At 57.7% G+C, this 63163-nt stretch overlaps 2 protein-coding genes across 3 annotated transcripts; both read right to left on the reverse strand.

Moving 5' to 3' along the window:
- Positions 1 to 2210: 2210 nt before the first annotated feature.
- Positions 2211 to 17206, reverse strand: MFNG (MFNG O-fucosylpeptide 3-beta-N-acetylglucosaminyltransferase). Its single transcript, XM_080659596.1, has 8 exons — positions 16713 to 17206; positions 11942 to 11990; positions 11514 to 11616; positions 9494 to 9647; positions 6636 to 6721; positions 6229 to 6394; positions 4401 to 4486; positions 2211 to 3176 (listed from the first exon to the last, which is right to left on the reverse strand). Exons 1-8 carry the CDS (start codon positions 16965 to 16967, stop codon positions 3110 to 3112), a joined length of 966 nt encoding a protein of 321 aa, XP_080515722.1. The 5' UTR covers positions 16968 to 17206; the 3' UTR covers positions 2211 to 3109.
- Positions 17207 to 20201: 2995 nt separating this feature from the next.
- CARD10 (caspase recruitment domain family member 10) lies at positions 20202 to 49002 on the reverse strand. Of its 2 annotated transcripts, none has more exons than XM_080659342.1 (21): positions 48771 to 49002; positions 48343 to 48594; positions 47338 to 47475; positions 45221 to 45546; positions 40961 to 41164; positions 39970 to 40125; positions 39243 to 39368; positions 37952 to 38143; positions 36345 to 36479; positions 35764 to 35879; positions 34502 to 34530; positions 33943 to 34066; positions 26967 to 27126; positions 26241 to 26352; positions 25537 to 25780; positions 25282 to 25351; positions 24023 to 24125; positions 22142 to 22300; positions 21932 to 22047; positions 21434 to 21546; positions 20202 to 21226 (listed from the first exon to the last, which is right to left on the reverse strand). In XM_080659342.1, the coding sequence occupies exons 1-21, from the start codon at positions 48916 to 48918 to the stop codon at positions 20989 to 20991; spliced, it is 3261 nt and encodes a 1086-aa protein (XP_080515468.1). In that variant the 5' UTR covers positions 48919 to 49002; the 3' UTR covers positions 20202 to 20988. The 2 variants fall into 2 exon arrangements, with proteins under 2 accessions (XP_080515468.1, XP_080515469.1); XM_080659343.1 differs by having other exon boundaries at positions 21434 to 21549; positions 48771 to 48987.
- Between the last annotated feature and the right edge of the window lie 14161 nt (positions 49003 to 63163).

Consider the following 63163-nt stretch of genomic DNA (forward strand, 5'->3'; position numbering starts at 1 on the left):
CACTCCAGGGAGAGAGCCTGGGCACCCACCAGGAGAAACGGGGGTGTGGGCAGTGTGCCTGGGCCTGTGCAGTGGGGAGACCAGCAAGGAGGCTTCTGTGCAGGTGGGACTGACAATGGCTGGGACCTGGGTGGCGGAGTGGAGAGGGAGGCCAGTCCAGCACCCCTTCTACCCTCTTTCACAGCCAAGAACGCTGAGCTCAGAGAGGGCAGGGAGGTGGTGCTTCTTAAGACGCTACCTGCACCAGGAGCTTCCTGTTCAGTCTACAGAGACCACACAGCACGCTGTGTACAAGTCATGGCGCCTGTGTTACAGGGGAGACCAGCGGACAGGGGAGCCGCCTGCCCGGGGGGTGTAGACCGGAGGTGGAGCCTGGCCTGGTGAGGCTCCTGACCTCCAGAGCTGCCCCACACTGAGATGACCTCGGCAGGGCCAGGGTGCCTCAAGTCTTGGCTCTGGCACCCACGAGCCCTGTGACCTAGACTAAGGGCCTTCTCCCTCTCTGTGCCTCCGTTTCCTAACCTGGAAAATGGAAGTGGTATTTGCCCCAGGTGCATAGCAAGGCTAAGATGGGGTAGTTCAACCTTGCCCCCACTCCCAGCCCCTGCCCACAAGGGCCACCTTAGCACAGAGTAAGGCAGCTGCGTACTCTCCCATCCAGACACACACAGGGTTAAACTCAGCCTCCTCCCTCCATCCCAATTCTGATCCTTGCTGACTCTGCTCCCCCTCCCACAGCTATTTTGGGACAATGGAGGCAGCAGATGGCCTGTTCCCTCCACTCGACCCTCAGAATTTGGGAACAGCCCGCAAGTCTTACGCTGCTTCTAAAAGCAGGGCGGCAGGCAGCCTTCCACGTGCAGCGGGGAGAGGACCGTGGACCTGACCACCGGACTGCGGATCTGGAGCACACACACCCCCACCGGGCTGCAGGGCCACTCCTCCTGGCTCACAACCCACAGACGCAGCCCAGGGGGAAAGAAGGCTTGGAAGAGCCTAGCCCCGTGGTCGGCAAACTGCAGCTCGCGAGCCACATGCGGCTCTTTGGCCCCTTGAGTGTGGCTCTTCCACAAAATACCACGGCCTGGGCGAGTCTATTTTGAAGAAGTGGCGTTAGAAGAAGTTTAAGTTAAAAAAATTTGGCTCTCAAAAGAAATTTCAATTGTTGTACTGTTGGTATTTGGTTCTGTTGACTATTGAGTTTGCCGACCACTGGCCTAGCCCTCTGGCTCAGCATCTGACCTGCTGTGTGACCCCAGGCACACAGTGGTCCCTCGCTGGGGCTCAGGCTCCCCCCTGGAAAACAGGGCTGAGGCTCTGGGGCTCAGTGATCCCAGACAGAGGAGCAGCAGGGACCAGTCCTTCAAGGGCTGGAGGGTGTGTCCACAGGAGCCCCCGGCCCTTAGGCCCAGAGCCCCACTGTGACCCCGACTCCCCACATCCCTAGGCATGATGCGGGTGGGGAGAAGAGACCTCCCATCCCTTACCCTCCCCAGCTGCACCACCGGCCAAAATTTCCCACAACCACCTCATTCATTCATCCAACCTCTTTGGGACCTGACATTCTCGGGGCACTTGCATTTATTCAGCTCCCACCTTGGCTGTCACCCCCCCGCCCCCCGCCCCCCACCGCCACTTTATCTGACACCAGAGGCTGAATCCTTCAGCTCCGAGTCTCCACTCTGCCTTCCCTGATTCCCTGGCCTCCCCCAACCCAGGCCTGAGGGCAGAGAAAAGGAGGAGTAGCTCCCGCATACCAGCACCTCATGGCACACACATATTCACACACGTGTACATGTACACACATGTGACAGGGGCACAAACACATACGTACACCACACACAAGTCTTAGCATGGACATGTGTAGAAGAGTGCATGCCACACACACACCTTGTCACTCCGTGACTCACACACACTAACAGCAGTCACAGTTCACTGAGCCAGGCCCCTGCTCTGTGCCAGGCCCTGCACTGCATCGTCCCATCCAGACATCAACCCGGGAAGAAGGTGTTCTCTTTCTCATCTATTAGAACAGGAGCATCTGGGCAAACAGGCCAGAGAGACCTAGTGGATTTCCCAAGGCTACACAGCGAGGGCAGAGCAAGGATGGATAGCTTGGGACCCAAATCAACGCCAGTGTGACAGGCAGATCAAAGACCAGGCCCCGCCAGGAACATTTCGGCCGCGTGTAACAAAAACCTGGACCAAGAGAGACTTGAACAAACAGGGTTTAATTTTCTAACAGAACCAGAAGCTAGGCAAGACAGCTTGGAAGGTTGTCCTGGCCTCTCCTTCACGGCAGCAAAGGGGCTGCCCGGATCCAGACCTCACACCCACGTTCACAGCAGGAAGAGGGAGTGCGGGGCTGCAAAGCTTCCCCCAGGTGCCTCCCCCTCGGCTTTGCTCAGTTCACACGAAGGGGCAGAGCTCTGACTGTGGCCGAGCTGGGCACGTGGAAGCGCCTAACAGCACGGGAGCTGAGAGTGAGCAAAAGGCTCATCAGGCTTGGCTGGGACCCAGGCTGATCCATCATTGGATCCGGGCAGGCTGATCCTCCACACAACACCGGGGTCTGTTAGCAAGGGGTGGGAGCAAGGAGCTGGAGACTGCCAGCAACAACAGCATCTGCCACAGACCTGGCATCGGCCGCCTTTCCTCCTGGGTGCCCAGCGTTTGCGGATCAGGCCCGGGGATCCAGGAGTGAGTGGCTGGCCCAGAGCTTGACCCCCGGGAGTGATTGAGAGAGCAGAGCTGGGGCTGGGGCCACACCCCACCCGGAAGCCCATGTAATTTTGTTGAGGTTTAAGACTCCTGAGCCCCAGGCCAGCTCAATGGCCCCCACCCTGTTCAATGCAGCCACCCAGGGCCCGTAGGAGCCCAGCCCCTGGGGCCTCTGACTTCACCCGGGTCCCGGGCCAGCCAACCCACCTCTCCGGAGTCTGGGGTGCCTTCACCACCAGTCACCACCCAGTCCTGGCCTTGCCCACCTCTCGGAAGCCCTGCCAGGGACCACCCTCCCCAGGGCACTTGCCGCAGGCCCTCAGGGCTGCCTTGGGAGGCGAGGGACAGCCAGAGGCCTCAGCTCAACCGACGCCCAGCAGTTCAGGGTTCATCGGGGCACCAGCTGTGGGCACCACGGAGTGTCAGGGTAGAGGAGACAATGCAGGGAGCGGAACCTACAGAGAGACCAGAAACGGACAAGACGTCACCCCACTCCTACCCTTACCCCGTGGGCTCCTAGGGTTTGGAGTGGGGTTTCTCCACCTCGGCACTGTTCACATTTGGGACTGCGAATTCTTCGTTGTGGGGCTGTCCCGTCCGTTGTAGGATGTTTAGCAGCATCTCCTGGACTCTGCCCACTAGATGTCGTGAGCATCTCCCTAAGTCATAGCACTCAAACATGTCTCCAGACATTGGCAGATGTCCTCAGGGGCAAACGGCCCCCGGCCGGGAACCGCTGCCTTAGGGACACCTCCGAGGTCAGAGAAGCCAGAGGAGGCCTCTGCTGAGCCAGGACCTTCTAACCCTGCATTTCCCAGTCCCAGTCGGCTCCAGCCCATTAGGCAGAAACCCACGGACACTAGAATCTTCGGGCTTAGAGAATTTAACAGCAATTATTAAACCTCCTGCCAGTATAGCCACAGTTTGCACACCTCCACTGATGGGGAGCTCGCCCCGTTAGAAGGAACCCCCCTGGCCCCCAGCCCTTGGAATAGTTATGTCTTACGCCCCCCACCAGACAGCTGTGCAGAGCTTCAGAGCCAGGAGGCCTGGTCCCCCTCTTCTCTTGTCCCACATTCCAGTCCCACTGTCTTCCTCTACCTCCTGGAGCAGGTCTTGTCCCTCCTGCCACCGTGTGTCACAGGCTGTGCTCTGAGCTGCTCCACGGCAGTCAGGGGCCGAGCTGAGCAGCCCCAATCAATCTGGGGCCAGTTTAGGGGCAGAACCGGAAGGTGCCCGGGTGACATCTTAGCCCCCATTCCAATCGTCCACCCACAGAAAAGAGCCACTGAAGGGAATGAAGGAAACGAAGAGCCGACTGAGATCAAATAACTCCCCATCCATCGTGCCTGCAGGTCCCCCGGGGGAGCAGGTCCTTGCTCAGCGAAGACATTTCCATATTCCAGAGGACCGGGGCTGGGAGAGCCTCCAGATCCACAGCACCCAGCCTGCTGGGTTACAAAATGGGGAGATTATGGCCCAGAGAGGGCAAGGCACTTGCCCAAGATCACACAGCAAGCCAGCGGTGGAGCAGGGACTAGCATCATGCCCTTCACTCCCCCCTCTGTGCTGTCAGCCCAAGGGCCTCTCTCACACCCCTCCCTCCTGGCTCGCCCACCTTTGGGTGCCTGGGCTCAGCCCCCATTCCTCCCATTCGACAGTTTCAGCCCCAGACCCACCTGGAGGGGTCTTCCTTGGGGGAGAACGGGCCCTGCAGCTTAATGACGTTGAGCTTCCCCTCAAAGACGCCGTAGCTGAGGGTGACCTGGGCAGGGAGAAGCAGAGAAGAAGGGGGAGGGTTGAGGGGTGTTCCACTGGGGACCCCACAAGGGGGCAGAATTGGGGGGAAGCAGGAAGGCACACAAGGCATTTGGAGGGCACAGAGAGCCTGCCTCTGCGCCTGAAACCCCGTTAGCGGAGGGTGGGTCCCTGAGGAGCCCCCCGCCCCCCGCCAAGCTCTCTAAGTGTGAAGCGCACCTTCAGGCCAAATCCCATCGCAGCCCCAACAGTCCAGCCTCCTAGGAGGCTGCAACGATTCCCTCGTCTACAGGTTGGGAAACTGAGGCCCAAGAGGGAAGTACGCTGTGTGCCTGGGTGGAGGTTCCCGAGGCTCACTGTGCGGCCCTAGCAGATCCCCCTCCACACCCCAGAGCCTCAGGTTCTCCACAAGCAGCAGGGACTTGGGATAACGACCCGAGTCCAAGGCTGCCAAGGCCAGTGGCTATCGACTGTCAGCGTAGGGGCCACCCAACCAGGGCCCAAATCCCCCTCTGCCACATACTAACGTGGCCATGGTTAGTTCCACTCTCCGGGCCTCAGTTTCTCCATCTGTGGAATGGAAATGTTAGTACCAACCTCAGGCGCACGTTGTGAGAAACCAGGGAGTTAAAGAAGATAAGGCCCCAGTGTGGTGTCCGGCACAGTGAGTGCTCTGGAAACCCCATTAGGGTGCCCTGGTTACCCCATTAGGGTGCCCTGGTTCTGGTTGCCTCATATCTGCCCCCCTTTCCTTGGCTTCAGGCCCTGAGGTCCTAATGGGACCAACCCCCCACCCAGTTCCAGGCCTAGTGACCTACACTAACTCTGGGCGCTGACAGGAGACCCGTCACATGACCCAAGCGGGCCATCTGACCAGTGAGCACAGCCTCGGGATCTGGCGGAAGGAGGCACTCCCCTCCTCTGGGTGAGAGAAACCTGGGGCTGCCAACGGGCCAGCAAAGGGGCGAGCCTGCCTGAGAACCGGGCCAGCGTGCGGGAAGGCAGATGAACAAGGGGACAGACTCCTAGAGCCAGTCCCAGCCAGACCCAGCCAGTGAAGCCACGCCCTCAGCTTCGCAGGTGCGCGGGCCCATCACTGTCCTGTTGTTTATCCAGTCCCCGTTGCTTTGCTATCACCTCCTGTCCCGAAAGGGCTCTGCCTCGCACTGTTGGGCGAGAGATCCCAGGGGCCCCCCAGCCAGGACCACCTACAGGGCCGGAACCTCTGAGCTGGAGAAGAGCATCCGCAAGGCAGGGCCAGTGGGACCTCAGTAGTCATTACCCCTCCCCGAGCCCGACCTCATGCTTCAGTGTCCTCACCGAAGACCAGTCCTTCCCAGTAACATCTGGGTTAGAAGGGAAAGCAGCGAGCAGTGGACAGATGAGCTCTGGTGAAGGAAGAGACTGCTGACAAAGGGCAAAGCTGGAAGGGCAGGGCTGGTCCCTTCGGAGGGACGTGGGGAGGATGGCAGATTGAGGAAAGGAGAGAGGGACAGGAGGTAGCGGGTTGGGAGCAAGGCTATCTGAACCTGAAGACAAGCTTCATCTCATCTGTGCAGGTCCTTCCGGCTGGCACTTGGGGACCAGTTCAAAGAATTTTAGCATCCCAACCCTTGAGGTCTGAAGGTGGAGAGTCACTGGATGCCCTTAAGGGGTCCTCTGCCACCCTGGGCCTCAGTTTCCCTGTCAATAGGGGAGAGCCCCAAACATGAGCACCTCCCCCACGGCCTCGTGCCCTGAGGCGCTCACCTGTTCCGGGAGCTGGGCAGCCCCCAACAGCTGCAGGGTCTCCAGGTGGGAGTGGAAGAGGGGGCTGGGCTGCAGGTGGCCCCCCAGCTTGCACTCGATTATGTAGCCTACGGTGCAGTCATCAGGAAGCCGGATGAGTGCAGACGTGTCCACGAAGCGGGGGCCGCTGAGGGAGAGAGCCGTGCTGTGGCCACTGGCCTGGACCCTCAACACCTGCCTCCCAGCAGGCTCTCCTGGGACCAGCTGGCACAGCAGAGCTCGGCTCTAGCTACGGCCTCCTGCATACTGTGTGGCCTGGGCTGTCGCTTAAAACCTTCCTGCTGCAAAGTCCCCGCACACACACCAAGCGCCACCTGCTCTCAGCAACCCCCACCCTCCCCCATCCACCTGGGGGGGTCTCTGCTCACCTGGCCCATGGGGCCATCTTCAAAGCCAGTTTCCGGTTGATGCAGAAGCCAGCACCCCCAGTGGCAAACCAGAACTGGACCAGCCTCTAGGGGGAGAGGAGGGGAGTGAGCCTGGGGTGAGGGGGGTGGAGGTGGGGGCAACAGCCAGGCCACCCCTCACCACCATCTAGCATGGCTCCAAAGCTTTTTAATTCACACTTCACTGGAGTCTTGCTACAGCCTAATATTATTATGCCCTTTTTATAGATAAGAAAACTGAGGCCCAAAGTCACATAGCTAATCAAGGGACTATAACCAATTAGACCAGTTAATTGGTTGGGTTCCAGTTAAAAAGGGCAGGTGTGCTATCTGTGTGCCCTGTACACCTTCCCCCCTTCCCCAGAGAAATGTCTCCACCTTACCCCATGTGGTTTGAGAGGGGCTACCAAACACAGCACCTGCTCCCCTAGGCCAGAGGTGGGCAGGAATGACGACAGGGCCACACCTCTTGACCAGGTGATTGGCTCAGCAACAGGCATGTCACTTAAGCCAACCAATCAGAATCCTTTCCTGAGCTTTCTATGCAACTGTGAGGAAGAGATGTTTTCACCAGGCTCGCAAGCTATAATTCCGATGCCACCTACATGGGGGCACATACACTGACTGCTCTTGCCACTCCTATCTCCTGGGACCAAGAACACTTTTCCACAAAAGGAGAGAATGAGACCTCTCACTGAGTAAAGAGAACCGGCAGGCCTGTGAGCCGCTGAGGCCAGAAACGCCTTGACATCTCAACCTCAGGAACCAATCACATCCCTTTGGGATTTAAACCACTTTCCGCCCCTGCCCAGCATCACCAAGGCCTCTTCTAGCGCCTCTGTGAGGCCCCGTGAATTCACCTGGAATTTCTCTAAGGCTGTTGAGAAACCCTGGGCCCTTTGAGCTGTACCATCCCTTAGTCAAGCAAATTCCCTAAGGTTACCTTCTCCCAAGTACACAGTTGTTGCTTCATTGATGCATGTTGCATTGGGTTGCATCTCCCAGGATGCAGCAGTGAGAAGAAGCCTCCGCAGGGAGTTGGGGAGCCCGATACTGGGTTCCCTGCTCCCCCCACTTGAAGAAAGTCACTGCCCCTCTCTGGGCCTGATTTGTCACCTGTGCGCGCGACACTGGCTCTAAGTTCTAAAATCTGATGGTTCGCCTGGCCCGGAGCATCCTCCTGAAAACCTCTAGGAGCTGACCTCTGGAAACACTGCCCTCCTAGAGGGAGGTCAGGGCTCAACAAGACAGAATGAATGGCTTCTTAAGGACCTAATACACAGGAGGTGCCCAATAAATGCTTGTTTAATGCATTGATGATAATTACAGCAGCACCAGCAGTAACCATGCAACCACCGCACCCTGAGCACTGGCTGTGCCGAGGGCTGTGCCGCAGATGAGGTGCCCAAGATGCACAGAAGCGAACTCACTTGCCTGAGGTCCCAGAGCTGGGACTAACCCCAAGCCAGAGATCTTGCCCTTTTTTCTGTCCCACACTGGCTGGCCCCAGGCTCTGAACAGGCTAGGAAACTTGGGGGCAGAGTCCTGGCATCCCACTGGTAGGGTGTGTGCCAAGGAGGGCATTCGTGCACGTTGTTGGGGACTGGGCCTGGGTGTGCCCAGCAGGGTGCTGAACCTGCTCAGAGATGAAGGCTGAGTTGGGTACCGATTGCTAACACTTACTAGTGTCTATTACATACCAGATCCCATTCCAAGCACTTGGATAGATGCCACTTAATTCTCTCTCTTTTTTTTTGCTCTCAACCACCCTATGAGGAAGAGACTATTACCACCCGTTTCACAGATGAGAAAACTGAGGCACAGAGAGGTAAGGAGACTTCAATCAAGGTCATGAAGCCTTGACCTTGGGGCTGGTGTGTGAACCCAGGGAGTCTGGCTCCAGAGCAGAGCTCTCCACCTCTGAGGTCAGGGGTGAGGTGGTGTGGGAGCCTGGGGGACCTCAGCTCACCTGAAATCAACTCACACACACACCCTGGGGCCCCGGAGGATTTAATTAGGACTCAGAGGCTGATTAGCTGCTGATAATTAAGGTTTTGTGTGTCTTGCTCTCTTGGTTTCCCTAATGAAGCAGATGGTGACCGAGGGAGGAGACAGCCCCGTGCGGGCCCAGCGCCTGCTGCAGACACTGCCTCCAGAGAAGCAGCAACTTGCCTTTTCCTGGGGCCAAAGGAGCCCTGGAGGCCCGGGCCCCCCACACTGAACCCCCGGTGGCGTCCTGGGGGCAGGTGGAAACACATGCAACATACCTGACCTAAAACATTCTCTGCTCCTCTGAAAGTCAAACTTAACAGGCATCTGGTTTTGTTTATTTGTCTTCCAAACCTGGCAACCGTAATCGGTGTCCACCCAGGCCTGGGGCGGAAGCTGGCGCTGGGGGCCCTGTTCTGTCGGGGGTCAACTCTCCAGGCGCAGGTTCGTGAAGTCTGAAGGGAGGGGGTCCCCTAGGGGAGGGGAACGTTCAGGGGCTGAGGCCTGGGCAGTTAGCCAGCCGGCCGGGCAGTATTTGCATTTTAACAACCTGTACAACCACACGACGCACCAGGTGGCTAGGAGCCCAGCTCATCCCCGCGCTCGCTGTGTGACCAGGACCAGCCACTGCTCCCCCGTGACCAAGGCCCGACCGTGTGACAGTCTCTCTGCCTTCCTGGCATGATCTCAGTCTCCCCGTTCCACAGAGGGTCAGAGGTAAAGCCACCAGCTCGACACACAGCGAGACTCAGAAAACCCACCGCCTCGTCCGCAGCCCTGCCCCCAGCCTGGCCCCACCCCAAACCCCACGGCTGGTGGCCAGGGCCCGAAGATGCCAGGGAGGGACCGACCGTGCGATTGTGGGGCTGCGGCTCTGAAGCGTGGATGGGCCGGTTCAGGCTGGGCCGGCCTATGTAGACATCCAGCGTCTGTGGAAAGGCTTTCAGCAGCTTCAGCAGCGCCCTTGCGTTGACATAGTTGTCATCATCCACGTGGCAGAACCACCTGTGGGGATGGGAGGGGGACAATGAGCTTGGAGGGGGCTTCCAAGGGCTGCCAGCCGCTGTGCCCCCATTATCTATAACTAGTGACCCGGTGCACGAAATTCACGCACATTAAAAGGGGATTAATTAGAGGAAATAATTTAATATTGCTATTTACCCTTTCTCTATAATCGAAGTGTCAGAGATTAAAGAAAATTAGTAAAATGTATATGAAAACCTTCCTCCTGTCAGAGTCTGGGGCACACCACAGGACCCAGAGTCAAGTCCCCGCTCACCCACATGCACCTCAAAATCGCATGAGACCCAGACCTGGCTGGCCCACCCGCCCCCCCCCCCCCCCCCCGCCATGGGGCTAGATCCAGACCCAGCCAGTCCCACCCTTGTCAAGCCCTGCCAGGCAGGGGGCATAGCCTCAGGTCCCCTGGCCTGGTGCCAGGACAGGGGGCATGGCCTGAGGTCCCCCAGCCCAGGCTGGGGTGGGGGGCGTAGCTTGAGGTCCTCCATCAAGCCCCGCCAGGTGGGGGACATGGCCTGAGGTCCACCGTCAAGCCCCGCCAGGCGGGGGGGCACAGCCTCAGGTCCCCCGTCAAGCCCCACTGGGCGGGGACGTGGCCTGAGTTCCCCCAACCCAGCACTGGGGGTGCACCTTGAGGTCCCCTGGCCTGGTGCCGGGGTGGGGGGCATGGCCTGAAGTCCCCTGTCAAGCCCCACCTGGTGGGGGGCACGGCTTGAGGTCCCTGGCCTGGCGCTGGGGCAGGGAGATCAGCCTGAGGTCCCCTAGCCCAGCACCAGGACAGGAAGCACACCTTGAGGTCCCCCATCAAGCCCCACCAGGCAGGGGGCATGGCCTCAGATCCCCTGGCCTGGCACTGGGGTGGGGGGTGCGGCCTGAGGTCCCCCAGCCTGATGCCAGGGCGGGGGTGCGGCCTGAGGTCCCCTGTCAAGCCCCACAGGGGCAGGGGAGGGCATAGCCCAGCCGTGGGCAAACTACGGCCCGCGGGCCGGATCCGGCTGTTCTATCCGGTTCTCTTGCTCTCCCCTCCGCTCCTTTACTTTGAATTTATATTAGTTCACACAAACACTCCATCCATGCTTTTGTTCCGGCCCTCCAGTCCAGTTTAAGAACCCATTGTGGCCCTTGAGTCAAAAAGTTTGCCCACCCCTGGCATAGCCTCAGGTCCCTGCTGATTGCTCGTTAAGGCTCCTGATGGGAACTTGGCCTCAGCTGTGGGTGCAGCCATTTTTGTGATGGAGTGATGGTCAATTAGCATATTCCCTCTTTATTAGATAGGATAATAAAAGCATAATATGCAAATAGACTGCCAAGGTGGGTGCGATACGACTGGTTGGGGGCCCAACCATCACCCCATGATCGCCCCAAAGAGGGAGGCTCAGGCTACCCGGCGGCAGCGCTATGGTGGGTGGGTGGGGCCTCCCTCTGTGGGGCAATCAATCGCGGGGCTCCTGGACTGTGAGAAGGCACAGGCCGGACTGAGGGACACCACCATCCCCCCCCCCCGCCCCACTACACAAATTTCATGCACCGGGCCTCTAGTCAATCCATAAACAGTTATGGGTGGAGGTGGCTCTGTGCCAGGCAGCATCTGTGTAAGCTCTTGAAGAAGGTGTGCCCATTTAACCAGTGGCGACTAAGACTCAGAAAGGTTAAGACACTTGCCTCAGGTCACACAGCCAGTGAATGGCAGGATCTGAACCTAGACAGTCTGCCCAGAGACTGACCACAGGAGGCCTTACACAAAGAAATTTACAGGACCCAGACGATGTCACTGTTTTGGCACCACACCCCGTTCAGGAAGTGGCCTCAGGCGAAGGTTACACCTGCCCTCCGAGACCAAGATGCACTCACCTCAGTCCACTGGCCAAGAAGGCATCCAACTCAGCAGCCATCTTGCAGGACAGGGCTGGGTGGCTGTGCTCCGCAGAGCAGTTGGTGACCACTAGGTGGGGCCCTGGAGAAGGGAGGACAAGTGTGAGGCCCCTGCCCGCCTCCTCCCCACAGCTCTGCACACAGGCTCTGTGACAGGCAGAGCAAGGCCAGTCCACCACTCCCGTTTCACACACGGGGACACTGAGGCCAGGGAGGGCTGACCTGCCCAGGACCCCATAGCTGATGGACTTGTCCAGCACAGCCCCTCCCACACCCACACCCATTTCTAGGGAGGAAGCTTGCTCTGCTCTGGGGCAAAGGGGAATCCCCACATGCCAACAGTAGGCAGCCCTGTTTTCGGGGACTCCCAGGCCAGGGGACAGCCACCCCCGAGGCCAGGCAGTTACCCAATCTCTCCTGGAGGCCTTCATCACGGCTGTCAGTGAAGACAAATGTCTAGGAAGAAGAAAGAGGAGTCAGGATGGGGCTCAGCCAAGGGTAGTGGGAGGCGGGGGAGGGGTGCCTGCAGCCCGATGGTCCACCCGTCCAGGTAGACACACACAGCAGACCTCTCTACTCCTTCAGGGAGGGGCACACCCCTCGCCCTGTCACACTCTCCCTTAGGACAACCTGACTTTCTCAGCTACACCCCCATGCAATACACACACAACTGTGGGGCTAAAAAAACAGTAATACTTTTCCTCCCACCTTCTAAGTTCTTCTAGCTGGGCTAATAATCAAAGTAACAGAGAGAGAATCATAGGAGAAAATCATAGTTTTAATACGTGTGCATGGGGAATCCCCATAAGCATAAAAGTTCCAAATACAGTGGGGCAACATTGGGTATATAAGACATTTTTGATAGAGGAGAAAGGGGGGAGGTATTGGATTTCAGAAGTGGGAACGGGCCATTTACAGGTCGTTAAGGAAGAGCAGAACACACCTGAGACCCAGGAGGTGCCTGGCTAATTGTGAAGGTGAAGATTCTTAAGGTGATTGAGCAAGGCTCCCATCGGAAGGCAGGCAGGAAAGGGGCAAAGCCCCTCTGCGTCTGTTTCTTCATAAACAGCTTCAAATCCGTGTCCCAGAGAGCAGCCACAGGGTGACACAGCTTTGGCTGCCTCCACAAGCCACCTTTTGTAGACACACAACCTCCCTGTGTGCACCACCTCATCCGTCTCACTCACTCGGCTCCTCACAAACCAGCACCCACAGGGACCCTGTCAGTCACACACAAAACAACAGAGTCCCACCTGGCTCCTTCTCAGTCACATATACACACCCCTAAACACTGTCAGGAGACAGACTGTGTGGCAAGACCCCAAGCTGGGCTACTGCATCCCTCAGGGAGCAGCCACAGCTTTCACAGCCACGCAAAGCCCCTGTGCGAGGGTGGGGGCCCCACGCATCTCCGAAATCCTGCACCCTGCCCCCATGCCGCTCTCCCAGGTGGACAGGCCCCCCACCAGGGGCTTTCACACTCCTGGTTCCCGGCTCAGCATGGAGACAGGGGTTCCGTCTGTCCCCCTCACAGATGGCAAAACTGAGCCGAAGTGACGGACTAAGGCTTGTGGCAGTTGACAAGCGGAGCCGGGATTCAAACCCACAGGCCCGGGACCGCTCCCTTACTCTCAAACCGCGGCTACCCGGGAAGGCACCCAGACCCAGAGCCTCGACACTGAGCTCGAGCGCCCCAGATCTGTACTTTCTCCTGGTCTCCCCATCATTCTGAGATCAACACCGTGGGGTCACTATGCCTCCTCTCTTTCTCTCACCTCCCCCCACCCCAATCCAGTCTGTCAACTAACCTTTAACCTTTAAATGGCCCAGGATGTAACTTCTCCCCACCAGCCTCACAGCCCACCCTCCCTCGTCACCTCCTGCCTGCTTTCCTGCCTGCTTCCGCAGTCACCTTTCCCCCGGGCTCCCTGCTCGGTCCTGCCCTCAACCCCATGTCTGTTTTCAACACAACCCCCGAGGGAGCCAGTAAATCCGCCAGGCCGTCCACCCCCCCCCCCCCCAACCCCGCTCCCTGGCGAACTTTTGCCACCAGATAGTGGAACTCTTCTAGAGTTTGGAGCCTGAGCCAAATGGGCCAGGGAATGTTTGTGGATGGGCGGGAATGAATGGAGGGGCGGGGGGAGAGGAGGGGAACGAAGGGGTCCCACAGCAGGGCCTGGGGGCTGGGCAGGGCGCATGGGAATCCTGAGGGTGGCACAGGGCAGTGGGCAGTGTCCTTTGAGCAAGGGTTGCAATTGATTTGTTTAAAGAGGGGACCCTGACAATGGCTAAAATCTCGCAGGAAAACAAAGAGACAGGCAGCCTACTGGGGGGAGGGGGAGGGGTGGTTGGAGGGCCATCTGCTCCAGAGGGAAGTGAGGGGCCCCGCGCTGCTACCCACCCCTTCCCCCCCCCAGCCCCGCCCCAGCCCTGGAGGGGACTGTGGGGAAGAGAAAGGCTCCTCTTGGGTCACAAAACGCACCTCCCCCAGCCCACCCCTTCTGCCTGGGACAAAGGCCGCGCACGAGCCCCAGCCCGCTGCCACAAAGGCCCACCTGCCACCCGCCGCCCTTAACCAGCTGGGGTGGGCACCCAGCCCTGGAGTTAACCAGCTCAGGCCAGCTCCCGATGGCAGAGCTGAGAGAGGTGCCAAGACCTTCCTGTCCTGTGCAGATGGGGAAACTGAGGGCTGAAAGCGGGAGGGCCTTGGCCAAGGTCACAGAGAGAGAGATCAAGTGCGAAGTGGGTCTCCCTGTCTGCGCCCCCCCCCCCCCCCCCCCCCCGCTCTTCCTCTGTTTGAGCCTCCTTCCTCTTTTCACCTCTGCCCTGAAAGACACGATTCGAGACTTCGCTCCTGCACTGGGGGGCAAGGGCGGGAGTTCAGCTGAGTGAATTCATCTCCCACCCCTGCTTAACTGGGCTCATTTTCCTGGCCTGTGAAATGGGAATATCAATAGTGTCAGCCAGGGACACTCTCCTCTTACCCCTTTAGTTCTTCTGGCTGGTCCAATAATTCAAACAGCACATTAACAGGAGAAAATCAAATTTTAATACCTGCACACAGGGACTTCACATAGGCATGAAAATTCCCGAAATAGGGAGACTTCTGGACTAAGAGGGGGAGGCAGGCAATTCACAGGTAGATGAGAAGGAGCAAACATTTGCTCAACAGATTCTGGCAGGGCCTCCAGAAATAATGGACACGAGGGGGGATCTAGGGGAAGGGAATCTGCGGAAGAGATCTTCGCTTGCGTCCTCCCTGTCCGTCCCACTCATTCACGCCGAGTGGCTGTGCTAAGGCTCCTGCCCTGGACCAGCTTTTTCTCTCCCCATCTCTTTAGGCACAAAAGGTGCAGATCTGAGCCGCTTCCTGAGTATGTTTCAGCTCGAAACCCTCTACATGCCATGGGGCACATTGTGGGGACACTAGAAGGTGCCACCGACCCCATAATGGCTACCATGTGGGGTTGTTGGGAGGGTTAGATTGAGTGATGGCTCTGACTCTCGGCCCCTTAGATGCTGAGCGGGTTCTCCCCCTGGCTGCCGGGGTGGCATCTGGGGTTGAAATGGGGACACAGAGGGGTTGGCTGTTTGCCTCTTCTCTCCCGGCCTGGTCCTGCCAGGCCCAGCCGCCCCGGCTGGAGGTCAAGGACCCTTCCCTATAGCCCAGTGACCAGGCAGCTGGATCCCGGGTCTCCGCAGAGAAGACAGGGCCCTGGCCAAGAGGTGGGGGCTGGTCCCACTGGGCTCTGTCCCCTCAGGCCTTCGGGGTGACACACAGGCAAGTATTGCCTCCCCTTGGGCCTCAGTTTCCTTGTCCGGGGCAAGGGCACCACCATGGTGATCCAGACAAGACAGGAAGGGGCCTCAGACCACGTGAGGCCACGCTCCTGGGCACACACAGACACAGCGCCATAAACAGGAAGGTCTGCGGGGAGGGCCAGGCGCAGGGACTTCCGCCAGTAGAACTAGAATCTCCCCCAGATGAGAAGCTGTGTGTGTGTTGGGGGGGAGGGGGCAGGGAAGAGCCTGGGGTGCTGGGGGCCCCGTGGGGAAGTGTTAATCCAAGGTGCTAGGACATCAGGGCCAGGAACTTGGGACAGGCCGGGTATCCTCTCCCCAGGGGGCCCTGGCCTCTTCCAGGCATCACCTGCCCCCATCCTTGGTCCCCAGGAGCCCCCAAGCCCCCCTGAAGGCTCAGTCACTTCCTTCCCTGAGCCACCCGCCAAAGTGGAGACAGCATGTGCGTGTGTGCATGTGTGTGTGCATGTGTGTGTGCGTGTGTAAATATGCCCCCCACCTCCCCCAGAGATGGTTCCCAACACCCCAAACCATTGGTTTTGCTTGAGCAGGGCGATGGTTGAGGGGAAGGGAAGAACCAGAAGGGACTCAGCTTGTAGAGCCGCCTCTGGGGGAAACAGAAGCCATGAGTCTGTCACCCACATGCATCCTGTCAGCATGTCTAGCACTAACACTGGCTCCACACATGTAAGTGCACACACACGTGCACACACACACACACAATCCCACATGCTAGGCCGGCCCTACCCCGACCTCTGCCTCAGCCACCACAGTCACAGCACGTCCCCCTCCTCCCTCCCTCAGAAACTGCCCCACAGGAAATGAGCACGGGGGTCAGGGGTGCTCCCCTGGTACACCCTGGGCACCAGAGTCGTGGGTGCCTCCCACTCCACCCTGTCCAGACAGGCCCCACTTAGATGGTCCCCTCCTCAGGGGCTTACCCCTGTTCCCACAGCACCAGGGCCTGCACTGGGGCAGCCTGGCCAGGCTCATGTCAGCCAGGACCCCTTCGAGGCCTCTGCCCCCACTGCCCAACACCCACCCCTGCCCCCAGTGCCAGGCTGGGCAGGAGTGAAGCCTGCACCCGAACAGCCAGGGAATAGAGGATCCCCAGGAGGGACCCAGAAGCCTGGGGCATGAGCCCAGCGTGGCCCCTAAAAGAGACTGAGCAGTGGGCCTGAGGGGTAGTGCACCCCAGGGCCAGGGAGGGCACAGCCAGGACCGCAGGAGCCCCCAGATCCTGGGAAGAAGGGGGAGTGGGCAGGTGGGTGAGCCACTTCTCCTCAAGGCTGCCAGGGACCCCAACCCATAGAAAAGCCTTCATGAGTCCCACAGGCCAGGGGCCACTCCTGGGGCCCACAGTCACCAGCGTGTCACCTGTTCCCTGGTCCTGGAGACCCACGTGTCCAGCAGCAGGTCCAGGCGAGAGCGGTGGAAGGCACGGGTCGTCTTGACTGCGATGTAGACGTCCTGCAGCTGCAGCTCCGGGGGCGGCGGGCTCGGTGGGCTCAGCCCGGGGGTCTCCTGCACGCTCTTCGGGGACTGACTCAAGTGGTAGCGAAGGGAGAGGAGCCCCATGCACAGGAGGGTGAGGAGGGCTCCTGCCAGGCCCCGGAGGAGCCGGCACTGCATTGGCCCTGGGACCCCAGACAGCTCGGCCCCCAAATCCCAACTGGACAGGGAGTGGCGGCTGGTCAGGCAGGGGCTCCGGCAAAGTCAAAAGTCTGGCAGGCATCAGGGGCCAGCAAGGAGGGGAGAGCTGGGCACTGGTGCTCGGGCCCCAGAGGCTGAGCCACGGCGGCCCCTCTGCCTCTCCTCCGCCAGCCCTCCACCTGCTCTGGCCACCCTCCCCACCGCAGCCCGCCCGCTCTGGGGCTCCTGGCCCCGCCCCTCCCTCCAGCGCAGCCCAAGGGGCGGGGCCAGCCCATGGGAGCCCCAGAGGTGGCCGCAAAAGAGGAGCTGAAGGGACAGCCCCATTCCTGCCAGCTGCTGCAATGGGAGTGGGGGCAACAACAAACCCTCCGTGCCAGGGTGGAAGGGAGGGGCCCTCCAGCCTTCCCACTCCCCAGGGACTGTCAGCTGAGCTCATTCAACACCCATTGTTTTATGGTGCCCTGCTCTCCGGCCTCCCAGCTTTTGCCCAAGGTTCCTCCTCCTGCCTGCTCTCCCCCATCCCCCTGCATCCTCACCCATGTTCCCTCCACCAGGCTGAATTCTGTTTGGATTTTAAGGCTCAGCTCAAGGGCTCCCTCCCCCAGGAAGCCTTCTCTGATGCCCCTCCCAACTTCCAGGGCTCCCACAGTGGTTGGCTCAGTTCCTTTGGTCTCCACAACAGCACTAGGATTGCTATTCCCAGTTTAGAGCTGAACACATTAAGGCACAGAAGGATCTAAAATGGCCCAGGTGGTGTGGCTCAGTGGTTGAGCGTCGACCTATGAACCAGGAGGTCATGGTTTGATCCTTGGTCAGGCCATATGCCCAGATTGCAGGCTGGACCCCCATGTGGGGCGTGCAGGAGGCAGCCAATCCATGATTCTCTCTCATCATTGCTGTTTCTATCTCTCCCTCTCCCTTCCTCTCTGAAATTAATAAAAATACTAAAAAAAAAAAGATTGGTTTTCCTTTATACTCTCTCCAGTCCTAATGCAGGGCTGGGCCATAGGAGGCCCAGCTCAGTTCACAGCCACGTGGTACTTCCTTAGACGTAATTAACAAATATTTATTGGGCTACTATGTGCCAGGCACTGTCCTCGACACTGTAGATTTGGCGAATAAAAGAAGAAATCTCTGCTCTGATAGTCTCATGAGGAAGACAGGCAATAGATAAGTGAAATATAAAGGCGTGGGGAGGTGAACGTGCTATGGAGAGAACATAGTAGAAAAGGGGCTGGGGAAGTAGCTGGAGAGAAGGGATTGGGATTTACTTATCATTTATTTTTTAATAAGTTTTTATTGAATTTTAGAAAGGAAGGGAGAGGGAGAGAAACATTGGTGTGAGAGAGAAACGTTGATTGGCTGCCTCCTGCACGCACCCCAACTGGGGACTGAACCCACAACCTGGGCATGTGCTGACTGGAAACTGAACCAGCAACCTGACCTTTCGGTGCATAGGGAAGGCACGCAACCAACGGAGCCACATCAGCCAGGGCAGGATAGCAATTTAAATAAAGTGGTCTTGGAAGGCCCAGGCAAAGATTTATGTAAAGACCTGAAGGAAGTGTAAGGGAGTGAGGCAGGGACCCTCCCTCAACCCCCCCCCCACCCCCCGCAAAAGCAAAAGTCTGGCAGGCATCAGGGCCAGCAAGGAGGGGAGAGCTGGGACCAGGAATTGAACCGTAACCTCCTGGTTCACAGGTTGACACTCAACCACTGAGCCACGCCAGCAGGGCTTGAATCGCCCTACTAGGGCTAGCCCCATACCAGGCCCTTCACAGCTCATCTTCTCAGAACAGCATCACCAGGCTTCCTGCCACACAGTGCAGGGTTCAAATCCTGACTATGTAACGCCGGGCAAGTTACTTCACCTCTCTGAACTTTACTTACATCATTTTTTAAATGAGGACAACGCCCTAACCGGTTTGGCTCAGTGGCTAGAGCGTCGGCCTGGGGAATGAGGGGTCCCGGGTTCGATTCCAGTCAAGGGCATGTACCTTGGTTGCGGGCACATCCCCAGTGGGGGGTGTGCAGGAGGCAGCTGATCGATGTCTCTCTCTCATGGATGTTTCTAACTCTATCCCTCTCCCTTCCTTCCTCTCTGTGAAAAATCAATAAAATATATTTAAAAAAAATAAAAATAAAAAAATAAAATAAAATGAGGACAACATAAGACTTGGTGAAAATTAACAGATTAGTGGACTCCTTCACCCCTGGAAAGTCATCTAACATGGGACCGGGTTCCCACCTCTTCACCCAGACTCATGGGTCCTTAGACCAAGGACGAGGCACAGAGCAAGGAGGGGAGAGGTTCATTTACCCGGATGAGAATGACCCAGTTTCCTCCCCCAAGGAGCCCACAGCCACCCACAGAGGCCCGCCGTCCTGCCACAAGGCAGGGTATGGCATGGCCAAGGAGAAGCCCCAAGGGCTGAGAGAATCAAGCAGGCTTCATGGAGATGGTGTCTGAGCCAGGCCTCAAATGACACTAAGAATTAGGCAGCCCCCACCCCTGAACATCCCAGCCTCATTTCCTACCACTTCCCAGTGGCCAAACTCAACCCATTTTCTGCCTCTGAGTCTTTGTTCTTGAGGCTTTCTCCACCTAGTAACCCACTCCCCCCAAATCTCCCAGGGACCAGCCCAAGTTCATTACTGTTACCGAGAACACAGTCATAGGAGGACCTAGGACAGCACATAGGCACTCAAGTCCAATAAATGCTTCTTGAAGAAAGGAATCTCAAACTTCAAACTCAAGTGGCACCTCCTCCAGCAGGCCTGCCTGGATTTCTCCCAGTGGAGGTGACTGACCTCTCTCTGGAGGAGCTCTCAGGGACCCGACTGCACACTGCAGGCTTGCTCTTGGTCTCCTGGACTCGGCAGCCAGGCCCTTAAACCCAAGACCGCACTCTGCTGGCTTCAGTGTCCCCACCCGAGGGGACACTCCTTTGATGAGCAGTCACAAGCAGGGCTAACTGTGGACTAACTGTGGGGGTGGCCCATCTGTGGGGCCCTTCTCCGGTCATTCGGGGGCGGGTAAGGTGATGCCAGCACAGATGGCGGGCGGCTCCGGGATGAGTCAGGAGTGAAATCTGACCCTCCCCAAGGGCAAGAGGGAACCTGAAAGGTGGTATCAAGCTGAGCTGGAGGGGACAAGTGTCCCCCCACCACCACCCCCACTAGGGATGCAAACAAGCAAAAGGCCACCAACTTCTATGACCAACTGTTTAATGTTCCATAATGTGCAGCTTCTGAGTGAGAAGGGCCCATGAAAACGAGCCGTACATTCTGGTGCCGGAGCAGCCGGGCCCCTCCCCACCTGTCCCTCTGGGAGGCGGCAGGGCAGGGAGGAGGTGCTGTGAGAACATGGTCCTGGGTGTGCTCACCGGGAACACACCTGTGTTAAGTGCCCAAGTGTCATGGGGGTGGGGGACATGACATTTACACAGGAGAGAGAACCACGGACACGTGTGTGACCTGGAGACACGGCACAGGTGACAGTGGACCAGGGCAGCTACAATGCCCACGTGTGGAGCTATACACAGAAATGTGAGCTGACGGGTAGGAGTCACGAAGGGCAGGCTCGGGGGTCCTGTGAGCAGAACAGACTGAGAGCCTGGGAGACCTCGAGCGCCCGGGGCAGGCACAGCCAGGAGCCTGCCCTTGAGAACTTGGGTGGATAAAACAGTACACAGGAGTGAGAACCCAGATGCTCCGCGTAGGCAGTGATGGAGGGACACAGACCCACACGTGGGGACACGGAGACCTGAGGGCTCACAGGAAGGCCCAGAGCAGCAGGTACAGAGCTGGAGGGTGGAAGCTCTGTCGGAGGGCTCTGGCTCCGGCTCCGGCTCCAGCAGGATCACTCGGTGACAGCCCAGAGCTGAGCCCAAGGGCCTGCGAAGGCTCAGGACAGGGAGGACCCAGCTGCACCACAGACACCAGGGTCTCCTGGGGGCATCTGAGTGCATGAGCAAGTCCCAGGCCTCAGAAGGGGCCCTCAGGCCTCGCTGCTGCTGCTGCTGCAGCCCCTGCTGCTGCCTCGCTCCACCCACACGAGGCGGGCCTGCTCCTGCAGGATGCGGCCGCGGACGACCTTGGCCAGCTCCTCCGAGTGGGCCCATGCGTGGGCGGGCACCTGCACCCAGGAGCAGGGCAGCCCCCAGAGCACCTGCTCCGAGCTGCGGCACTGCCGAAGCAGCTCCGAGTCCCGCCAGCCCGGCCGGCCCAGCAGACCCCTGCCAAGAGAAGAGAGTGGGCGGTGGGCAGTGGGCAGAGAAGGGCACAGAGACGACAGAGAGAGACAAAGATACGGAGGGTTAGAGAGAAAGGACAAACAGATGGAGGAAGACAAAAAGATAGATGGCAACGAAGGATGGAGAAGAGACAGAGAGAGCCAGACAGAGATGGACACCCCCAGAAAGGAGGTTCGGGTCCGGCCTCACCTGACTTCCCGCACATTCTTCTCGGTCACCTCCACGTGGATGACGATAGGGTAGATCTCATTCTGGACCAGCTCCCGCACGCCCCGTGTGCCCAGCTCCAACAGGCAGTGCTTCTTCTCGGGGGTCAAGGTTACATTTTACTCCACCAGAGACACTAATGTCCCTGCCCCACACACACCCCAGCACCGGGCTCCATAGCACCGCCCCCACAGGGTCCTGCTTCCCCATCCAGAGGGCCCTTGGCAGTGAGGACACAACGAGGGGGGAAGGCAGGAGACCTGGGAAAATAAGTCACTTTGCCTCTCTGGACCTCAGCCTCCACATCTATAGGATCAAGCTACCTCCACCCCCACCCCCCACTGTCCCAGCCAGCTCCCAGGACAGGGGAGAGTTTGAGGACAAGGAGACAGATAGGTGAGATGCACCAGCCATTCACAGGTGAGGAAAGGCCACAGAATGGAAGGGACTGCCCAGAGCAGCCCCCACCCCAGCACCTACCTTCCCAACAGACTCCTGGATGGCACGAATCCTGCTGCCCAGCCCAGGGGTGGCAGGCCGGGCCTTGGGGGCTCCGGGAGCTGAGGGTGCGCACTGTTCCTCCCCAGACAGGCTTTCTGGAGAGCAGGAAGAAGCCAGAACAAATGGCCAGTGGGCCTGGTTGCCCCAGAGTGCCACCCTGCCCTCCCCTCTCCGGGCACAAAGTCTCACCCGCTGGGCACACTTGGAAGTCCAGCCGGGAGTTGGGCAGGTCCAGCAGGTTGCGGATGAGCCGAGGCGCCAGGCACTCAGGCAAGAGCACCACGGGCCGCAGGGAGGGCACCAGCAGCGGCCGCACCAGGCTGTAGGGTTTGAGGCTCCACTCTGGATCTGTGGCAGGGGCGGGTGCAAAAGAGATGAGGGTGCAGGCAGGGCCCCAGCTCCTCTTTTCTAGGGCAGCCAGCCCCCTCAATATTCAAAACCCCATCACCTCCTCTCACACCCCCCATCTTTTTTCCCCTTCTTAAGTCCTGCGGCTACTCCCAACCTTCTGCCCCCTCCTCCTGCCCCCCTGCTCCCTACACACACACACACACACACACACACACACACACACACACACACACACACACACGCTGCCCAGTCCTCCCTGGGACTGCTGCAGTAGACTCCTCCCTAATCTCTGCCTCACTCTCGCCCCTAAAGGCCATTGTCCTCTCAGCAGCCAGAGAGGTTTTATTTTTTTTTAATATATTAATTTTTATTAATTTCAAAGAGGAAGAGAGAAGGAGAGAGAGAAACATCAATGATGAAAGAGAATCATGGATCAGCTGCCTCCTGCATGCCCTCTACTGAGGATCTAGCCCACAACCCTGACTGGGAATCGAACTATGATCTCCTGGTTCATAGGTCGATGCTCAACCCCTGAGCCACGCTGGCCAGGCCAGAGAGAGGTTTTAAAACTAAAGTCAGATCTTATAACTCTCATGTTTTCAATGTGCCAACTTCCCATGACCCTTAGGAAAAGACCACATACTCCTTCTGGTTGACCCAGCCCCGCCAGAGCCTGGGAGCAGCAAGCTTTGCACCCCATCACAGATTCCACTCCTACTACACAGACCCAGACTGCCCTTCAGCTGCCTCCAATCACAGGGCCCTGGGGAGCCGAAGTCCCACCCTAGCATCCAGTTCTCCTCCATTACAAGTGTCACACTTTGCAATTATGTCCATGAATGAGATTATGTGGCCCACAGGTATCCGCCTCTCGCCATCCCCAATAGGCAGTAAGCTTCAAAGGGGTGCGGGACCACTGTGTCCTTTCTTGTGGACCAAGAATGACAGTTCTGACACTTGATACCAATGTCCTCCAAACACACCAGGCACAGCCATGCCCCTGGGCCTTTGCACAAGCTATGCCTTCTCTTTTTAAACTATGTTTTTTATTGATTTCTTAGAGAAAGGGGGAGAGAGAGCAACACCGATCAATTGCTCCCATACACAACCCAACGAGGACCAAACCGGAAGCCTGGGCACGTGCCCTGACCAGGAATCAAACCGATGGCCCTTTGGAGCACGGGATGATGCTCAACCAGCTGAGCCACACAGGCCAGGACAAGCTGTGCCTTCTGCCTGGAACGAACTCCTCTTCCTCCTTGAAGGACTCGGTTTAAACAATCTCCCTTCCAGCACGTCTTCCCTCACCATCCTCGTCTCCTTGCCCCGCAGAATTGTTATTCTCTCATGTGGACTCTCCCAGCCCCTCCCCCCTGATCTGGCCCAAAGCCTCACCCTATTGCCTCCGGGAACCTATTCTGGGGTCCTCATGGCACAGCTATACCTGCTCTGCCAGACGATGACAGGCCCGAGCTCAGGCGTGCCCCACACTCACACAGACCACGGACATATGAGGACACATGTGCCTCCTGCACCAACCGGCTCTCTCAACCCTGGAGGCCCATCTCCCACCAAGGGAGCCTTGTCGCTCAGGCCCCTGGCGTGGGCCCCGCCCCACCGGAACCCTCACAACAGGCCCTTCCAGGCCAAAAGACACCCAGAGGCGCACTCCTGGACGCCACAGGCAGCCCGGGCTGCGCCTTCACACCTGTGCCTCACCTGAGCAGGGCTCCAGCAGCAGCTGCTCCGGGGAGTCCCCTGCAGGACTCCCGGCATGCTTGGGCTTCACCAGCCGCAGCTGGTCCAGAGCTCGCTTCTTCAGCTGGGGCGGGCAGAGGGAAAGAGGGGCACCTGTGAACTCTGCATTATTCCACCCTTGGGGAGAGGGGAGAGTACATGAAACCCCAGGCGGAGGGGGGCCCATGCCACCAGGTCTTCTCCTGTCCCTGCCCAGGCAGGCAAGGACCCAAGAAGGGAGGTGTACCCACCCCCATTTTACAGATGGACAAACTGAGGCCCAGGGACCAGAGGAACCTAATGTCACAAGAGAGAAACTTTGGGGTCTCTTCCAATGAACTAACAATGTGGCCTCGGGAGGAAGATCAATGAAGCCAACAACAACAGCATTTATTATACCAATAGCTGACGGTTATCAAAAGCCTACAACGTGACAGATACTAAGTAGGCCACGGATGTACATTAACTACTAAAGCCTTCTATGCCACGGGGCCAAGCAGGCAGTGTAACCCCTCATTTTACAGCTGAGGACACAGAGCCTCCAGGGAGGGGCAGGTGGTTGTCCAAGGTTGCATGGCTGATTAAGTGGCAGAGCTGGGATTCAAATCCAGCCAGTCTGGCTCCAGAGCCTGCGCTCTCAACCCCCTCTCTAGTGCCATAGACTCCTGCGTTACTATGGCAACTCATTCTGCCCAGGTGTACAGGGGGCGGATCACACAGCCCGGTCCTTATCCAGGGACTGGAAAAGGGGACATGACTGTTGTTTGGTCAAGTGCTTACCGTGTGCCAGGCATACTCGTGAGCACGAGGCACACTCTATCTCATTTACTCTCTCAACTACCCTGGACGTGAGTCCTGCTGTTCTATTTGCTGGCACACAGACGTCAACCAAGGAGGGATGAGGGATGAGGGGATAGGGGATAGGGGATGAGGGATGAGGGATGAGGGATGAGGGGTGAGGGGTGAGGGGTGAAGGGTGAAGGGTGAGGGGTGAGGGGTGAGGGATGAGGGATGAGGGATGAGGGATGAGGGATGAGGGGATGAGGGGATGAGGGGATGAGGGGTGAGGGATGAGGGATGAGGGATGAGGGATGGGGATGAGGGATGAGAGAGCGAGGTGAGAGCCTCCCTCCTCTCCTCCCCCGGGGCTGCCAGAGAATGGAGCCTGGCCTCTCCCTTTTGGACTCACCCTTCGAAACCCCTCTCCCCAGCCCTCACCCAGCTGGTCCCGCCCTGCTTACATTGCTGCGGGGCCCTCGGGGCCGGCTGGAGGACAGGCATTTCTCCTGAACTTCCAGGAGCTGCTGGGCTCTAGCGGGGGAAGGGGGGAGTCTTGTCATATGTTAGTATGGCGACAGGGAACCCCTCACAGCCTCTCCTCTAGCCCCCCACTCTGTTCCAGAAGGTAGTGAGGGGTTGCAAAGGGAGAAAGAGGCCCCCACCCCGGTCCCCGCTCCCAATGGGACCCCATCCCCAGGCTCCTGGCTCTGGGTCACCTCTGATAATTGGGCACTGTGCCCCGATCCAGGTCCCGCAGCGTGAGGGGGTCGACCCGTGCACAGAACCACTCCTGCCGCCGCTTGTACACCGGGTCCACCAGCCGCAGGATCTCCTGGGCTTTCACACACAGGGCATGGGGGTCTGCCCGCTCGGGCAGAGTGAGGTTGGCTCGAATGTAGAAGGGCTCGGCGCCCAGCCCCTTCACCCAGGCTTCGAGGGCCTCGTGGAAGGACTGGCAAGCTGGGCATGGACAGGGCAGGGCGCAGCAGGGAGAACAAGAGGAGGATGAAGTCAGGCGTCGGGTGTGGCCTTCTCAAAGCTCAAGCTACCAGGACCCTTTCCTCTTCTTAAGGTGAGAGCCCAAGGCCCAGAGAGAGCAGGACTTGCCCAAGGCCACCAAGCCCACTAGGGACAGAACTAGGACTCGAACCCAGGTGTCTGGACTCCTGTCCAGTGCTCCTTGCCCTGTCAGCTGCTTGCTGAGGACAGAGGAAGGGCGCAAGGACAGACAGCCAGCATGAGGCAGCGACACGGGAAGGCAGGGCACCGCCAAGGGTCAGGAGGTGGAAGGTCTCCCGCTCGGGCCTCAGTTGTGCCATCCCCCGGGGCTGGAGGAACCCTGTCTTGGGCCCTTAGCTCGGACCCTGTAGGACTGGTGAGTTCCCAGTCACCACTCCCCCTGCCCCCGGGCCAGACTTACCCTTAGAATCCATCAGGAAGGGGAGTGTGGACACCTGGTTCCAGGTCAAGGTCCTCCGCTGGGCCTCGCCTTCCAGGCCTGCCCCCTCCGGGCCCGCAGCCTCTGCCCTTGGCTGGGAGAAAACCCAGGCAGGGAGGGAGAAAAGTCAGCTTCCCAAGGCAGGACAGCCCTGGCTCTGGAGGAAGACTGAGGGTGGGACCAACCATTTCCACAATTCAGACGCCTCCACTTCGGAGGGCAGTCCGGCTCTGCTACCTTCAACAGGCCTCTCCACCCAGCAGGTTCAGCCAGGTCCTTCCCATATTTAAAAGTAGGCGGGCTGTCATTCTGCCCCACCTCCCAGTCCCTGCCCAATCAGATTTCACTTAATACTGGCTGAGGCGGGACAACTAGCCGCTACCAGCTGTGGGCAAACTACGGCCCTTGGGCCAGATCCAGCTGTTCTATCCGGTTCTCTTGCTCTCCCCTCTGCTCCGTTACTTTGAATTTATATTAGTTCACACAAACACTCCATCCATGCTTTTGTTCCGGCCCTCCGGTCCAGTTTAAGAACCCATTGTGGCCCTCGAGTCAAAAAGTTTGCCCACCCCTGCCAGTGAGCCTGCCTCCTCTCTAGCCAATCCCTAGAAACTCCGCCCAGTGACCTAGATCCACCAATCAAAAGGCATCCAGCCCTGGCTAAAGCACTAACTCCTCCCCCAGCCCACAGTTGGGTGAGGGGCTCACCTCTCTTGGTTCCACCCTGGCAGACCCAGGCCCAGAGAGCACCCTCCGCACCACCGTCCCGGACCAGCTGTCCCCAAGGAAAGGCAGGCCATCTGGACCTCTGTCCTGGGGTTCGGGTCCCCCCGGGGGGCTCCGGCCAGACACTTGTATGGCCAGAGACCTGAGAAGAGAGAAGCGGATGGGAATTAGAGTTCAGTCAACATTTTGCTTCAGTTCAACATTCTTGGAAAACCACAGCAATTCCCCAAGTATGCCATGATGCCCACGCCCCACCCACCCCCACCCCTGGTCCATTGCACCTGCTGTGCTAATGCCCAGAAGGCACTTCCCCCTCTTCTCTGCCTGGCAAATTCTGCTCATCCTCCAGAGCTCAGGTCAAAAGCGAACTCTCCCTCCCAGACCCCAGCAAACGGTGAGGTGCGAAAGCACAGCCGTCCACACCTTGCATGTTGCCTGCTGTTTCCTCCATCAGAAAAGACACCCTCAGCTCTGGATGCCAGCACCCAGCCCCGTGCCTGGCACATAGCAGATGACTAATGAAAGCTTGTTATGCTCCCGGTCTAGGAAGGAAGGTCACCATGAGAACACAACGCAGATCAGAGATGGCCACAGGGGCAGTGGGAGCACACGGGAGTGGCTTCCCGGAGGAAGCGCCGCTGGGCTACACCGTGGTCCAGAATAGAAGCACTTCAGTAACAGGCAGAGGTGGTGTTCCAGGCTGGAGGGCGGCCACGAGCAAAGGTGTGGGGGACAGGACATAGGATTGTGGAAGAATTTAGTAACAATGATAATAGCAGCCGATACAGACTGGGTGCTTCCCATGTGCCAGACACCATGTGAAGCTCCTGACTAACTTAACAGCATGGGAGACAGCTCCCAAGAAAGCAAGCTGCAGCCAGCCTTCGGGGAGCACAGCCTCTGTCCTTCCTCTCGCGGGCAGTGGGCGCCACTGAAGGCTAAGACAAAGAGTCACTAATCCCTCCATCGTGGCAGGGCTCTCTGCCTGTCCCTGGATGAGAACTGATGAGGCCTCATGGCCAGGCTCACAGACCACTGACTCCAAGTCTCCTCCATGACCCCCTGGCCCTGGTACTGGGGAGGGGAGAGGCCAAGGTCAGTGGGTGTGCCCCAGCTGAAGAGGTGGCTCAGGTAGAGCCCAGGCGTCCATCCACCTCCCCACCCACCCTCCAGCTGCAGCCCACAGTCACACGGCCCCCTACTGCCAGCCTGGGCGAGCAAGGCTACAAGGACCTTAGCCCAATTAGCACCCAGAGGGGGGAACTCTGGCCCTGAGAGCCCATCTCAGCTCCTGTCCTCTCAGTCAAAACAGAGAACCAGGCCTGGGGGGCTGGGGCTAGACATGGGTGCTGGGACTGTCCTGGCTACATCGAGGTGGCGTGGAGAGGCCTGTGCAGACGTGGCAGGCCAGATGCTGGGCCCGGCTATACTGCCCAATGGCCTTCCGGCTGGAGCAACACAGTCCACTTCCAAACCCTAGCATGAAGTGCACCCTAGACCGGGGCGAGCAAGCTGGCTGCCTGGTTCTCAGTCACCGCATCCATCAAGCAAGGACATGGCGGCACCTGTCTCCCACTTTGCACATGAGGGTCAGACGAATGTAAAGACAGGGCAGGTAGGGGAACCAGCGGGCTCCGGGGCCTTCACCTGCAGGCCTGTTCCCAGGGTTAGAAGAATTCTGTTTCTTAACGAAATGGACTAGCAAATAGAAGCCTGTCTCCCTAGTGAATCCAACTACGGTGACCCCGTGCTTCGGGCACGGGCACACGGTTTGTCTTGCTGGGGTACGGACAGAAGAGTTTTGGAAATGTGGCCTGGTGGGCGCCAGCAGGACTCTGGGGCCAGAAGGCCTGGCTATTCCACTCCCAGTCCTAAGCAGCCCCCTCTGCATCTACCTGTTTCATTGTACAATTCAGCCAGTTCGAACATGGGCGCTCTTAGAACAGTGCCTGGTAAGAACTAGGTGCCGGGTGAACATTCGGCAGTCACTGTTATCAGGTGATTCAGGACAAGCCACCCCTCTGTGCACAAGGCTTCTCCACCTGTTTCACACCCACCGTCAATTCACCGTCACGGCTTCCCGAGGACCCAGTGAGCAGCCTGCACCCAGCCGCCACCCTGCCTCCACACGCCCCTCCCTTCCCTGCAATCCCAGCATGGGGGCAACTCCACCCTCCAACCTGGGTGTCCGGCTTTTTTTTTTTTTTTTTAATAACATCTTGTTATTTTTCAATTAGAGTTGAGTTTATGGATGTCCTCTTTTTCCCCCCCACTAACCTCCTCCACCTCACTCCCCTCCCCTTCCCTCCCCAGGCCTTCCCAGCACTATTGTCTGTCCGTGAGCTATGCATATCCTACATAATAAAGAGGTAATATGCAAATTGACCATCACTCCAACACACAAGATGGCCGCCCCCATGTGGTCAAAGATGGCTACCCCCATGTGGACACAAGATGGCCGGCAGGGGGACCCAGGCCTGCAGGGGAGGGTAGTTGCGGGGGACCCAGGCGGCAGGGGAAGGCAGTTGGGGGGAACCCAGGCCTGCAGGGGAGGGTAGTTAGGGGGGACCCAGGCCTGCAGGAGAGGGCAGTTGAGGGAGACCCAGGCCTGCAGGGGAGGGCAGTTGGGGGGGACCAGGCCTGCAGGGGAGGGCAGTTAGGGGGGACCCAGGCCTGCAGGGGAGGGCAGTTGGGGGAGACCCAGGCCTGCAGGGGAGGGTAGTTAGGGGGGACCCAGGCCTGCAGGAGAGGGCAGTTGAGGGAGACCCAGGCCTGCAGGGGAGGGCAATTGGGGGGGACCAGGCCTGCAGGGGAGGGCAGTTGGGGGAGACCCAGGCCTGCAGGGGAGGGCAGTTGGGAAGGACCCAGGCCGGCAGGGGTGGGCAGTTGGGGGGAACCCAGGCCTTCAGGGGAGGGCAGTTGGGGGGGACCAGGCCAGCAGGGGAGGGCAGTTGGGGGGAACCCAGGCCTTCAGGGGAGGGCAGTTGGGGGGGACCAGGCCGGCAGGGGAGGGCAGTTGGGGGGGACCCAGGCCGGCAGGGGAGGGCAGTTGGGGGGAACCCAGGCCTTCAGGGGAGGGCAGTTGGGGGGGACCAGGCCTGCAGGGGAGGGCAGTTGGGGTGACCAGGCCAGCAGGGGAGAGCAGTTAGGGGTGACCGGGCTGGCAGGGGAGGGCAGTTAGGGGCAATCGGGCCGGCAGGGGAGCAGTCAGGCGTTGATCAGGCTGGCAGGGGAGTGGTTAGGGGGTGATCAGGCTGGCAGGCCGAAGCAGTTAGGTGCAATCAGGCAGGCACGCAGTTGGGAGCCAGCAGTCCTGGATTGTGAGAGGGATGTCCGACTGCCAGTCCAGGCGACTCCAGGCAGTCGGACATTTCTCAAGGGGTCCCAGATTGGAGAGGGTACAGGCTGGGCTGAGGGACCGACACACACACACATACACACACACACACACACACACACACACACACACACACCCCGTGCACGAATTTCGTGCACCAGGCCTCTAGTATGCATATAAGTTCATTGGTTAATGTCTTCCCACTCCCCTTCCCTCTGAAATACATCAGTCTGTTGCCTGCTTCTGTGTCTTTTTTTTTTTAAATATATATTTTATTGATTTTTTACAGAGAGGAAGGGAGAGGGATAGAGAGTTAGAAACATCGACGAGAGAGAAACATCGATCGGCTGCCTCCTGCACACCCCCCACCGGGTATGTGCCCGCAACCAAGGTACATGCCCTTGACCAGAATCGAACCTGGGACACTTGAGTCCGCAGGCCGATGCTCTATCCACTGAGCCAAACCGGTTAGGGCTGCTTCTGTGTCTTATTGCCAACTCCTGTGCTTCCTGAAGACACACATCAGGCATCCCCTCCTTCAGGACCTCCCTTGCCCACCTCCCTGAGGGACCAAGTAACTTCTCTGAGCCCCCACAGCCCCAGGCTACCAACACCTGGCACCTGGGCTCGCTGAGGGCGGGGTCCAGATCCAGTCCCTCTCAGTTCCGGGCCTCAGCACTCAAGCAAGAAGCAGGGGACAGAGGAACGTGGTACGGGCAGGGCTGCCTGCTCCAGCCTCCTGGGACTCCTGGGTCTCCAGCAACACAATCCGACTGCCCCCCAACCCTGCCTGTGGGCAGTGAGAGGATGGGGATAATCTGTCCACCAGGTGAGGGCTCCCACTCCCTCCCCCAGTATCAGGTGAGGAGGTCAGGTCCCAGGGAAGGCAGGCGGGGGGAGGGCAGTCCTTCACTCGGCCAGCTCTGGCAGTGGTGGCCCCAACCCCAGCCCAGGGCACTGTGGGAAGATCTCTCGGCAGTGTACATGACTGCTTTGTTCAGGTCAGGGGTCCGTGAAGCAGAGACTTGAGCAAACCACACTTAATCCTGCCAGCAACCCTATGGAGACACCTGTTACTCCCCTCGTGGAGAAGGGGAAACTGAGGCATGGGGCAGTTATAACTAGACAAGGGCTGCACAGGTGGTGGGTGGTACAGTCGGGCAATGACCTGTCCAAGCCCCTGTGCAAACCGAAGGGGCCATGGATCCTGAGTCCATGTGAACAAGTGCGGGCGGAGGCGGGTCCTGGCGGGGGGCACGGCACCTGGTCCTCTCCCCGCACGCCCCTCCAACCTCAGCGCCTCACTGTCTCCCAGCCTGTCCATCTGTCCATCTATCCATCAGCCTGCCCCAGCACCCCCACTGCCCATCTCCTCTGCCTGCCCCAAGGCCCTAGGACCCCAGCAGGGCAGGGGAGACAGGGCTGAGAATACCCAACATGAGTGAGTACTGAACACAAGAGGGAGATTAAAGTGACGTAGACCAGCGATCACCATCGGCTGGTCCGTGAGGTCTGAAAGGTTGGCGACCGCTGACTTAGACGGCCCTGGCCAGTGTGTTCAGTGGTTAGAGCATCAGCCCCACAACGAAGGATGGAGATTTGATTCCCAGTCAAGAGCATGTACCTTGGTTGCAGGTTCAATCCCCAGCCCTGGTCAGGGCCCGTGCAGGAGGCATCCGTGTTTCTCTGGCTCTTCTCTCTCTCTCTCTCTCTCTCTCTCTCCCTCCTTTCCATTCTCTCTAAAAATCAATGGAAAAAATACTCTCAGGTGAGGATTAACAAAAAAAATGTGACTTAAGACAGAAGGAAGGCACCCAGGAATCCTCAGCTCCACCACTCAGTGGCCTTGGGACAAATTCCTGACTCGGAGCCTCGCTTTCCTTCAATGAATAAGGGGCTAGAAATGCCAGCCTTGCAGGCCACTCTGAGAATTAAGCAACAAGGGCAACAATAACATTAGCTAAGAGCTGGCACAGCCCCTCACTCTGAGCCACTCTAACAGGAACACTGGAACCCCCACAACGACCTAAGGGGACAGGCACAACTGTGACCCCATTTTACAGAGCAGGAAACTGAGGCACTGGGAAACTAAGTGGGATGCCCAAGATTCCACAGGAGAGCAAGGTTTCCGCTGACCAACAAACTGTCTGCCGCACGGTGCTGTCACACAGCCCCAGGACACCTCTCGGCATCTCACCTCCCTCTCTGCCTGTCCCTCAACCTCTTTCTCTCTCCGTCCACCACCTCTGCCTCCATCCTAACCTGTCTTCTCCCCCATCTCCCTCCTCCTCAGGAACAGCACGGGCATCAGCGGTGGCCCCCTGATCACACAGCTCCTGTTCCCTCTGCCACATCCCGGCGCCCCCTGGACAAGAGCCAAGACCCCTTTTGCAGGCCTGAGCTGGAGGGAGGAAGGGCCAAGTCAGGCAGGAAGGGAGGTGCCTCCACCCCTTCCCTCAGAAGCACGTCCTGCACAGGGAGAAACAATGTCACGCTGGGCCCACTGCCGGAGGTGAGGGTGGGGGCAGGGCTCTGGACGCGGGCCTGGCCAAGCTGCTTCCAGGGGGCGGGAGGCCCCCGGTCCTGCTCTGCCCTGGTTTCCTGGTGACCTGTGCTCTGTATCTAGCAACCCCGCTTTCCAGCTCTGACCTCAGTGCTTCCTACGCCCTCCCCAAACCCAAGTCTGATCAGGTCACTGTGGACCTGGGCCAGGGCACTCCCCAGCTGTGTAACCTCGGGCAAGCCGTTTAACCTTTCTGAGCCTCAGCTTCTTCCCAAGGAAACCGGGATAATCATAATAACGCCTACCTCCAGGGACAGAGAGAATGCTAGAAGGCAGCCAGCAGCGGGCCTGCAGCTAGTAATAGCTAATCCCTCGCAGGTTTCCCAGCGTGCACCAGCCAAAGTCCACACTTTTCCAGCCTGACTCAGAGCCTGTTGTGGCTTGGCCTTCCTCCCCACCCCCACCCCCACCCCCACCTCCACGTGCTCCAGTCAACGCCAAACTCCAAGCCCATCCCAAACAGCCTCTGTTCTCTCCCTCTTCCAGCCATCCAGCTGCCCTCTCGCCATGGCTGAGTTCAAAGGCCACATTCTCAGCCTGGCCTCCCTCTCTCCCCTCCTGAGGTCCCTCTCTCTCCTCCTGAGGTCCCCTCAAAAGCCTGGCCGGGGAGGCCCTTCATGACCAACACACAGCTCACTGCCTCCCGCACACTCTGAGCCAATGTGTTTCTTGGCTCCTGAGTGGCCCCGCCCCACCCACAGCTCGAAGCTTTGTTGGGCTGGAGCTCAGAGCTGGGGAGGACAGGCAGAGGGTCGGTGTCAGCACAAGTACAACTACCATTTACTTTTACTAAGCATCTACTATGTGCCTGGCAAAGCTAGGCGCTTGACTGACATGAGTCCTAACCCTCAAACCACCCACAGGCAGAAGAGATAGCTCACTGTTCCCTTTGAGGAAACTGAGAAAGGTCACACAGGTGATAAACGGTGGCGACGGGGTTTGAATCCAACTGACAGTTGCATACAGCAAAGGCTTAGCTGCTGCTCCCTCCCACCTCATCCTGCTCCAGGATCTGAGACGCAGGCCCCCACCTCCACCCACCCAGGCGGCTTCCGTACCTGTTGAGAAGATCCAGGCCACAGCCTCTGGCCAAGAGACCATCCGGCTTTCCCAAAGGCCACACGCTGTCGGAGGACGAGGATGAGGAGAGGCCGGGGGACCAGGGTTTCAGCGTTACACTCCCTAGGGAGAAGGAGTGAGGTTCAAGAGTGCTGGACTGAACAACGGGGGAGGGCCCAGAGACCATCCATGGCCCAGAGGCCTGGGGCTGAGGCAGGTTTGAGGCCCCAAGAACACACTGGACCCACTGGGCTCAGGGCTGGGCCGGGGCCTGCCAGGATGGCCCTGCCGTTCCCTAGAAGAGGGTGAAGGGTGGACCAGAACTGAGGAGGGGCCCCGCACAGCACAGCCAGGACCAGGGCTGAGCTCAGGGTAAACCCACTCCCCCAGACGCCTCCTGAGCAGAGCCTTCCTGCCTGTCCAGGGCACAGCTGGGCCTTGGGGAGGGAGTCACAGGCCAAGGGCAGAGCAGGCAGCATAGGCCTCAGGTAAGCTGGAAAGCTCTCTCCTCCCCCCGCCCCCGTGAGCCCTCCCCAGGGAGTGTCCGAGGGCCCTTACCTGTGATGTCTGACATGCTGCTGAAGGACCTGGGCAGAGAGGACGGGAAGGAGGGGCAGGAGCTGAGAGTCAGTGGGCATCTGCCCCAATCCCTCCTCCTGCCCCTATGCCACCAAAAGGTCCTGCAGCCCCCAAGCACATGCAGGCTAGGCCAGGTGGGAGTCCCAGGCACAGGGCACTCATGCCACCCAGCTCCCCTAAACTCTCAGACAAGAAGGTAACATCCTGGCCTCAGCCCCAGGGCCTTCCACCTTGAACGCCCCGGCCTGTTCTTTAACGCCACCGCCTCCAGGAAGCCTCCCCTGACTGCTCACCCCCATCTCATCCTCACTTTCTACACTGTCGTTGGTGGCTCCTGGGCTGCCTCTCACACTAGATCAAGCTCGTCAAACTCGCGGCCATGACAGGCTTGCACTAGATCATGACCCCCTCGTCACACACCCATTCCTGGCAGATTCACCCATCGGATCAAGCCCGTGACTGGGACCTACACCAGGAAGGGCAGGTCGTCCCCACCCTCAGTCCTGCCACCAGTGGACATGCTGCCTTTTTCTGGCCCCATTGGCTGCTGACGCCCAAACCTGAGGCCCCTGACACCTGGAAATAGTCTCTGCAAGCCCTCGTCCTAAACCAGGGGTGGGAACCTTTTCTCTGCCCAGGGCCATGTGGATATTTATAACATCATTCAAGGGCCACACAGAATTATCCACTTAAAAGGTAGCCTGCTATATTTGGTCAAACGTTTAATTAACTCACCCCTAATGCCTTGGCAGGGCCAGACCAGATGGTTTCATGAGCCTGATACAACCCATGGGCAGCGTTCCCCACTCCTGGCCTAAACCATCAGGCTTCCCCTGGGTTGAGCAACGCTGCGGTTCAGTTTCTAGTGACTCAGCCGCCAGAGTGTTGGGTTGGGGCTGAGCCCATTCTGCCCTTGGCTTTGTCTTAACCTCTGACCTCAGTCACGCCTATGCTCTCAGGGCCTGGCTTTCCAGCGCTCTAGCCATTTAAAGGCAGTTAGTGGGGTGACCGCCAAGTGTTGACTCTGCCATGAGGGATTCTGGGAGATAGCTGGGCCTCTGCCGCTCTCTTTCCAGCCTGTTTACCTTTTATGTTTTTTTCACATCGGTTGGTTGCCTCCCAGGCCAGGGATCCAGCCTGCAACCGAGGTACGTGGCCCTTGACTGGAATCGAACCCAGGACCCTTCAGTCTGCCGGCAGACTCTCTATCCACCGAGCCAAACTGGCTAGGGCCTGTTTACCTCTTAGCAGGTGCAGGGTCCTCCTCGCGCTGCCGGCGGAGGATGGAGCCTGCGCTGGGAGGGAAGGGCAGGATGGACAGCCGGTTGATCTCTTTCTCGTTGTCTGTAGCCTCCTCCTGCAATGTCACGACAGGGCGTGGGTCACCCCCACTGCACCTTCCCACAGCTCAATGCACCTAGGTTTGTGCCCATTCCACAGATGAAAACTGGGGCCCAGAGCGGAGGAGTGAGCTCTACAAGATTACAGTGTGAGGGGCCCCCAGGTCTCCTGGTACCAGGCCCAGCAGCGGAGCCGGCTCTGGATAAGCCTAATAAGGTGTTTGCCTCTGTGGGTCTCAATTTCCTCCGATGTGAAATACACTCCACAGTATGTGCAAAGGCCCTGAGACAGGGCTCTGACACCTGCCAGGAATCCAAAGGATGAGACCCAGAGAACCAGGCTAAAGGACGGGAGGGGCCCACCTGAAGGCCTCTGGGACCTGGTAAGGGCTTAGTCAGCAAACTGGACGGCCCTCTCCCTATTGGTAATTATGTGAATACTAACAGTGTCCCCGCCGTATTCAGGTGGGCAGGTGTCTTACCGAGATGTGGGGCTCAGATCCTCCCAGGACAGTGGCCTCCCCGACTGCATCTGGGCCTCCAAGCGGGGAGGGGAACTCGCTCAGGCTCCAGGTACTGCTGAGGTTGGAGCACAGGGAATGGGAGGAGGTGCAGGCCTGGGAGAGGAAACGGGAGGGATGAGATCAGCAGTGCTGGACCAGGGCCAGCCAGTCACTTAGTGAACGCCTGCCCTCATGGAGCGTTCCGCCCAGAGGACACAAGCTGTAAACAAGCAGACAGATGAAGGAAGTAGCCCTTCACTGCCCGGAGCGCAGGGCAGGTGCTCAGAGGCCACCCAGCCGGGCAGCATCAGAGTACTTTCCAGAGTACGTGTGCCTTAAACTGGTAACTCAAGGGTAAGTAGGCGCTCAATAGATAGAGTTGGGGAGGATGGTCTAGGCCAGTGGTCGGCACACTCATTAGTCAACAGAGCCAAATAGCAACAGTACAACGATTGAAATTCCTTTGGAGAGCCAAATTTTTTAAACTTAAACTTCTTTTAACGCCACTTCTTCAAAATAGACTCGCCCAGGCTGTGGTATTTTGTGGAAGAGCCACACTCAAGGGGCCAAAGAGCCGCATGTGGCTCGCGAGCCGCCGTTTGCCAACCAGGGGTCTAGGCAGACAGAAGAGTACGTGCAGAGGCCCTGAGGCAGGACTGTGACACCTTCCAGGAGCCCAGCAGACCAGGCTAGAGGGAGGGAAGGGCCCACCTGAAGGGCCTCTAGGGCATAGTAAGGGCTTTGCCATTATCTAAGAGCAAAACACCACTGAGGGGTTTAAAAAGTGAGAAGTCACAGACTCACACTTCCTTTGTTCTGTTCCTCCGGGTATTAAACACCTGGCCTGTTGATTATCTCCAAGTAAAATCAAGATAGGAAAAGGCAGAGTTCCCGGCAGACATCCAAGAACTAGTATCTAGTTTTCCAGGGGTGTGTGGACACAGCTCCAGTACTGGCTGGCTGTGTGACCTTGGCCAAGCCCCTGACCCTCTCTGGGCCCTGTGCAAGGAGGGCACTGGACTAGCTGGTCTCTGAGGGGCTTTTAGGGCCCACGTTTCGCATTCCAAGATGCTCACAGGCCCTCAGGCCACTGGGCTTCTCCAAGTGTTGGCAAAGACAGGCTTCAAACTAGACTTGGTGCCCCAGGAGCAAGCCCAGAAACTCAGAGACCCACATGCCCCATGCCTCTGTCCCGTTCCCTATGCACCAACCCACACCCACCCTAGCTGGGGTGCCCCACCAGACCGGCATATCCTCCCTCCTGGCCACGAGCTCCCTCCAAGCCAGCATGTTCTTGGCGCAGGGTGAGGGATCCAGCCAGGACCCACACATTGCCTCCCAGAACCTGCATCTTCTCAGGCCCAGCTGAGCGTTCCCAGTGGGTCCCACGTGATCCCACCACCGCTGAAGGCTCCCATCAATCCTGCAAGTCCCACTCCCAGCTGAGGGCTCCTGCCAGTTCCCCCACGTTCCCACCCTCAACCGAGATCTCCCACCAGGTCCCGCGAGTTCCCACCCCTGGCCAAAAGCTCCTGCCAGGGCCCCAGCATGCCAACCAGGACCCTGTAACTCCTCCTGCCCATCACCTTGAGGCAGGGCCCGCCCTGGGCCCGCTGCAGCTGCGCCTCCAGCAGGGCTTTGGTGCCCTCCAGGCCGGTGAGTGTGGTCAGCAGCTCGTCCCGCTCGGCCTCCAGGCTCCGCACCTGCTTGCGGTACTGGTCCTTCTCGATGAGGCTCTGTGAGTACTGCAGCTGGATGTGGTCGCGGCTCTGGATGGCCTGGGAGGGCGAAGGCGCCACAGTGACTCGGCTGGCTCGGCCTCCGACCGCACGGATGGGGGTGGCAGCAGGAATAGCATTTCCTGTGTGCCGGGCCCTGGGCTTAATATCAGCTCATTTAATCAGCACACTCACCCTCCAAGTGAGACCGTCTCATTATTCTCATCTTATAAATAAGGAAACCAAGGCAGCAGGGGCAGGGCTGGGATTCAAACCCAGGAAAAGTCCATGCTCTTACCATTTCCCAAGAACAACTTAAAACTGTGAGACCTACTGTGTGTGGCCAGCTTAGCTCACAGCATCCCCGCCTAGTGGAGGAGCCTGGATTCAAACCCATCCCATTGCGTCCAAAGCACTTTTCCCCACGATGAAGCCCAGGGTCCCTGAGAGCTGGGCCCATGCCTGGACCTGCCACTGCCCCACTGCCCCAGCGGGAGCTGGAGACAGAGGCCCAGCGGCCAGGAGCAACCGGGTGAAGGGCAGATCCCTGAACCCACCCAAACCACAGAACCACAGTGTCCGGGATAAAGCCTGAATCGGCCTCTTCACCAAGCCCGCCAGCGGATTCTGAGGCCCATTCTAATGCGCTGACTTCAACTCCTCTAGTGGGATTCAAACTTGGTCTGAGGACAGAACTCCTGCCCTCCCCAGTGCGTGGGAGCCTTGCACAGGCCTGGGGGCCAGAGGAGTTGGCCTGGGTCCTCAGCCCACCCTGTGGCCTCAGACGGAGCGGGCCATGGTGCCCAGGGCTTGGGAGCCAGAGCTTTTGAGAATTTCTTCATCAGCAAATATTTGCAAGCACCTCCCCTGCGGAGGTCTTGTTTTTGACTTGGAGAGAATAGAAATTCAGGAGTAAAAAGCGCCAGGACCAACTCCCTAACTGTCCCAGGAGCTCAGGTGAGCAAGTGTGCTCAGGGGCAAGGCTGGCATACCTAGAGTGCTCAAGGCCCCCCCCTGTCTGTGTCCTCCTGGCCTACATGCCCCTCCTAACCAGTCAGTGCCCTGTGGAAGTCCCTGTTCCACAATTCTAGTTCCGTCCACTTCTCCTCGTCTGCCCGTCTACCGGGCCAGGGCCTCGCGCACAGCAGGCGGGGCTCACCTGGTCCCGCTCCTTCTCAATCTCCTCCAGCTGGGCCAGGATGGTGGCCATGCGGTGCTTGTACAGGTCGCAGTCCTTCTGCAGCGTGCGGTGCTTCAGCCGCAGGTCCTCCATCTCCTGCAGGTACTGCGGGCGGGCGGTGGAGCGGCACAGGGTGGAACATGCCAGGGTCAGACCACAAGGTTGGTGACCAAGGAAAGCCAACCAGCAGGTGCCCAACAGGTCCAGAGAGAGATGCCTGAGCCCCCAAAACAAGCGCCCATCCGATCTCGCCAGCCTGACTTCACCTCCCTGGGCCTCAGCTGCCCAATCTGTAAAATGGGACTACCAATAATGATGACGCCCTCCCCACCAACCTGGGCCTCCCATCTGAACTGCAATCTGCTCCCTGGCCCTGCTCTGCTTCTCCCACAGCCCTCATCACCCTCCCCTACGTGAAGTGGCTGACTTAGGTTGTGTGAATGGCAGACGGTGTATCTCCCCTGCTAGAGTTTAGCCTCCACAGGGACAGAGACATTTGTTTTGTTCCCTAATGTGTCTCAATAGATATTTGAGAATGAATGAATGAATGCACAGTTGCTAGCACAGTGCCTGGCGCACCTGCAGGGAAGGTCGGCGCAAGGGAACTGGTGATGCCCACCACCCTCTCCTCTTCGGGGGCCTCCGCAGCTGTGTAAGAGGAAGGCGGGGGCAGGGCAGGGTGGGGATGGTGCACGGGGGACGGTACCTTGTCCCGAAGCTCCTCGGCCCACTGCAGCTCCCCCTGCACAGTGTGCAGCTTCTGGCACAGCTCTTGTCTGCTGTCCTGCGCCTCCCGCCAGTCATGCTCCAGGATGTCCAAGAGGATGCGCTCTGAGCCTGGGGCCCCCGGCCGGCTTGCCTCCTGGGGGTCAGAGTTCAGGGCTGCCTCAGCCTCTGGCCTAGGGCCCACCTTGAGTGTCAGGGGAAGGGGGACCCACCACACTAGCTCTGCCACCTGGGCAAAGGGCCTTGACCTCTCTGGACCTTGGTTTCCCAAATATAGAGTGGGCGTGGCCCACCAGCCCTGCCCACCCCCCAGGGAACATCTGGGGTGCAGATGAGCTAAGGGCATGAGGCACGCTTGAACAAGTTCCGCCAGGATCATGTTCCGGAACAAGAACGAGGCACGCTTTCTCCTGCTCAGGCCCCCACAGCTGCCAGGGCAGCAGATAGGTGCTATTTCCAAGGCCTATTCCTGCCCCTCTCACAAGGGGTCTTCGGAGGGGCTGAGCCTGTCCACAGCAGGTAGACCATGGGCCCAAGATCCACCCCTAAACCCACACCCCAGCCAGGCACCCCCAACCCTATGAAGTACACCAGAACCCTGGCTCCCACCCCCCACTTCCTGTGTGTAGCAATGGCCAGGTGGCCAGGCCACACTGTCACTGACCTGCCACAGGACCCCCAGCAAGCCCTGGGCCACCCAGACCTCAGGGGTCTCAACTTTCCAGACTGTTCTACAAATAATAAAAGCTGGGAGCCCTTTCCCCCTAAAAATGCTCACACACAAAATCAGGTGCACAGTGGCAAAGCATCCAGAGGCCCCACGGGGCCACCCACAGACCATAGACTAAAGGCCAGAGAGCAGAACGCTCAGCCAAGACAAGAGGCCAGCCAGGGTCCATCCGATCTCATCCCAGGTGTAGACTCCTCATTCTCTGACTGCCCGCCCCCGCCCCCAGTGGCCACCTTCGAACCTGCTGCCGACCCTCCTGCAGCTCCTTCAGGGACGCGGTCAGCCGCTGATTCTCTGCACGCAGCTCAGAGACCAGGTCCACGCTGTCCGGCTCCTTCTCCTTCTCCTTCTCCTTCTCCTCTGCCCCGGGGGGTGGCCCCCTGGTCCTGCGGAGCAGTGCACACTCTTCCTCCAGCCGGCTCACCTTTAGCTTCAGCTGATCCACCTGGGGAGCAACACATGGGTCAGCCCAGGGGGGGATGCAGCCCAGGGAAGGACCCCAGGTAGGCCCATGGGGAGAAGGCCTGCTCCTCATTCCTGGGTGCCTCCCGGATCCCCAGAGGGGCCTGAGCGGGAGTCTCCCTGGACTTGTCTATGAAGGAGGTACCAGCTGGGCAAACATGATGAGAAAGGAAGGGGGCGGCAGGGCCAAGCCACCCTCCCAGGGGCCTCTGCTTCAAGGACTTTTGGCCGCGGTGCTGCATCACAACCGACTTGCCGGTTCATCAGTCCCACGGTTCTGACACGGAGAACACGCCATAGGGCCCAGTACCAGCTGACGGAGGAGAAGGAGGGCTACACTGAGAAGGGGGGACCAGGGTCTGGGCCCAGCTCCGCCTCTAACTCAGTGTGGCCTTTGGCAAGTCCTGGGCTCTCTTTGTGCCTCAGTTTCCTCATCTCCCAGGGGAGAGGAGGAAGAGGATGGTTTTGAGGGTCCCCAGGCCCCCCTCTAGCAGATCGGGCTGTTAGTTCATCCTCAACAAGAACTCCGAGCCTGGGGTCCAGGTTTCATTTGTACTACTTTTGCCCTCTGTCATCCTGAGCAAGTCACTTACCTCCTCTGGGCCTCCGTTTCTTCATAGGTAAAATGGGCCCGTTCATTCCCCCTGCTCCATGCATGACCTGCCTCCCAAAGTCATTGCAAGAATCAAACAAGACAGAAGGTGGGCCGAGACCTTTAAACTGCCAGCGGCTGTCTGCACAGCTTTAAAATAACCCCAACCTGCCACCACAAGGTGTGTGCGGCCGGAGCTGGCCAGGGTGGTGGCTGGGTGGCTGTGAGGTGGTCGGCCGGCTGAGAGCATATGCACAATCGGTTTGCTGGATGATAACCGCACTCAGCCAGCGGTATTTTCCAAATCCATGTGGGGTCCGAGGTTGCTAGACAGTGGCAAGAAGGAGCAGCAGGTGGCAGGCCACAAAATGAAGTCATTGTTGAAAAAAGGCACAATGACCTCTGGTGCCGATGTCTGGTGCCCTAGGAATGCCCTGGCCTCTCTCGGAAAATGACTGGCAGCCCCACACTTCCCAGAGCCAAGCATGGCCACACACACACACACACACACACACACACAAACACACACACACATGGGTCTGAAGGCTGGGTCAGGAGTTTCTCCTCCTCCGCAAAAGGCTCAGAAAGAAATTCATGATTCTCACATTCCTTTCCCTCACAAAACATGCTTTGTAAACCGTCGGAGAAAGACAGCTAGTTACAAGGGCAAGCGTGGTCCCACCCTCTCCAGCAAACCGCAGCCACACACCACAGCCTCCCGCCTGACCCTTGGCCGGCAAACTCCCGCAGTGAGCTCAGCGGGCAGGGCACCTGGGAGTCTGCTGAATGCCAGGAAATGCGGATGCATTTAATCCTGGGGTACAAACTCACTCCGCACAAAATTACAGTGTTGGTTCCTTAAGTTTATGTTGCTCGGAAATGGCAGCTCATTAAATTTGCACCTTATAAAGCATAGTATTAAGTCACAGCCACCATACACCTGTCCGTGGGGAGAGGAGACCCAAGATGCCAAGCCAGAAACCATCAGCTGTTCTACTCATTTCCATCTGAAATGCCTTGGTTAATTTTTGTGGCCAAAAACAAAGCCCCCAAAATTTAGGCAAATTTACAGTAGCTACATTTAAAGAACAACTTATCCATTAGTTGAATGTCACCCCTTACCTCTACCCCCTAAACTGGGAAAAAGCAGCCATTCTCTGCCTAGTGTCAGGTTCTCTTACCCTTAGGTGGTCACACTATGCGCACCGATAGCTAATCTGCAGATCCAGAGGCACCTCCAATGCCTCTTTTTTTTAAAAAAAAAAAAATCCTCACCTGATTTTGACAGAGAGAAACATCAATGTGAGAGAAAAACATCAGACCCTCAACCTAGGTATGTGCCCTGACCATGAATCAAACCAGCAACCTTTTGGTGCACGAATGATGCTCCAAGCCATTCCAGCCACAGCCACTCCCAACGCCCTGGGCCGGTGGCCCTCACACTGTCCTCTCTGAGCAGCAGAACCCTTCTTCCAAGAACACTCATAGCAGGTCTCATGTCCATTTCAGAAAAAGCAGGCATGGATGAAGATGGGGAACCCAGCTCTCCCCATCTACCCGAGCAGTGCCCAGAGCAAGGTCAGAAATTCCCAATCGTGGGACCCTGGGAAAGTGCTCTAATCAATCTTTCTGTGTCCCAGTTTCCTCATCCATAAGTGGGGACAGTAATAGTGCCGCCACCCTTGTCCCAATAGAGTTGTTGGAAAATTCAAGGAGTCGGTGCATGGCAAGCAGTGAGGACCACGCCTGGGCATAGGAGGTGCTGTCTCATTATATCATCCTTCTCTGTGACCTCCCGCCTCCAGCACGGTGAGGAAACTGAGGCACAGAGAGGAAAGCCTTGCCCAGGCCACCCTTTGCTCAATCTGCAGCCAGTCTTTGGGCCTCAGACAGTCCAATCTCATGCCAAACACCAAGCAGGCAGAGAACAGCCTCCTGGTCACCCCACTCCAAGCATCTGCCTCCCACACCCCCGATCGGGCCTGGCAGTCTAGGCCCTTCAACCTGTGGCCTCAACACCCCCAATCAGGACTCGTTTCCCCAAACCTCAACATGCTGGTGTGCACAGCCACTGGCTCCCGCACACCAGGGCACCCACACGACAGCCTCCAACAGGCACCTGTCACCACCTGCCCGCAGCCTCTGCTGAAGCTCATGGGTCTTCCAACCCCAGCGTCAGCATCCCCCAAGGCAGCCTCGCACAGTATTGCTGGAGAGAGCCTACTGTGTGCCACTGGCACTGTTAAATCCTTTAAACAGCCCTGGCCTGTGTTGCTCAATGGTTAGAGCCTCCGCTCACACACTGAAGGGTCTCAGGTTTGATTCCCAGTCAGAGGCACATGCCTGGGTTGCAGGTTGGATCCCCAGCCCCAGTGGGGGAGCATGTGAGAGGCAACCAATCGATGTGTCTCTTTCACATCGATGTTTCTGTTTTTCTCTCTCTCTTTCCTTCTCTCTCCCCTCCCTCCCTTCCTTCCACTCTCTCTGGGAAAAGGAAAAAAAAAATCAATGGGAAAAATATCCTCAGGTGAGGATTAAAAATAAAATCCTTGAAACAATCCCGGGGGCAGTAAAGTTCCAGTTTCATCCCCATGCGGAGAGCCAATAGGAAACCAAGAAGGGAGGCTCGGTGTCTCCACCTGTAGGAGGCGGGGCCTCGTTCCCTGCTGGAGGGGGCCGGGTGAGATCTCACCCGGACAAGATCGGGCAGAACAGCATCACGGGGCAAGGCCAGCACTGGTGCCAGGCAGACCTGGTTCAACTCCAGGTTCCATTCCCAGCGTTGTGATGAGCAAGTCCCTTTACAATCTGAGCCCAGTGTCTGCGTTCCAAAATGAGAACCTAGTGCATGGCACCTTCATGGGAACGTATGACGTGATGCATGTAACCAGCATGGCACACAGAAGCACTTAATAATAATAATAATAATAATAATAATAATAATAATAAAACAATGGCTAATGACAATACAGGGTTTGAGCACTAACTCTGTGCAGGCACTGTACATATCTTAAACTGATACACCCTGGTAACCCAAGTTTTCTCCACCTCAGCACTTGCTGACATTTTGGGTTAAATAATTCTTGGTTTGGGGGGCTGTCCTGTGCTCTGTAGGATGTTTATCAGCAACACTGGCCTCTACCCACTAGATGCCGATAGGACACAACTAGCTATAATGATGAAAAATGTTTCCTGACATGGCCATTGTTTCTGGGGGCAAAATTGTCCCCAGTTGAGAACCACAGCCATAACTCAATGAAATAAGTACCCTCAACACCTCTATATTACAGATGAGAAAACTGAGGCACGGGGTAGTGAAAGGACTTGCCCATAGCCCAATAGCTGGCCGATGGTGGCTCTGGGACACGAGCTGGCTACCATATTACCATCCTTTTTCATAAAGATCACCCCTGCCCCACGGTGCCCTGTCCACCGCCCAGGGCCTACCGCCAGCTGCAAGTCCCGGCTGCGCAGGACGGCAGAGTTCTTCTCCTCGCTGAGCTGCGCCAGACGCATGGCGATCATGTAATTTTCATCCTTGAGCCGCAGCAGCTCCAGGCTGCCCACCTCCCAGTCCTCCCGCAGCCGCTGGCAGCGCTCCTGAGCCTGCTGCTGTTCCCGCAGCCGCTGCTCCAGTCCTGCCCGCTCCTCCTCGAGCACCCGGCCTCGAGCCTGCAGCTGCTGCTCCCTCTGCAGCTGGCTCTTTCGAGCCTCCCGCAGCCGCCGGACCTCTGTCATCAGGAACTGGGTCAGGCCCTCGGGGCCCTCCTCATCTGCCGGACACAGTGGGGAGAAAAGTCAAGTCAGGCAAATAAAACCCACAGGGATAGCAAACTGCACAGGAAAACCCAAACCACAAAAACACTAGAAGAAAACTCTGGAATATGCAGCGTGTCTCAAAAAATGTATACACACTTTAATAGCTGATAGCTCAATTTTGAAAATGAAATGTATTTTAATAAACACTGCCTTTATAATTATTCAAAATGTATATACATTTTTGGGGGACACCCTATGTTTTTATAATTTAGGGGTAAGGAAGGCCTTCCTAAATAAGGCACAAAATCAGAAGCTATAAAAGCAAAGATAGACAAATCCATATACAAATGTTAAACTTTCAGAATGATGGAAAGATGTAACAAAGTTAAAAAAAAAAACAAGCAATAGAGCAAAAGAAAAATACAAGAATTCAGAGCCATCATACATAAAGAGCTTTTACAAATCAATAAAAAGAGGCAAACAAACAAATAAAAATAAAGGTAAAAACTATCAGTAGGTAAGTCCCAAAACAAAAGTGGCTAATAAATAGGCCCTACCTCACCAGCTATAATAATAATGGCCACTAACATTTAACTTTATCCTTTGGGCTAGATACATATGTTAATTTATTTAATCTTCATGACAACACTTACGATAGGTACTATTATTGTACCTACCCTAAAGACAGAGAAACTGAGGCACAGAAAGGTCATGTCACTTGCCCAAGGCTTACTAATTTGTAAGCTATGAATTATATCTCTCAATGAAGTACAACCTTAAAAAACAATAACATTATTTTTGACATATCAAACCGGCAAAAATGTTTTTACATCCCCAGGATGCATGAGGGTACAGCAGAATGGACACCCATATACTGCTGCTGGGATGTCTGTTGATTTCACATTTAAAATACACACTCTCATTGAGAAACTTTACTTCTCAGACCTCTCCTCCTGAGATATACACTTGCACAAAGATGCATATAAAAGGATGTCCCCAGCATTGTTTGTAATGTTGCGAAACTGGAAACAACCTAGATGTCCATCAGCAGGGGACCAGTTAAGTGATTTGTGGCAAGCATCGCTAAGGAACACTATGCAGTCATTTAAAACAAGTGTAACAAGCGTCGGCCTGCAGACTGAAGGGTCCCAGGTTTGATTCCGGCCAAGGGCACATGCCCGGGTTGTGGGCTCGATCCCCAGTGGGGGGCGTGCAGGAGGCAGCCGATCAATGATTCTCTCTCATCATTGATGTTTCTATCTCTCTATCCCTCTCCCTTCCTCTCTGAAATCAATAAAGAAATATATTTTAAAACAAGTGTAACAGATGTAGGGGAAATCAGTTGTTCTGAGAAATAGCAAAATACAGAGCAGCACATGTAGGATGATCGTGTGTGTGTGTGTGTGTGTGTGTGTGTGTGTGTAAATGCAAAGAAAAGGGAGACTCGACGAAGTGTTACCAGCAGAGCAGAGCTGAAGGAAGAAGTAAAGGTCTTTCCTTTTTATTCTAAAGTCACCTGGACTGTTGGAACTTTTTACATAAGAAACTGTACACCCATGGATGTCTGACACGTACATGCCTGCAATCAATTTTAGGGGCCTGGGTTCTGAACTCTGACTAACGGGATTGGAATCCCAGCCCCACACGCAGCCTGCTCCGGGGCCTTGGGCAAACCTCTTCGGGTCTCTGTGCCTCAGTCTCCCTCTCTGTTCCACAGGGTTCATCGGAGTGCCTCCCTGACGGGACAAGGCAAGGGACCTCTGCAAGGGTGCGGGAGCTGCGGCACCCACTGCGGACCCACTCACCCAGGATCATGGAGCAGCGCTGGGCCGGCTCCTGGCCCGTGAGCAGCGTGAAGTGCTCGGGGTAGTAGAACTCCAGGGCTTCCAGGAAGGCCTCGTAGCCCCGCTTCCCCCGGCAGCGCAGGATGTCCATGAGGCGCCCTGGGAACCGGCAGGAGGGCGCCCAGGGTTCAAGGTGAGGGCTTCCCCCAGTGCCTAGCCAGTCCCCCCCCCACACACACAGTGTTACAGGGCCCACATTCCCCACATTTTTAAGACATTGATACACACAGGGGCCTGTCTCAACTCATCATGGGGAAAGCCCCCCCATAGCACCTGAGCTTCAACAGTGCCCCCCTCCTGCCTGCCCCCCCCACACACACACACACACACGCAGGCCCAGCAAATGCTGCCTGCCTTTTCAATGACACACCCACCGAAGCCCCCTCTATCGCCAAAAACAAAGTAAAATAGTTCTCCCATTGGCCAATTCCTGCAAGTCCATAGACCCTCAACCCTTTGCCAGCCCTGGTTCAAAGCCCGCGCTGTGGGAGGGCACCCTCACGAAGCTGAGATGGGTCCTGAGCACTTGGAGGAAAACGAGTCCTCAAGGAGTGTGTGGCTCACAGGGGGGGGGGGGGGGGGGGGGCACAGGGAACTGAGGAAACCAAAGGGCGCAGGAAGATGCCAAGGCACCAGCTGTGACCCGGAGGTGCCTGGCCGCCCTGGCGACCACATCCAACCACCCCCCCCCCTAATTTGGGCCCAGGACGTGGGAGGAAACCCCAAGGCAGACCAAACCCAGACGCCGCTGTGGGCGCCGCGGACCTGCTTGGTCAGGACAGTGACAGTGGTTTGGGAGGTGGCAGGATGGTGGGCACACCGGCCATCCCACTCTGCGGATGTGGAGACCGAGGCCCAAGGGTCAGAGCTGTTGGCCTCTAGCTCCGGGCTCCGGGCTCCGGGCGCCGCGCTCAGGGGCGCCGCCCACTCGGGCCCGAGGGGTCCCGACCCCGACCCCCAGCTCACCCGTGCGGTTGACGCGGCACGGGAAGCGGTAGGTGCTCAGCACCTCCTCCTCGTCCTGCTCGTCGATGACCCGGCACTGGCGCAGGTATGGCGTGAGCTTGGCCGGGTTGAGGGCGCGAGTCAGCCGATGCCGGACACCCTCGATCCGTTCCCACAGAGCGTCCTCCTCCGCCTCGGACCCCGAACCGGCCCCAGCCTCCTCCTCGGCCTCCCCCGCCTCGGCCCCGCCCGGCATGGTCGCGTCCTCGGGGTCTGCGGGCCAGAGGAGCCGGAGATCAGCGGGGTGCCCCGGGGCGGGGAGGGGCGCCGGCGATCTCATCTCAGGGCGTCGCCCGCCGGCCCCAGCGCCCCACGTCCCCGGCGCCCCTCTCTGCGCCCCGTCCGCCGGGCTGTGCGCGGCCCCCGCGGCCCCCGCGGCCCCGACTCACCCCGCACGCCGCAGCCGCCTCGGGCGCCGGGTTCTGCGCTCGGGCGGCGGCTCCGCCGGCGCAAAGGAGCGGTGTCCCCGGCGCTCCCAACACTCCCGGCTCCGTCCCCGTCCACGCCGTTGCCGGGGCTGCCCGGGCCTCCCCTCATCGCCGCCCCGGCGCGGGCCGAGAGTCCGGCTGGGCCCCCGCACGCCCTGCCTCCCCGCCGTCCGGCCGCGCCTCCCCCAGCTTCCTGTTTCCCGCGGGCTCTCTCGGCCGGCTCGGCTCAGCGGGGTCCGCGCGGCCCGCCCACACCTGCCCGGCCTCCAGTGGGGCGGGGCTGGACACGCAGGTTTACACCCTCCCGCACGCCGCGCCGGGACACACCTTCCCGTAATGGGGCGCGGGCTCCCCACGCCCGCTGCGCGCCACCCCACCCCACTACACACACACACACACTCACACACACACACACACACACACACACACACACACACGCACACACAACGCCCCCTCCGCGCCCCCTCGAGAGGCTCCTGCTCGCACCTGGCGGGGACCTCGCATGGAGGCGCACAGGTCACTCTGGCACAGTCCCACGGGCACACGGTGACGCCCCCAGAGCTCCCGCAGCACAGTAGTCCTACACAACCTACACCTCACCCACCATGTGCATTTGCCACAGGCCGGGTCACAATCCTATGTGCTTCTTCCTTTCCCAGGAAATGACCTGAAGTGGGCGCCAGGGGTCCCAGGCTTCAGAGAGCTCCCGGGGGTCTCTCCCCGCAGGGCACCTCTACGGCCCTGCTCAGCTGTGGGGCCCTGCTCAGCTGTGGGGCCCTGCGTGTGGGAGCACTACCTGGGAGCGTTGGGTCCTGATCCTGGCTGGCCTTCTGACCTGGGCCAGTGCTTGCCCCCTTGGGTCTCAGTGTCCCCATATGGGCTGCCAGCTCTGGTACCTTCCCTCAAGCTTCAGGGCAGCCCCTGGGTGCGCAGCAAAGGACAGAGGTCACTGCCACCTGCTCAGGGAAGGGAGTCTGAACTCTCAGAACTCTGCTAACTCCCCGCCTACACAAATCTCATTAGAGCCCTAGCTGGTTTGGCTCAATGGATAGAGCATCGGCCTGTGGACTGAAGGGTCACAGATTCAATTCCGGTCAAAGGCACCTACCTCGGTCGCAGGCTCAATCCCCGCCCTGGTTAGGTGCGTGCAGGAGGCAACCAATTGATGTATCTCTCTCATATCGATGTTTCTCTCTGCCTCTCGCCCTCCTTTCCACTCTCTCCAAAAAAATCAATGGAAAAATATCCCCAGGTGAGGGTTTTTTAAAATCTCATTAGAGAACATAAGGACCAGGGACCCCACATTTCCCAAAGAATGTTCCTCCAGATGCTGGACCCAGAAATGCTTGGGAGTGGGGGTGTGGTCAAAGAAAGTTGTTGTGGTTTGTTTTGTTTTTAATATATTTTTATTGACTTTCAGAGAGGAAGGGAGAGGGAGATAGATAAAAACATCAATGATGAGAGAGAATCATCCATCCGACCAGAAATGAACCCAGGACCCTTCCCGGGACCCTTCAGTCCGCAGGCCAACGCTCTATCCATCAAGCCAAACCGGCTAGGGCTCAAGTAAGTTTTTAAAATGCTGCATCCACCCTTAGCTGGTTGGGCTCAGTGGATATTCGGCCTGTGGACTGAAGGGTCCTGGGTTCGATTCCAGTCAAGGACACATGCCTGGGTTGGGGGTTCAATCCCCAGTGGGGGGCATGCAGGAGGCAGCCGATCCATGATTCTCTCTCATCACTGATATTTGTACCTCTCTTACCCTCTCCCTTCCTCTCTGAAATCAATAACAAAATATGTTTTGTTTAAATGCTGCATCCGGACTCCTCCCTCCTTCTTGGGAAACTCGTGGTCACTTACCATGAAAAAGTCTATACCCTTATCTGCTGGTACAGCGGATACCATCTCTCTGAGCACTGGAAACTGCCCATGGTGCCTGCTGAGAGCAAGGGGCAGAGCGGGCAGAGCCGGTACAGGAAAGCGCTGTGAGCTCCCCGAACTCCTTCCATACCATCACATTTAAATGACATGTGCAAGCATATTAATTATGCATAAAAACAAAGTTTTCAACAAACAAAGGTTCTGAAAGCTCTGCAGTAAAGATTTCGGTTTGACTTTATAATATCCTGGTGCCAGTTCCCAAATTTAATTACCCACAGCAGTTTGTGGGTATTTTTGTTTGTTTTTGTTTGGGGGGATCACCGGTTTACAACCAGGGGAAATGCTTTGCAAGTACTTAAGTCTAATGCAAATTCCTCAATTCTCAGAGGAGGAAGCAGAGGCCCAACAGGGCAAGGAAATTGCCCAGATTCACACAGTGAGGCCGCAGTGGGAGGCGGCCGGAGCCTGGCCCCAGCCCCTCTTTCTCCTCTCCCAAGCTCTGTGCTCAGACACACACCAGGCCTCCCTCCCAACACACCCCTTCCTCTCTGTGGCCCCGTGTCCTCAGCCTCTGGGACTCCTCCCACCCCCAGCCCTCCTCATTGTGAATATTTTTAACTTGGCCAGGGGAACAGGGTGGAAGCCTTGGAAAATGAGACTGTGGTTAATTATTTTCTCATCAAGAAGCCTAAGCAGGGCCCGGAGAGAAGGCACAGAAACCAAGCGGCCTGCAGACAAGTGGACGGAGCAGTGAGGGGACTTGGAGGCCCAGCAGGGGGTAGCTGGGTGCCCCTGGGTGCCCAACACTACTGAAGAAGCTGCAGCTCCTGCAGGCACCACACTGACATGTCCACATGCAGTTACACACACACACACTCCCCCACAGTGGGCATCGAGCCACACGGGAGGCAGCTGGGGATGTACCCGCTTCCCCACAAAGCAAAGCCTCCTCATCTGCATCCGGTCCCTGGGCAGCCGTGGCACCGAGGGTGGAAATGCGCAATTAAGCATCACCTCCATTATTGTCCTCTTGTGGATTCTGCTCCAGCCACACCAGGAAGCAGGCACTATGGCAGGGAGACAAGGGGTCTAGACCTCCTACCAGAGGCCCTGGGCCCTATCCCAGACTCACTACCAGGAGTGCTGTTCTCGGGAGCCTCAATTTCCTTCTGCAAAGGAAGCGCTGACTAATCCCAGCCACACCTGGAGAGAGAAATTGTCTGGAAGCAGAGAAAGTGCCCTAGGGACCTACATTTGACCTTTGTTATATCACTTTGGACAAATGCCTGCCCCCTCAATTTCTCCATCTGTAAAATGGGCATAATAGTCCCCTATGCAGGTACTGCCTCTGAGCTGCAGTTCCTTTATCTGGGAAATGGGTACAGGGACATCAGTCTTCTTCTTACTTCATAGCAAAGCATGTCTCCAGGTCTTAAACCAGTCCACGTCCCACCACCTCTCACCCAGCTGGTCCAAGCCACTTACCACCCACCCCACTCTGCAGCCAGAGGGATCACTTTAAAAACAGAACCGTTTTGCCCGGTTGGTGTGGCTCAGTGGTTGAGTGTCAGTCAGCCTGTGAACCAGGATGTCACGGTTCCATTCCAGGTCACGGCACATGCCCAGGTTGCAGGCTCCGTCCCCCGTGTGGGGCATGCAGGAGGCAGCCAATTGATGAATCTCTCATCATTGATATTTCTATCTCTCCCTCTCCCTTCCTCTCTGAAATCAATAAAAATATATTAAAAAGAAAAAAAGAACAGTTTTCTCTCTTGCTTAAAACCCTCCAAAAGCTCCCCACCAAATTGGAACAAAATGCAAATGCCAGCTGCCCCAGCCCTCTCCTCCTACTGCCCCTCACTCACCAGCCTCATTCTGTCCCTGGAACTGGTCAGCTTTTCCACCTCAGGGCCTTTGTCCAGCCTGTTCCCTCTGCCTGAAATGCTTGTCCCTCAGTTCCTGGCAGGGAGGGCTCCTTCTAGCTCTTCAGGTCTCACGTTAAATGTCACCTCCTTTGGGTCAGGAGCATCCACACAGGCAGAGCACCCCCGCACACCCCCAACCCCTCGGTGCTATTTCCTCCGCAGCGCGTGTCTCCAGCAGACACCTCACTTTCCTTACCTGCCCCTCGCGGCTTCCACTCCAGGAACAGACTCCTTGGTCCGCAGAGCGGGCGGGAATGTTCCAAGAAGAGTGAGGATGAGAAATGGAGTAGGACAACGAGGAATTCAGAGAAGGAACAGAGCAGAGTCATTGTCAAGGCTCCGGTTTCCCTTTTATCAGTCATGAAGCTGTGTTATTACTGTCTCCCCCACACCAGCCGCACAGCCCACAGAGGCGGGAGCTACTTTTCACTCACCCCTCAAGGATGCCCCTGGCCCCAGCACCTTCGCTCTTCCTCCTTGGCAGCCTCTGATCACATTCCAGGAATTGGAGCCTTGATTTTTCTCTCCCGCTGGACTGTAAATGTGGGGTGTGTGGTAAACCTGGGCTCCCCAACCCAGCCTGCAGACTGATCACACCTCTTCTGGCCATCTCTTCACCCAGAGCAGGGCCTGGGTCGCACCAGTCGAGACGTGGCAGGGCCAGCACCGGACCTGGCACATAGTAGGTGTTCAACAGAAGACGGGTGAATAGACCCAGAACTGGGAAGAATTCCTTTGGATGGGCTGCACAACACTAAAGCTGGACCGGCCAGGGGTTCAAATCCCAGTACAATGTGTGTTTTGTGATCCTGGGCAAATTCCTAAACTTTCCTCATACAGCCTGAGTTCAGGCGCAGGGGTGGGCAAACTTTTTGACTCGAGGGCCACAATGGGTTCTTAAACTGGACCGGAGGGCCGGAACAAAAGCATGGATGGAGTGTTTGTGTGAACTAATATAAATTCAAAGTAAAGGAGCGGAGGGGAGAGCAAGAGAACCGGATAGAACAACCTGATCCAGCCCACGGGCCGTAGTTTGCCCACGGCTGGGCTAGAGACTAAATGAGGACATTCATGCCCTGGCTGGTTTGGCTCAATGGATAGAGCGTCAGCCCACAGACTGAAGGGTCCCGGGTCCAATTCCAGCCAAGGGCACATACCTCGGTTGCAGGCTCAATTCCTGGCCTTGGTCGGGGCCCATACAGGAGGCAACCAATCAATGTTTCTCCCTGTCTCTCCCCCTCCCTTCCACTCTCTCTAAAAATCAACAGGAAAATATCCTCCTCGGGTGAGGATTAAAAATAAGTAAATAAATGAGCACACTCAGTTGAATTCATGTGGTGTCTCTCCCCTCCCCGCTGCTCAGTGTCCCCTGAGGGCACCTCTGTGCAGGAGGTCCAATCCCTGGGACCTATTCCAGGGGGGTTGGGGATGGGAGGGGGTGAGCTGGGGAGTCTGTTGTTACCAATCACAGGAGTCTAGGCTGGAAGGGCCTTTAAAATTACCATTTTAGCCCGGCCAGCGTGGCTCAGGGATTGAGCATCGACCTATGAACCAGGAGGCCAGGAGTTCGATTCCCGGTCAGGGCACATGCCCGGGTTGCAGGCTCCATCCCCGGTGTGGGGCGTGCAAGAGGCAGCCAATCCATGGTTCTCTCTCCCTTCCTCTCTGGAATCAATAAAAATATCTTTAAATAAATAAAATAAAATTACCATTTTACATCAGCCACAGAAAGAAGGAAATCCTGCCATTTGTGACAACATAGGTGGACCTTGAGGGTATTGTGCTAAGCGAAATAAGTCCCACAGAGAAAGACAAATACTGTATGATCACACTTATGTGTGGACTCTTAAAAAAAAAAAAAAAGAACTCAGAAACAGAACAGAGTGGTGGTTGCCAGGGGTGGGGAAAATGGGTCAAAAGGCACAAACTTCCAGTTACAAGATGAATAAGTTTGGGGAACGGACTGTGCAGCGGGGGGCTGTAGTTAACAATCCTGTGCTGTATATTTGAAAGTTACTCAGAGAGTAACTCCTAAAAGTTCTCATCACACACAAAAAACAGCTGGTAACTGTGTGAGGTGATAGATGTTAACTAAACATATTGCTTCTCATTTCGCCATAGATACCTACACCCATCATTATGTTGTACAACTGAAATAAATACAGTGCTATGTTCATATAGCTCAATAAAACTGTGGGGAAATAAATGCTACCATTTGTAGAATTTGGAGAAACTGAGGTTGGAGGCTGCAGGGGCCTGAGCGAGCCCTAGGCTCTCCAAGGCAGACACAGGAAGGAATGGCCAGCAGAGACTGTCCTCAAGGCTGGGGACTCTGCAGGGGCAGAAGGAATGGGGGTGGCCCTGTTTCCACCCTCCCTTTCCCCCATGGCTACCCCAGCAGCCTTGGTGTGGGGGAGGGGCTGGGAGTATAAATGGTGACTCACCCTCAACACTTTTGGGATCAGAGACCTGTGTGCCTGCCTCTCCTTGGGCCCCCATGGAGCTGGGAGCTGAGCTGCGGCTGGGGGGTCCCTGGCTGGGGGTTCGGGCTGGGCTAGGGGCTGCAGAGAGCTGGGAGAAGACAGAGAAAGGGGCCAGAGTTGAAGTTGGGCTTCTCTGCCCGGCCCCCAGCCACCTGGTCACATCACCGGTCCTCTCTGTGCCTCTATTTCCCCCTCTGCACCATGCAACCATCCAAGGGAGACGCCCATCCCGAGGGAGACGCCCATCTCCTCCTGAGAGAAGATGGTGACTCCAAAGGGGATGAAAGACACGGCTGAGGGCCTCCATGGGAGCTCCAGCTGCCACCAGCTCTCGGGGAGGACACCCCAGCAGAGGAATTCCAGAGAAAGGCCTGAGGAATCATCCGGCTGAGTCAGGAGAAAAGGGCCGGCTGGGGACCGGCCTGCTCTGAGTCACTGGGGCGCCGTGGGCTTGCGGGTTCATGTGCTTTCCTCCGCTGCCTGCTGAGACCAACTGTGGAGTCGTGTAGACCACGGTTCAAATCCCAGCTCGCCCCTTCAGGGGGACCGTGACCCTGGGTGGGACTGGGAAGTGGACACCATAGTGGTTGTGTGTGGTTAAGTGAATGACTTTATGTAAAGTGCTTGGCACGAAGTTGGTGTTCAGTGACAACAACAACCAGTTTTGAGAACCCCTCATATATAGGACATGTTACGTACACACGTTTTCTGGGATTAGCTCCTTCGATCTTCTTAACAAAAGTTGCTTCAAGTGGTAAGAAGAGGGAAGCCTCACCTCTGCCCAGAGGTATCAAAAACTGAAGCAGCGGAGCCCTAGCTGGTTTGGCTCAGTGGTTAGAGCGTCGACCTGCGGACTGAAGGGTCTTGGGTTCGATTCTGGTCAGGGGCACATCCCTCGGTTGCAGTCTCGATCCCTGGCCCCATTCGGGAAGCACCCGGGAGGCAACCAATCAATGTCTCTCTCTCACATTGATATTTCTCTCTCTGTCTCTCCCCCTCCCTCCAGGGTCTCTAAAAAAAAAAAAATTAGTGAAAAAATATTCTCGGGGAAAGATTAACAATAAAAACAAACTGAAGCAGAGAGAGAGGCAAGAGAGGGAAGGGTGGGTCCAGGCGGCAGGAACAGCCAGCGCAAAGGCCCAGGCTTGGAAAACCTCATGTTTTGTTGCCAAAGGGCCCCTCATTCCTCTCGCTTGCTGGAACTTGCACCATTCCCAGCCACCTGCCCTGCTCCCCTTGTCCCCATGACTCAGACCCGCCCCCACAGCAGAGGCAATGAGGTGAGTGGGCGGGCTCTGCCCAGAGGCAGGTGAATAATCGGCCCACTGGCTACACGGAGGGAACTGCAGCCCCATGCTGGGTGCAGAACTCATTCCATCTCACGCAACAGCATCCCCGGGGGCAGGCCTGTTCCCCTCCCAGGGGCGAGTGAGAAAGCAAGGCCATGGCAGAGCTACCCTGTCCCAGCTAGGAAGCTGGTGACTTCAGCTCGCTCTGGAGAGAATGAGCAGCCTCCAGCAGACAAGGAAACCGGGTGTAAATCTCATTTGTTACTGGGCTTCGGGGAGCTGAAACCCCCTTCCTGGGCTCCTTTTCCCCACATGCAGTGGGCGTGTCCTAAGTAAAATGAAGCTGCAGCCTGGCACAGGCGCTAGAGCAGGCGTCCTCAAACTACGGCCCGCGGGCCACATGCGGCCCGCTGAGGACATTTATCCAGCCCGCCGGGTGCCGCTGCCTGTCCTGCTTAGCAGCCAACTCATCCCGGGCCCGCAGTGCGCATAGGAATTTGTTCATAGTTGTTTTTTTAAACTATAGTCCGGCCCTCCAACGGTCTGAGGGACAGTGAACTGGCCCCCTGTTTAAAAAGTTTGAGGACCCCTGCTCTAGAGCCAGACTGCCTGCATTTAAACCTGTGTGTGTGTGTGTGTGTGTGTGTGTGTGTGTGTGTGTGTGTACGTCTCAGAGCCTCAGTCTCCTTAAAATGGGAAGAAACTAGTACCTATCTGATAGGACTGTTGTGAGAATGAAATGAGGTCATACATATAAATTGCCCTGCACCTGATAGGTGTCCTGCACATGGTAGGTGCGCTGCTCACGGTAGGTGTCCTGCTCACAGTAGGTGCCCTGCACACGGTAGGTGTCCTGCACACGGTAGGTGCGCTGCACACGGTAGGTGTCCTGCGCACGGTAGGTGTCCTGCGCACGGTAGGTGTCCTGCGCACGGTAGGTGCGCTGCACACGGTAGGTGTCCTGCGCACGGTAGGTGTCCTGCGCACGGTAGGTGTCCTGCGCACGGTAGGTGTCCGTGTCCTGCGCACGGTAGGTGTCCTGCACACGGTAGGTGTCCTGCGCACGGTAGGTGTCCTGCGCACGGTAGGTGTCCTGCGCACGGTAGGTGCGCTGCACACGGTAGGTGTCCTGCGCACGGTAGGTGTCCTGCGCACGGTAGGTGTCCTGCGCACGGTAGGTGTCCGTGTCCTGCGCACGGTAGGTGTCCTGCGCACGGTAGGTGCCCTGCGCACGGTAGGTGCGCTGCGCACGGTAGGTGTCCTGCGCACGGTAGGTGCGCTGCACACGGTAGGTGTCCTGCGCACGGTAGGTGTCCTGCGCACGGTAGGTGTCCTGCGCACGGTAGGTGTCCGTGTCCTGCGCACGGTAGGTGTCCTGCACACGGTAGGTGTCCTGCGCACGGTAGGTGTCCTGCGCACGGTAGGTGTCCTGCGCACGGTAGGTGCGCTGCGCACGGTAGGTGTCCTGCGCACGGTAGGTGCGCTGCACACGGTAGGTGTCCTGCGCACGGTAGGTGTCCTGCGCACGGTAGGTGTCCTGCGCACGGTAGGTGTCCGTGTCCTGCGCACGGTAGGTGTCCTGCACACGGTAGGTGTCCTGCGCACGGTAGGTGTCCTGCGCACGGTAGGTGTCCTGCGCACGGTAGGTGCGCTGCACACGGTAGGTGTCCTGCGCACGGTAGGTGTCCTGCGCACGGTAGGTGTCCGTGTCCTGCGCACGGTAGGTGTCCTGCGCACGGTAGGTGTCCTGCGCACGGTAGGTGTCCGTGTCCTGCGCACGGTAGATGTCCTGCGCACGGTAGGTGTCCTGCGCACGGTAGGTGTCCGTGTCCTGCGCACGGTAGATGTCCTGCGCACGGTAGGTGTCCTGCGCACGGTAGGTGCGCTGCGCACGGTAGGTGTCCTGCGCACGGTAGGTGTCCTGCGCACGGTAGGTGTCCGTGTCCTGCGCACGGTAGGTGCGCTGCGCACGGTAGGTGTCCTGCGCACGGTAGGTGTCCTGCGCACGGTAGGTGTCCGTGTCCTGCGCACGGTAGGTGTCCTGCGCACGGTAGGTGCGCTGCGCACGGTAGGTGTCCTGCGCACGGTAGGTGTCCTGCGCACGGTAGGTGCCCTGCGCACGGTAGGTGCGCTGCGCACGGTAGGTGTCCTGCGCACGGTAGGTGTCCGTGTCCTGCGCACGGTAGGTGTCCTGCGCACGGTAGGTGTCCTGCGCACGGTAGGTGCGCTGCACACGGTAGGTGTCCTGCGCACGGTAGGTGTCCTGCGCACGGTAGGTGTCCGTGTCCTGCGCACGGTAGGTGTCCTGCGCACGGTAGGTGTCCTGCGCACGGTAGGTGTCCGTGTCCTGCGCACGGTAGGTGTCCTGCGCACGGTAGGTGTCCTGCGCACGGTAGGTGTCCGTGTCCTGCGCACGGTAGGTGTCCTGCGCACGGTAGGTGTCCTGCGCACGGTAGGTGTCCTGCGCACGGTAGGTGCGCTGCGCACGGTAGGTGTCCTGCGCACGGTAGGTGTCCTGCGCACGGTAGGTGCCCTGCGCACCGTAGGTGCCCTGCGCACGGTAGGTGCCCTGCGCACGGTAGGTGCGCTGCGCACGGTAGGTGTCCTGCGCACGGTAGGTGTCCGTGTCCTGCGCACGGTAGGTGTCCTGCGCACGGTAGGTGTCCTGCACACGGTAGGTGCGCTGCACACGGTAGGTGTCCTGCGCACGGTAGGTGTCCGTGTCCTGCGCACGGTAGGTGTCCTGTGCACGGTAGATGTCCTGCGCACGGTAGGTGCGCTGCGCACGGTAGGTGCGCTGCGCACGGTAGGTGTCCTGCGCACGGTAGGTGCGCTGCGCACGGTAGGTGTCCTGCGCACGGTAGGTGCGCTGCGCACGGTAGGTGTCCTGCGCACGGTAGGTGTCCTGCGCACGGTAGGTGCCCTGCGCACGGTAGGTGCGCTGCGCACGGTAGGTGTCCTGCACACGGTAGGTGTCCGTGTCCTGCGCACGGTAGGTGTCCTGCGCACGGTAGGTGTCCTGCACACGGTAGGTGCGCTGCACACGGTAGGTGTCCTGCGCACGGTAGGTGCGCTGCACACGGTAGGTGTCCTGCGCACGGTAGGTGTCCTGCGCACGGTAGGTGTCCTGCGCACGGTAGGTGCGCTGCACACGGTAGGTGTCCTGCGCACGGTAGGTGCGCTGCACACGGTAGGTGTCCTGCACACGGTAGATGTCCTGCGCACGGTAGGTGTCCTGCACACGGTAGATGTCCTGCACACGGTAGGTGTCCTGCGCACGGTAGGTGCGCTGCACACGGTAGGTGTTCTGCGCATGGTAGGTGTCTTGCACCTGGTAGGTGTCCTGCACATGATAGGTGTCTTGCACATGGTAGGTGTCCTGCACATGATAGATCTGCAGACATGGTAGGTGCCCAGTATAGTGCTGGCTGTTGCAATCGATGAGGTCTCTACCGGCTGGGGAGGCCTATGACTCTAGAAGAGTCTATCGCTCTCCAGCTTCCCCATCTCCTCTGCCTTCTGCCTAAGTCCCAGCACACCTGGACCCCACAGGAACCTTAGCACTAGTCCTACCTGCTCTGTCCAGAATGCTTTTCCCTCCCCTTTTCTCGAGACTGGCTTCTCCATCACCTTCAAGTCTGTGTTTAGAGACACACCCTCCCTAGAGAGGTTTCCCTGTCCTCCAACTATTTTTCTGTCTCCACTTCCTATGTTTGCCCTTTGAAGCTCTCAAGGAAATCTGTCGACTCTGATGTATTTGTCTACTTCCATCTCCAACAGAATGCAAGCCCCCCAAGGGCAAAGGTGGTGCCCACCTCCTTCACTGCTGCACCCCTAGAGCCTAGCCCAGTGCCTGGCACACAGCTGGCACTCCAGAGATCTGGGTAGAACCAATGAATGAGTAATACATATTAGGCTTCCGATGTATCTCACACACTGAGTAAGCTCCCGGAACGCAGAGAGGGCAGGACCCCAGGGTCTGGGCAACGTTGCAGAGTGCTGTGCGTGCAGGGCTCGTTCTGAGTGCTTTCCGTATAGTAATGCCTTTCACCTTCACAGCAGATCTGGGAAGCAGCCACTATTATGTCCCCATTTTATGGATGAGGAAACTGAGGCTCCGAGTTAAGTAACTTGTCCAAGGAATCAGCTGGGAAGTGGGAGATAGGGGATTTGAACCCAGACTCAGTCTGGTTTGGGAGTCAGCTTGCTTTTTTTCCTTAATAGATTTTTTTATTTTAGAGCAGTTTCAGGTTCAAAGCTAAATTGAGCAGAAGGTATGGAGATTTCCCATATACCTCCTGCCCCCATACATGCACGGCCTTCCTCATCATCACCATTCCCCCACCGGTGACCTGCTCTTAAACACTGACCAACATGCAGGCCGGAAGCCTTCCTGGAGGAGGCGGGCAGAAACTGGACCTGGTAGAGTGGGGCAGATTCCTGCACCACAGACAGGGAGCCCTCTGCCGCCTTGGTGAGAGGAGTGGCCCCGGGTGCAGCTGGCATGACTGGAGTGGAGGGGCCCGGAGGAAGCCTGGGGAATAGTTGCCAGGTGCATATCAACCCACCCCAGGACATGGCATAAAACCACCACCGTTTACTCTGCAGCCGGACAGCTGGTCTCCGCGCCCAAGGCATCAGTCGGCACAGTCTCTGTCTTTCTGGGGTCTCGCTGCAGGGTCTCCACACCATGGTGGCATCAGGACAGCCAGCTTCCCACGTGGTGGTTTCAAAGACGTGTGCCACAAGGGAGCCAGCGGAGGCCACCGCCCTTTACGACCTGGCCTTGGAAGTCAGCCGTGTCACCTCTGCCACACGCTGTTGGTCCAAGCAGTCACAAGCTCGCCCAGGTTGGGAGGGAGTGGCCGACAGGGCCTATCCTGTACCTGTTGGTGGAGGACTGGCAAAGCCCTGGAAGGGTGTGTGTGGAGTGGAAAACACTGTGCCAGGCATTCCTAGAAAGTGCATATTGTCACAGCGGGCGACTGGGCCATCGAGGCGTCGGCCAGGGAGCCTGCTCGGCGCGGGCAGGGCACATTCGGTCCCCAGACCCTGGGTGAAGGCGACCGCATGCCTCAAACCCTTTCCTAGCCTGGCTGGCTCGGCTCAGGGGTTGAGCAGCAACCTGTGAACCAGGAGGTCCCAGTGTGATTCCCAGTCAGAGCATGTGCCCAGGTTGTGGGCTCGATCGCCAGTGTGGGGCGTGCAGGAGGCAGCCGGTCAATCGATGTTTTTGTCGCTCTCTCCCTCTCTCTTCCTCTCTGAAATCAATAAAAATACATAGTTTTTTAAAACGCTTTCCTGAAGCTTTTAAAACACTTTACTTAGGTCAGACACAGGAAGAGGCACGGATCTGAGGTGGGAGCTCCGTGGGTTTTCACTGCCTCACACCCAGGTGGCCACCACGCAGGTCAAGGCGTGAGGTTTCCAGGTCCAGCCAGGACCTCCTCCGGGGGCAGCCGCTCTTCTGCACCCCCGCCCCCCGGCTGCGGATCGGTCTCACCTGTTTCCGTCCTTCACAAAACGGAACCACACAGAGCGCGCTCTTCTGTCTCTGGCATCTCCCGTTCACCACACAGCAGTGCGATTCTTCCCCGCGGGCACGTATCTCTGTCGACTGTCCATTCTCGTGACTGAACAGCGTTCTGCTGTGTGGCTACACTGTTTGATGGGCGTTTGGGTAGTTCCTGTGTGGGGGCTGTGAACAGTCAGGCACACGCCTTCTGATAAACACGTACGGTCCGCCTTCCTGTGGGCGTCACACCCAAGAGAAAGCTCGCTCGGGCACAGGGTGGGCATCCACTCAGCCTCCGGGGTCTGCGTGCTTGTGTCAGCATCCACCACGCCCACCAGTGTCGGTGGGCGCGAGCTCCACGTCCTCGCCAACCCCTTAGGTGGTCAGCGTCGTTTTCGCCAACCTACTGGGGGTGAAGCGGAAACCCCGTGTTAAAGGAGAGATGACGTGAAAGCAAACACCATGGCCAGTGGGGAGCCCACGGGGGCCTTGCTATTGTCTTCTGCGGTTGTGCCTTGTTATGGAGTGACTTTGCATTGATACGTGAACAGCAACAACATAAAGCACACGTGGGGCCTTTTTGAAAAACAACTTGATAATGACAATCAGCCAACTAAGAGATGACTCTAAATCAGCCGTGGGCAAACTACGGCCCGCGGACTGGATCCGGCCCGTTCGGCTGTTCTATCCGGCCCGCGGAGCCGAAAGAGCGGAGGGTTCTCTTGCTCTCCCCTCCACTCCTTTACTTTGAATTTATATTAGTTCACACAAACACTCCATCCATGCTTTTGTTCCGGCCCTCCGGTCCAGTTTAAGAACCCATTGTGGCCCTCGAGTCAAAAAGTTTGCCCACCCCTGCTCTAAATAAATGAACTTGGAAATGGAGGAGCTGTGGGAAAAGGACTGAGGTGAGCCTCAAACCCACTTCAACAGAGAATTAAAGCTGAACAAGTGAGCCCTGGGCCCGTGTGGCTCACTGGTTATAGCATCGGCCTGAGCACCCAAGGGTCATGGGTTTGAGGACCAGTCAAGGGCATGTACACCTGGATTGCAGGTTTGATCCTCCGCCCCAACCTGGGCATATGCAGGAGGCAATGAATCGATGCGTCTCTCACATCGATGTTTCTCTCTCTCTTTTTCTCTCTCTCTCCCACCCCTCCCCGTTCCTCCCTTTCATTCTCTCTAAAAAAAATCAGTGGAGCTCTAGCCAGTTTGGCTCCGTGGATAGAGCATCGGTCCTCAGACTGAAGGGTCCTGGGTT

The sequence above is a fragment of the Plecotus auritus genome (genome assembly GCF_963455305.1).
Source record: "Plecotus auritus genome assembly, chromosome: 3".
NCBI lineage: Eukaryota > Metazoa > Chordata > Mammalia > Chiroptera > Vespertilionidae > Plecotus > Plecotus auritus.

What these genes read in the sequence shown, in the direction of transcription:
- MFNG (XM_080659596.1), bottom strand. Translation starts at nt 16,967, where the DNA reads ATGCAGTGCCGGCTCCTCCGGGGCCTGGCAGGAGCCCTCCTCACCCTC. An exon ending in CGCAGCCCCACAATCGCACG is followed by an intron (nt 6,722 to 9,493) that starts GTCGGTCCCTCC and finishes CTCTCCCCCTAG; the next exon opens with AGGCTGGTCCAGTTCTGGTT. An exon ending in AAGATGGCCCCATGGGCCAG is followed by an intron (nt 6,395 to 6,635) that starts GTGAGCAGAGAC and finishes TCTCTCCCTCAG; the next exon opens with CGGCCCCCGCTTCGTGGACA.
- CARD10 (XM_080659343.1), bottom strand. Translation starts at nt 48,918, where the DNA reads ATGAGGGGAGGCCCGGGCAGCCCCGGCAACGGCGTGGACGGGGACGGA. An exon ending in GCCGGGACTTGCAGCTGGCG is followed by an intron (nt 41,165 to 45,220) that starts GTAGGCCCTGGG and finishes GTTGCTCCCCAG; the next exon opens with GTGGATCAGCTGAAGCTAAA. An exon ending in TGCAGGAGGGTCGGCAGCAG is followed by an intron (nt 40,126 to 40,960) that starts GTTCGAAGGTGG and finishes TCTGACCCCCAG; the next exon opens with GAGGCAAGCCGGCCGGGGGC.